This window comes from Pagrus major, chromosome 18, assembly GCF_040436345.1.
Source record: "Pagrus major chromosome 18, Pma_NU_1.0".
NCBI lineage: Eukaryota > Metazoa > Chordata > Actinopteri > Spariformes > Sparidae > Pagrus > Pagrus major.
The window spans coordinates 20187164-20248111 of record NC_133232.1 but is presented as its reverse complement, the minus strand read 5'-3'; the positions used below and the strand labels follow the sequence as shown (position 1 = coordinate 20248111).

General features: G+C 41.3%; 5 protein-coding genes across 5 annotated transcripts; 1 reads left to right on the top strand and 4 right to left on the bottom strand.

Moving 5' to 3' along the window:
* Window positions 1-3140: 3140 nt before the first annotated feature.
* On the bottom strand, window positions 3141-4504 carry foxi3b (forkhead box I3b). The gene is made up of 2 exons (XM_073487621.1): window positions 3904-4504; window positions 3141-3709 (listed from the first exon to the last, which is right to left on the bottom strand). The coding sequence occupies exons 1-2, from the start codon at window positions 4502-4504 to the stop codon at window positions 3141-3143; spliced, it is 1170 nt and encodes a 389-aa protein (XP_073343722.1).
* A 1370-nt stretch (window positions 4505-5874) lies between these two features.
* On the top strand, window positions 5875-6932 carry syce3 (synaptonemal complex central element protein 3). Its single transcript, XM_073486315.1, has 3 exons — window positions 5875-5939; window positions 6291-6399; window positions 6492-6932. The coding sequence occupies exons 2-3, from the start codon at window positions 6291-6293 to the stop codon at window positions 6665-6667; spliced, it is 285 nt and encodes a 94-aa protein (XP_073342416.1). The 5' UTR covers window positions 5875-5939; the 3' UTR covers window positions 6668-6932.
* A 9044-nt stretch (window positions 6933-15976) lies between these two features.
* Window positions 15977-17772, bottom strand: LOC141013462 (protein Wnt-8-like). Its single transcript, XM_073487210.1, has 6 exons — window positions 17711-17772; window positions 17583-17616; window positions 17354-17483; window positions 16869-16994; window positions 16619-16761; window positions 15977-16534 (listed from the first exon to the last, which is right to left on the bottom strand). Exons 1-6 carry the CDS (start codon window positions 17770-17772, stop codon window positions 15977-15979), a joined length of 1053 nt encoding a protein of 350 aa, XP_073343311.1.
* A 543-nt stretch (window positions 17773-18315) lies between these two features.
* Window positions 18316-20279, bottom strand: LOC141013443 (protein Wnt-8a-like). Its single transcript, XM_073487180.1, has 6 exons — window positions 20209-20279; window positions 20077-20110; window positions 19799-19937; window positions 19305-19430; window positions 19071-19213; window positions 18316-18882 (listed from the first exon to the last, which is right to left on the bottom strand). The coding sequence occupies exons 1-6, from the start codon at window positions 20277-20279 to the stop codon at window positions 18316-18318; spliced, it is 1080 nt and encodes a 359-aa protein (XP_073343281.1).
* A 4299-nt stretch (window positions 20280-24578) lies between these two features.
* On the bottom strand, window positions 24579-25100 carry tmsb2 (thymosin beta 2). Its single transcript, XM_073487399.1, has 2 exons — window positions 25001-25100; window positions 24579-24754 (listed from the first exon to the last, which is right to left on the bottom strand). Exons 1-2 carry the CDS (start codon window positions 25098-25100, stop codon window positions 24717-24719), a joined length of 138 nt encoding a protein of 45 aa, XP_073343500.1. The 3' UTR covers window positions 24579-24716.
* Window positions 25101-60948: the final 35848 nt, after the last annotated feature.

The window sequence follows — 60948 nt, the reverse complement described above, 5'->3', positions numbered from 1 at the left end:
TCATTCCCATCCACTAGCATGATTAACAGTTGCAAATTTGCATCAATTTGAAAACTGTCTGAATGAGACAGCAGAAGGTGATGACTGCTGTTAATGAAGTCTCAGAGACAAAAGCCTTATGATGTTTCTGTTGGCAAATAGTCTGAAAGACAAGGCAGAGGGCCACCCTTACTCTCGGTGCCACGTCTTTCACCTGCCAGCTTAACGTCTGAATAAGATATGGAGCGAAAACGAAAAAAAAACTAATTGGCTGCTCAAGCTTCTCAAAGTGCCAAGACAATTTGGGATGCAGGCGCGACATGTTGGGACAGTGATACTTGTCATATTTACTGTACTTTTCTCTTTTGTCTCCCCTCCTTTCTGCTTATTTCCCGCTTCTTTCTCTCTGCCTTTTTTTTTTTTTTTTAAAGCTCTTAATCCTGGCTGTAATATCTGCAGTAAAAGATGATCTGTTTGCATACGGATTTGGCACAGTCATGATTCATGAATGATTCCTGAGGTTTACGGCACAGCGTGAGGCATCACAGTTACGCAGTTAAATCAGATATGCTCGCAAGTCTGACAAAACTAATAAAGTGGGACTTTATGAGCCACATAATGCAACCTCATCGCTTGTTTTGGAATCAGTTATGCAAATTTTCAACAGGTTGACCCCCTAAACTCCAACCACTATTACACTTTGACACTTGTGCCAAGATGTTAAATTCCACTTGATCTGGGTTTGAAGTGTGTGTTCTGTCCTCCTTTCTTTACTTCTGTGTTTAGTGTAAATGACTGTCATGCTGCCTGTGTTTCAGGGTAAATAAAGGCCTAAGGGTCACACTGATCCCTGACTTTATTTTCATTTAAATAAAAGGTGAAGGAAAACAGAGTAAAACCAAGTAAATTAAGTACAATTCTATTAACAGTTTGGTTATTACAACTTAAGTTATTAAATTAACCAATATGGAAAATGGCTATTACTAACTTGATGGTGATTAATGATTAAGTAAAGCCCAAATTTACAGTTTAGTAGATGAATCATGGACATAATAATGTGATGCAAATGTTTGAATATGATAAGTAAACTATGATTGTTACCAAATGGATTACAATTATTGTACCAATACATAAAACAGACAGTAACATGTAAACAACAGGGTTGGGAGGGCTGCTTTAAAAATGTATTCCAATACAGCTTCCGTTTCCTGAAAATGTAGTTACCAACGTAATCCAAATATCACAATATTAAAGTTAACTTGATTAGTTTCTGTTACTTATGGATGACTTGAATACCAAATATATGCAAATAAAGACTAGAGAAAAAAATATCAATAATATGGTTTTTATTTAATCCTCGTAACAAGTGTGTCTTCTGTAAGATACACACCATCTGTAATCTAATTACATATTTTTTCTGTAACTTTACCGGAACACAGTTACCTTTTGTTTGCATCCTAATTACATAATCCATGTATTCTGTTACTTTCCATGCCTGATAATCAATTTCATAGATACGTCTTCAAGGGTCACTATGTCGTTCTGGAGAATGAATTCAAACTCTGAAATGTTTATTTTTTCTATAACTAAATAAACAAGCTGTTCTCAGTGGAAAATAAGGTCCAGAACACTGTTTGAAGAGTCTGTTTATTAAGTCTGTTTATGCATTAAAAAACAGTCAATAAAGATCTTTCTTTCTGATTACAATTTCTTCCCCAAAACTACATAGTGCACCTTCATACTCAGATTCATGTTACTGTGGTGCATCTGACTTATTGTACAACTACACAGATTGTTCCACAACTGACTTTTGTAAACACTATCTCAATGTAATCTATATAACTGTATCTATCTATTCCTTTTAAGTACCTTTTGATGAATAGCAGTCACAGATTAAAGCATTCTGATTCTCTTTGTATTGTTCTTAAGTCAATAAAGTTTAATTTCATACTCATCTATTGCTTGTACAGAATGTTTTTCTTTCACACCACATAACGTTGAACAACTTCCTTCATCCTCGCATTCTACTTTAAAGGTAATTATGGATCAGCATGTCATAAACTGTGCTTATGTAGCAGTTAGTTCACACTCCAGCATCTTGCAGCCTTTTACAGTTGGTCCCTCTCGTGTGATAAAGCTGCCTGCCTCCAGTCAGCAGTATCTCTGCATAAGTGGTGCGACAGCCAGGGAGATCAGTGTTTAGTGTAGCGAGGAGGCACAGCATGGGAATGTGGATTTTTACCGTTTAGAAGGAGCAGTTAACTATCCATCACACAGAGATTAGGTTACATAGACATGCAGGTTCGACACTGCTGGTCATCGCTTTTCTGACAGGACTGTTTTCTGTCAGTGAGTGCTTAATGTCTCGCTTTTTGTTTTTGGGAGGGGGTGGGGTGTTTGGGAGAAATGATTCAGCCAATGAATTATTCATTATAGAAATAAAATGTTTAACACAACTGTAGATCTCTTAAACCTTTTATTCATATCAAAAACACAGCATACACAGCATATAGCATTTAGGAATCCGATTTATACATTAACAGTCGTACCAACAAACCAACAATATAAATGTATAACATTAAACAACACATTGACATATTTACAAAGTACAATTACCACATTTGTATCAGACACCAAGACTGCAAGTTCATCAGATGTATTCCTTATACAAAAAAAACATGACAGAAAGTCTACCTTTCACCTGTTGTTCATTCCACACACACTTCCTAGACAATGGCGTAATTTAACTGCTCCTCTAAATGTGCTGTCTGAGCATTGTGTATGTGTGATACCATCAAAGAATCACAGATAGCGCGGTGTGGAATTGCCTGATGTCAGCAGATCAGATCTGGGATCTGTTAATAATGAGTCAGATCTGATAGAGACTGGCTTTAGGTCGAATAAAAGCTGACTGAGGATCTGATAGTGAGGCTGGCTGCGGTTTCAGGGAGTGACACTTGCTGTCCATTGCGGCTGACTCAGCCGTTCCTGTGGGAATCAAAGCCCTCTTACTTCTTAGTTTCACACGCTATAGTGATCTCAACTGTCTCAGTCAGCGCAAACATACTTTGGGTGTGTGTGTGTGTGTCACAACAGAACCTCTCTAAAGGTAAATTGCCTGCCAAGAGTCTTTTCATCAAATTTCCCCCTCTAATGTCTTATTAAACCTCTGTGCCCTCACGATGGTAGATGATTCCTGTCGAGCCAAGCGTAGGGTAGAAATGCCCACTGGACCCGCTGTACTGGCTCAGGATGGGGCTGGTGTAGCCAAGGGAAGAGTGGGTTGGTGAAGAAGAGAGCACAGGGGGACCTGGTACTTGTGGTCCCCACTCTGGGCCACCTGAGTTGGGGGAGTAGCTACTAAAGCTTCCAGGTTGCGTGGGTCTGTGAGGCCCATCTAAAGGAAGGTTGATCTGCAGTGGCCTGCTTAACCCATCGCCTCCCACCTCACCGGCTGCTGTGGTGGTCACTCCAGACATCTCAGATAAGAAGCTGCTAAGACAAGGTGCGGGGCCTGATGATGAAGGGGAGGGGATCCTGTCCGCTGTAGGGGAGATGTTAAGGGCAGAGTGTTTGGGGCTGCCCCTCTCGCTGTCGCCTGACTCCGGAGCCCCTGAACCACCATCACCACCGGAGAGGGGATCAGACTTCCTCTTCCTTTTGCGGCGGAAGTTCCCATTGTCAAACATCTTTTCACAGTTTGGATCCAGTGTCCAGTAGTTGCCCTTGCCTGTGATGTAAGAATGTAGAATTGGTGAGATTCAAATTCAATTTGAAAATGGGAACATTTTACGGTATTCAACACACCAAGAAAACACTGAAAAAGCAACACAATGAAACTGTAAGTGGAAATGAAATGAATTAATCATATTAGTCTTTCAAAACAGAGCCAAAAATAAACAAAAACAGAATTTAAAATCTTACCTGGATCATCCTCGTCTCTTGGTACTTTTTTGAAGCAGTCGTTGAGTGACAGGTTGTGTCTGATGGAATTCTGCCAGCCTGCTTTACTCTTGTTGTAGAAAGGGAAGTTGTCAGCGACATACTGATATATCTGACTCAAGGTCAGCCTCCTGTCTGGTGCTCCGTGGATAGCCATGGCGATCAGAGCGGAGTAGGAATAAGGTGGCCTGACCAGCTTCATCAGGTCTTCTTGTGAGGGCAGAGAGAACCAGCTCAGTTCCCCTCCCGGACCCCCAGCTCCAGCAGGACCCAGGTACGGCCTCTGCATGCCGTAGTGCTGAGGGACAAAGGGAGGGCCCGGGTTGCCAGGCGGGCCGGTAGTAGCCAGGTATGGCGGTGTGTTGATACCGGAGCCGTTGAACCAGAGGTAAGGGTTCGGGGAGGAGGTGGTGTAGTCGCTCAGGTCGTAGGAGGTCGGCGTGGTGCGCTGTGGACTCGGCAGCGAGGGAGGAGGGTAGTAACAGTCACTGTACATGCTGAGCTCAGGTGGCTCCTGGCCGAGGCTTGGGAACTGTGGGCCACACCGAGGAGGAGACTGGCCCTGGGCCTCAAATGAAGACATTGTCAAATTTCTTCTCACCTCTTCTTAAACTTTCCTTGTCCTCCCGTTCCGTCTTTTTGCAGTGATTTTCTCCAGCCCTGAAAGTCCTTGTATTGTTCAAACCTTTGCAGGTATTTGAATGTGTGTTGATTCAACTGATGGCTTCCAAGTTGTACTAGCTGTCTACTCTTCTCCAGCCCTTTCTTGTCTCTTTGTCACCTGTCATACCTGCTTTATCTGTTTCCCTGGAAACGCCCCCTGTCTCGTTTCATTGGCTGTTGTCTCAGGTGAGTCCTCCATTCCTGCTTTCTCTGTTTTTTTCCTGCTGTCAGCTTGTTAAGTCCCTCCAGGGGGTTTTGTTCACCCTCAATTAAATAATTTTCCACTCAAGCTCTTATTCCAACATTAATTGAGTTCAGTCATCTGTAAATTTATGATGGTTATGATGCAAATTTAAACAGACTGAAATAATACTGGCTGGCCTATTTAGCTTTTATTTTTTTCTCTTACATGCTGCTCCTGCTGTCAGCTTAGTTGTTGTGAAGATGAATGACCTTTTCCTACAGTAACAAGAGAGACTGTTTTCTTAACAGCATGGCTAATGTTTGTTTCTTTTAAACAGTCAACAGACAACTTTTTGCTTCTACTTCTATTTCATTAACAGTATTTCTGTAAAGCCTCAGCCACAATTAAAAGGTTAAAAATAAATTGTGATAATTATGAAGAACTAAACAATATCGTAGCATTTTCTAACCAGGTTTAGCAGTAAAAAATATAATAGAAGTAGTAGAAGTACCTACAGTAGGATAGGAACAACAGCCAGTGATGGAATTTAACTAAGTACATTTACTCAAGTACTGTACTGCAGTAAATATTTTGAGGTACATGTACTTAACTTGAGTATTTCCATTATCTGCTACTTTATACTTCCACCTCACTACATTCTGGAGGCAGATATTGTACTTTTTACTCCACTACGTTTATTTTGCTCACGTTAGCTACTTGCTACTTTTCAGATTGCCAAAGTAAAAGTTTAAATTAAGTACATTTAATATCAGATACTATACGACGTCTACTCAAGTACTATTCCACTTATATACTTATATAAGCAATATTTTAACACTATATTGTTTTACTTTGTATGACTTTGGGGTACTTTTTACAACACTGACAGTTGGTGATAAGTGCATTACAGTGACAGGAGCACATGTAGCTTAATTAGAAATATATAACATTATTTATATTATATTCAATCAATATTTTAAAGGCCAATGTTCAGAATTATTACTTCTAGAGTGTAGCAGGTTAAAATACGGAGGCCTGGAGGGGACATGGATGTGTTTTTGTTTTTATAACTCTCGCGCGCGAGGTAGTAGTTCATGCGCCCAACACACCGTTTGTGAAAGTGGAAAACTACGGAGCCTCAAACTACGGCGTTGAAGAAAAGCTTTCTGTGGTTAGTTTGATAAGATAATGCGACTTAACCCAATTAACTGCCGATTAAAATCACAGCTAGTTTACGCATTGTCCCTGTAGACAAGCGACAACCAGTCAGAATCTTAAACGTTAGAAGAAGCTACCGAGCTAACTTGCTAACATTAGCGCGCAGCGTCGCAAGCTAGCTGTTAACCATGGACTGTGCTGCCATGACAACGTTAGCCGAAGTTAGTTTTTGATAGTGACTAAGTGACAGCTAATATAAGCCACGCAGTTACTGGTTTGTACAGCAGGAACGGCGTTAGATTAAGTTATTTTTTTTTGTGGAGCTGATAAAAGCCATACCTCTGTTTGTGGATTGTGGACCTAGATGGCCAAATCATCTTCGATCCCCGAGCTGCAGCAAAGCAGCAACAACGACGTGCTGGAGCTCAGCGAGGATTTCGAGAGAATGATAGAAAACGTCGAAAACATGTCACGTATGTAACTGTCTTCATGTCACTTGACGATGTTTGGGGACAGCTTAAGTATCTGCAGTTATTTCATCCGTGTGTGTTGTGTCCACCTGTAGTGCAGCTGACTTGTATGGCTTATGACATGGTGACACTGGTGACCGAGGTGGAGACCTGTATGAGTAGGCTGAAGGAGGCTGTTCATCGATGCAGAGCTGCTGTCAGTGGAGACCAGGAGCCAGAGATGGACGACTGTCCTGATCCTACTGCCACACCAACCCTTCCTCAGATGTGATGTAGCTCTTATAGTTTTCACTTGCACTGAGGGGATGTTGAAACAGTTTAAAATGCCTTTTCTGTTGTTTTAAAGTAAAGGCTACAGCTCTCGTTTCATTGTTGTTTTGCTACAACAAGTAGAAGTTGACTGATGATGTTTCTGCTCTCTGACTGCTTGTGTTGTTGGTCGCATGGCCTGCAAATGTTGTGTATTTTGTAGACACTGAAGTGTTCTGATCTGTTTAACCTGTTGATTAAAACAAATAAAAGAAATAGAAATTGAATGTGCTCTGTTGTTTTTATTTAATAGAGTTGGGTGTCTGGCATCTATTCTGATTGTGCTAATGTTATGTTATATTTATTTATTTTTTGTTTAACCAGCGTCCAGAATTTCAGCCAGTTTTGTTCTTTTGCTTTTATTTTTTAGATGGAAACCACAGAGAAGAGCACAGAACAAGCTGCCTCACCTACCTGCATTGATGTGGATAACATACTGAAAGGGCTGGACTCCTTGTCTAACTGCATGGATCAACTGGCACGTACGTATGACAGTTTATTCCTATGTACTCCCTTCACACCTCGGAAATGTCAGCAGGCATCAATTATGCCAGTAAGATGACCTTGATGATCGATTTGCAAATATGCAAAGCGCATGATGTAACAGTTACACTAGATCTGAAATGTGATAACCAAAAGTGTATTATTATAAACCAACTGCTGCACAACGCAGCCTTGCTTGTAGATGTCAGCAGTGCAGAGTTACATGATACTACATGATGTCTGTCAGATCGCACTCTGCTGATGGGCAGATAGGAGTAACTGAAGGATTTTTACACACCCGGTTGTCCTTCAGACCTTTTGATGTGAGACATGATGTTGCAACATCTTTTCTTTGCCATGGGGGACAGTTGTGGGCAAAGAGGCAGTCAAATGCTTTTACTGTGTTGTCTTACTAGGTTACAGCCTTACTTTTATAACTTAAAGCCTTGAAACCAGTATCAGAGTGTTATAATTTATTAAACAAATTGGAGGATTTATGATAATATTACACCTGGTGCTTTGTCGCCGTTGTTTTATAATATATTATTTTAGAATGTAGTATATAAGAAATAGGGCTGCAACTAATGATTGTTTCATTAGTGATTAATCTGCTGATTATTTACATGATTAAGGATAATGGTTTAGTCTATAATATGTCTAAACATTGGCAAAAATGCTCATCGCAATTTCCAGGAGCTCAAACTGACATCTTCAAATTGCGTCTTTTGTCCAAACAACAGTCTAAAACCAAAAGACTCTTCATTTACTATTATAAGTGACAAAGAAAAGCAGCAAATCTTACATGTAAGAAGATGGAACGAGCGTTTTTGCTTGAAAAATGACTGAAACTATTTATCTGCTATTAAAATGGCAATTGACAATTGATTTTCTTTCGATCAGCTAATCAATTAATGGATTAATGGTTGCAGATCTGAGAAGAAATGAACCTATTAAACCATTTTGTACTAACGAGAAATGATGCTCATACAGATGCCAATCAAACTGAATTTAGAACGCTGTGTCAGTTTCTAATTTGAAAACGTACTAAAAACTAAAAGACAACAATTTTCCCAAAGATTTAATACTCACTTAGTAAACACCACACTCAAAAATCAAGCTAATTTAGTATACATGAGAGTTACTTTGTACTTTACTTTGAATGAATAAACAACATGTTCAAAACCTGGTTAGAATTAATGTATAGAATTAGTGTTTGATTTAATTTATGGTTTCAGTGCAATATATTTCTGTTGAATACTGTATTTTGTGTCACTTGTAGTACTGCTGTATGATAAAAGGACAATACAAAGAGGAATGTATAGTATTCAGGCCATTTCCTGTTAAGTACTATCACCCTTGATGTACCTTATATGTTCTGAGATGTAACTTTTGGACATCTTACAACTGTGTTCACTTGAGGCATTTGTGTGAAACAGGTTATTTGTTTTGTGCCTGCAGTGCGAACCCAGCTGAGGCAATGTGATCTGATCGTTTGTGTTGGCGACCCTGACAAGTCGGCGTTTCTGAAAGTCCAAGAGGCACTGAAGCAGCAGCAGCAGCAGCAGCAGCCCCCCAGCATGACCTGAAACTGATGCGTGAAGAACAGAGGTAATGCTGTGTGTCTGAAAAAACGTAGTTTAATAAAATACACAAACCTTCAGCCATGTATAAATCATTCCTTTTCTAAAAATACAAGTTACTAAAAGAGGGATTACATAACAGTGGCCTTTATGATTGTAAAAATTGTGGCATTTGTGCGGCTGTTCCGAAAAGGCTTCTGAACAAGCCTCACAAATTAGCATAGAGAAACACAGAGGCAGCCGCCCACACTAAGCTTGTTGTCGGTGCTGGTCAGATTCCCGCAGGGTGCAGCAGGCGACACTGGCTCTGCTCTTCAGAGCTCTGGTCTGTGGCGTCAATGAGCAGCAGTGGGGTGTGTGTGTGATGGGTAATCATCTCCGTCACCCCGGGGAAACTCTACAGCACAGCAGTAACACAAAAAAAGATGACAGGGACCTAATGACGCAGCGCAGCACAAGTCAGCATCAAACACTCCCCAAGGCGTGCCGCAAGATGTGAATGTTTCAGTTTACTTTTAGACACACTGACTTTTTCCTCTCATTTTAACATTGTAGATAATAGTATCATTATTTTCAGTTTACCTTGGTGCTTTTGAGGCCAGTGCCGAGCGAGTAGGAGTTTCCTTGCTTACGGATCTTGATGTTGTACACCTTGCCTTGTTTTAGCAGCATCAGGGTGTAGGGGTGCTCATTCGAGCCTCTTGAGCTGTCCCTCACCAAAAATGCCCCATCCTATAAATGTGGACAAATCCATTTATACAGACTCTCACAGTTTGACATATTACTGCAAATACAATTCTGTGAATTTTAAGTATATTTGTGTGTGTGTGTCTGTCTCTGCTCCAGAAAGAGAATATATGAGAGAGTGTGAGAGGCAGCACCTGACCTTGTTTACCTCTCTGAGAGCAACTTCGGCTAAATGTCTGGTCACATTTCCTCCATACCAGCCAGGATCCAAACCCTGGATGCACCATAATAAAACTGTCAAAGTAAGGACTAAATAAAGTAACTCTTCTCCTCATTTCTCGTTTGCAATTGCAGTGTTCTTTTACAACGTTGCCATCTGCTGTTTCCCTAGAGAAAGTACTCCAAAGAGTGTAATTGCACAGAACATCTCATCTCTAATATTAGTGCTGAACAATTAATTGAAATATTATTGAAATCGCAATATGGCCAAGTGGAGCATGCTTGTTTGGTACAGACTCCAGAAAACGTCACATAATCATTTTAAAATTGTTTTTTTAGTGAAAATTAAATGCAATACAAACAATTTCCACCTAAATCATTACTCATTAAAATATATGTCAAAATAATATTATGCAATATTGATTTAATGTGTGCTCACATTACATATGGAAATTATGATCTAATTATGATTCCACTTTCGATTCTCACCCTTCTTGGTCCTGCTGTTGAAGCATTAACCATGGCAGGTTGTGTTGGTACTGGAGGAGGTGGACTGAGTTTACTTGCTCTGGGGGGGAGAGAAATGAATCGAAAGAACTTTTACCATTGCATTTCCCAGAGTGAAGGGCTTGCTAGGCTCATAAATTGATCGGGTTGGCCTACCTGTTGAAGACTTCTGTAGGTTTGGGGGTTCTTTTGAGAAAACTCTTTTTGGTGGATAAGCCAGGAGCTTTGACAGCACTGCCCTCTTGTGGACATGATGAATAGTATCAGATAGAAATGCATAATATTGTGACAGGATTACTACACTGCTGTTATACTGTTAAAACTACTCCAATCACTACATAATAAGCAGCACATACTTGATTTTTTAATGTCCTTCTGAGGTGGGTCAGGTAGTCCAGGCTTCTTGCTCCTGTCAATATTCAGACTGGGTTGGCTGGCTGTTGTTAAAAATGGGAAAACATGTATTACACAAGGTTTGAGATGATAAGCATCATTATCAATGAATCGGTTGGTTGTGGAGTCATTAAATGTACAATCACCTGCTGCTTTGAAAGGTCTTGGAAGGGCAGGGTTTATTCTTGGTGGATTGGGAGGAGGTTTTGAGGCCCTTTCAGCAGTTGGCGGCTCAGGAACATGGTCTACACACATATACACACATTTAAAATGATGGCCAGGAGAAATATGAACACCAACAGTCCAAAACCCAAAGATTTTTATTTGCTCTCATAAACGAGAAAGAAAAGCAGGCTCCAGCAGGCTTTTGTGGCTCCAGAGGAGGCTGAGTGTAATCTGATAAATTGCCTCCAGTGGTATCAATCAGTGGGTGAGTTGTAGTGTGGGTCATGTAGGCACCGAGTTTTGAAAAGGAGTGCACTGGTCTAGCATTGCACTCCTATAACACTGTTGAACTCATTGTCGACTATATCAAAACAAATTATCAAATTGATAAAGCAGAATCACAGATATCGCCTTTCTTATTCCATGCATTCATCTTTCTTTTCAAAACCTGACGCCTACATTACCCACAATGCAACTTTGCTATGAAGTGAAATCATTTGAGGCTATTTATCAGATTACACGCAGCTACCTCTGGGGCCAGAAAAGGTTTTTCAGTACTTTTTTTTCACATATGCAGTAGTACTCCTGCAAACACACTTCAATATGTAAAATTGGTGGATTTACCCTTTAAATTTAAGAAGCTGGAAACAGCAAATTTTTGATGCTTTCACTTGAAAAATGAATAAAACGATTATCAAAATAATCGACTAATCGTTGCAGCTCTGTATATGACTGCATTTCCTTCAGTACAGCACTTGTGTCTGGGCTGCTTTCTGTTACCTCTGTAGGGCCTGTCAGGAAGTTTGGCCACTCTTGGGTGGTGAGGTGGCATCATTGTGTCTTCAGGGGGAGGCTGTTCGTATTCTTCTTCGCTGGCCTCGTCACTGTCTTGTTGTTCAGCTGTTTGTGACTCATTTAGTTCACACGTGTAGCTGTCGTCGCCCCATTCCGGAAGTGGAGCCTCATAGTCACTGTCATTGTCCTGACCACAGCAGACGTGACATTAGTAGTGTTGTCACTTACATTTAGTAATTCACTTTGACCCCAAAGTCTGTATCGTTAAGTTGCTTGTGGCCTTTTACTTACAAACTCATCCGAGTTCCAATCTTCTTCTTCCTGTACAAATACTGTAGGAAGTGGAGCTGTAAAAAACAATAGTATCAGGCCTAAGGAGAGATGGCTTTATGATATCAGTGTCATATTTAAACCAAAGTCTTCTTTACCTTTTTTTAGATACTTTTGTGCCTTTGATCTGTACAAAGAAAAAATATTAAATTCAAGACTTGTTGATCGGTCACAGTTACACACTCAGTTGAAGCTGTAAAATCTGTTTTCTTACTTCAGACCAAAGCCCTTCTTCTGCTCCCCCTTGTTGATATCACTTTGGATCTTAGTAATTATTCTATAGAGATACAAGAGCAAAACATTACCAGTATAGTATAGGTATATTACTTTGCATGGTTATTTGTAAGTGTGGCCCAAGCTACCATTATTTCCTGCAGGCTAATGCAGAATTTGTGATGTCACAGAATAAGATATAACCTCTTGCGCCTTGTCATGCGTACATGGCTACAATAAGCATATTTGCTGTAACAGATGTCAGCTGATACATATTTTATCAATATTTTCATTGGAAAACTGATGTCAAAGAAAGAAAGATATTTTCAGTCAGACTTACGAGACGTAAAGGCTGGGGAACACTTGAAGGTCACACTCAGTCATTTGCTGGATGAGTAGATTTGAGTATTAGTAAGAAATAGTAAATCAATTTCTCTGAATATTTCAGAATAGCAAATAAGTGCAAAGGCCACCACAGGTTTAGACACACTCACCATGAACTGTGCTCCAGTGATGCCGCTCTTCATCACTGCTTTGTCGCAGCCTGATAACTTAAGCTGAGAAGAAGACGTTGCACACTTTTAGAGCTGGCAAATTAACTTTTTATTAGCGCTGCTACATTAATCGAATATTATCGCTATCGCAGTACGGCCAGGTGCAATATCCACACTGCAGAAGCTGCAATGTAAAGGTACAATTATGACAAACAGCATTATAATGAAGTACTTTTCTACTGAATAGTTGCCTTGGCCGAAAAATCGTGTTCTCCAGAAGTCAGAAAACATGTTTGGTACAAAATAATCAAAATATTACTTTTTTGCCATATTGTGCGGCCCTACTTTTAATTCATGTATTGACTTAAATAAATACCTGAAAAGCAACAAAGTAGCTTAGTCTTCACATTTCACTTTGTAGATTTAGTGTTAAGAACTATACTTCATTATTCTTTGGCTAAAAATAACACAAGACAAATACTGAAAATGCTACTTTTTCACTACTCACCCTCCTCATGTAGTCAGCTAGATTTTGGGGGTTCCATCCCATCACCTCCATGTTAGAGGGAACGTTGCTTAAACTCATGTTTGTCTCCTGTAAGTCTCACATCCACTGAAACATGAAGGGTTGAATGACAGCAGGACCTTTGTGTTTGGCACTGAGCTCACAAAACTGTTGCTCTCTCTGCCCTTTAAATATACCTGTGGTGAGTTGTCTTATAGTGTGTAAGAGGTTTAAGTAGTCAGTTTCAGTGGTTGTAAATGACTCGAGACATTTAATATTAGCTCATATACCTGCTGCAGAGTATATCTACGTATCTCTAAACATAGTCACTGTTGACTTCCTTTCTCACACTTAAATACACCACCACAAGTATGCACTGTAGCTACATATGGTGGTTATCATTGTTTTTAATGAACAGCAGGATCTCAATGAGAGATGCAGATTTTGTGAAACAATTTTAAATATGGTTAGTAGAGCTGCAACAATTAGTCCGTTAATCGATTGGTTGATCGGAAGAAATTCTATCACTGACTGTTTTGATAATTGATCGTTTGAGTCATTTTTCAAGCAAAGTGTCTTTTCTTGTCATTGTTATTATGACAGTAAATGAAGACTCCTTGGATTTTGGAGTGTTGGTTGGATGGATTTTCAGTCGTATTGTTTCATCTCGTGTATGCTTTCATAACCTTGTTGGAGGCTGTGTCAGATCTTGTATCCCAGCCGCTGCCTGTCCTGTGTCATTCCTCTCGGTATCTCACACCCAGGTGAGAGAGGAGGGCAGCAGAGAGAGGGGATGATCAATCACGCTCAGATCCCCCGTAGACCCCCAGGCATGTCTGGGTGAATACATGAGTCCTCCTGGGGGGTCCTTGCGGGAGATCAGCCCACCCCTCCTCCTCTGTTTTCCTCCTCTGTCCTGATTGGGAAACATACCCCCCCCCCACGAAAGACCTGATACTGCTGCTGTAGAGGCAGGCTGAAAAAATAGTGAATATAACTGACCCTCTACCTAGTTATTACTGTTTTTAGGGAAAAGAGGGGTTATCAGCAGCCGTGAATGGAAGAACCGATGTGGTCAAACAACAGCATGAGCATCATATGGGTACAATATGGAGCCAATAATGTACTCAGTGGAGGGCAGAGGTAAGGGGCGGAACAGTGCGGGCTTCCAGTGGAGGCGAAACCTTCATTAACACACAGCAGGACATCATGGGAAATACAGGACATCCCCAGAAGCAAATGGGAAGGATGGGAGGGATGTTTTGGTCTGTCAGAGTGGTCGTACTTTCTCAACTTTTCTGATCCTTCTTGTAAGACATTTCCTGTGCCTGAAAAAGTACATTTATCCAAATGCTATTCATTTATACGGAGTTGTGTTTTGTTTTACAGCGATTTTAAGTGCTTCAAATGCAGTGTGGGTGTTTTTTTTTTTTTTACTGTTATCATTACCCACAAGCTATGTGTATTTTTTATAAATGACAAGCAGTATTGGCCAAAATGGGAAAAGTGGACTCCATTACAGGGGCACTATGTCATTTTGGAGAAGAAATTCAAACTCAGAAGTTTAATATTGACAATATTAATGAAGTAATAATACAAACTTACTTATTTTTTCCATAAGTGAATAAACAAGCTGTTCTCAGAAGAAAAATAAGGTCCCCAGAACACTGTTTGAAGCTAGAAAGGCGGCAGGGTCCGCCACATGTAAACAAAGTGAAACAGTATGAAATTATATTGTCCATTAAGGTCAGTTTGTTTATTCAGTTTATTCAGTCATGAAAACAGAGTTTGTTTAGTTTGTTTAGGCATAAAAAAATCAGTCAATAAAGATCTTTCTCTTCTGATGAAAACGTCTTCCCAATAAACTAAACAGTGCTCCTTTAATATTACCAGAGATCTTAGGAATCTAAAGTGACATCTTTCGTGTAACGATATGATTATGCACGCTGTAATTTCTCACTTAATCTTGTTATTTACTGCTTCTAAAGATAGTGGTTGTGTCTGTTAGACTCCCACCCCCTTCCCCTCAAGCATGGACCCCCTCACGAAGGTAATATCCATGCCATCACTCACTGAACTGAGACAGTGGCAGATTTATGACACGTCCAGCTGAGAGGAAGATTTTTGGAGATACAGGGGGTAGAAGGAGGAGGCAGATGAATGGCCCTTAAGACACAGATAGGCCAGTGGGCGGAGTCGAGGCTCCTCTTAGAACTAATTACTTGCAAATTATAAGATTAGAAATTAACTCGCATGCAAAGGAGGAATGTGAGTGCCGTCTATCTCCTGGAATCCTCTCTGGATTCACAGTGTAATATCTGGCCCACTTAAGCGAAGTTCGGACACAATGTCTATCACAGTGTGTCAACGCGTTTCCACCTCACGCGCTTTGATGCATTGTGATACATTTGCATTGTGGGAGGTGAAAAAGACAAGATGGGCCCTGTCCCGGATTATCAGGCCAAGTAACTTGCAGCGGTGAAAATACTTCCTTAAATTGTCTTTGAAAACCTCTTTGAATGAAATCAATACACGTTGACATCAAAGTGGATCAACGCTGGATCAACACCTCGGTTAGGTGCGAACTGCACCATGTTATCCGTGTAATCCTCTGTTAAGTGTATTCAGCCTATTCTTATTCTAATACACGCTTGTGTGCCCTGCTTTAAAATCCACTGACACCCAAGATTTATTAGGTAAAATAACCAAGTGCGTATTTTTATTGACTGAAATGAAACGTGACATCCAGAGGTGTTTTATTCTGAAGTTTTATTTTAATGAAACAAAACACAACATTCATAAATAGACACTCAAGTATTTATACAAGAAGACGTGGAAAGGAATAAAAAGTGCAAACAGACATTTAACCTCTTATTTAACAGATTCATATAAAACGTTCTTTATTTGGGTCCCCGGTGTCTCCGTCTGTAGCCGAGCCCATCGCCGCCCTCCCTCCTGGCGCACACATGCTTCACTATAACCTGAGAGCAGTCCTCACAGTTCACCGTGCAACACCAGTGGAATTTGCAGTTGCAGCTGCTCACCACCTCCGTACGCCTCTCTTCCACCCTCAGGCCGCATTCATGACACAGCCTGCGGCAGCTGCGCCTCTCCCACTGCGTTAAACCGTCCCCGTGCTGCACACACTCCCGGCCCTCGGTGCCGTACAGCCCCAGGCTGGTGTTCCTCCTGCAGTAGTCCGGGGAGTCCTCCAGGTAGATGAGCTCCGTCGGGGCGATGCTGCCGAACGCGTCCACGATGGCACCTCGGTTGTCCGCGCTGTTTCCTGCCCGCATGCGCTTCTTGTCGATGTCTAGTTTCTGGGCTTGGCTGTGCTTGATCTTCAGGTAGTTGCCGATTTCTCTGAAATCTGACAGCTGCGTCCAGCATGTTTGCACACTGCAGCTCTCAGACATGCCGTGACATCTACAGATGCGCCTCAGCGTTGCCTTCACAGCCTGTTGGAAAGCAAGGGGATGCTCAATGTTGACGTCAAACTATTACAATATCAGATGAACTCTTGTGGTGTGATCATAACTCACCAGCCGGCCAGCTGCGTTGTTGTGCAGGTTGACAGCAGCCCTGGAGTCCTGACCTGTCTCCTGCGCGTCCACGTACTGTTTGGAAATCCTCTCTCCGAAATCCACGTTGTCACTGCAGCCACCCCACAGCCAGCCACGACCGCCTGCACACAAAACATCACTTTTAACTCAAAATGCTTCCAGATCGAATAGACTGTGTGTTTAATATGGCCACAAGATATAAAATAATATTGTTTTAAGGAAACCTCACCGATTTTTCCGTTCGTAGAGACATCACAGCCGCAGTTGTCGAGGTCTCCCAGGCTACAGTTCCTGGTCAGGGTGTACATGACCCCCGCTGCACTGATGGCGTGGACGAAAGAAGTCTCTCTGGTGGCTGAGGGGAAATTGGCAATCGCGTGTTACATCAGAGGCATTTCATGAAATTCATCATCTTCAAAAATTAAAGATACCCGTGAATATTTATGAGGAAAATACATAAAATGCACCTTAAAATGACAAAAAAATAAATGGAGTTCTATAGGCTCCATAAAAATACACTAAACTTAAATATGTAACTGACAGAGTCATCTTTATTTGTGGACTCTTATACAGAATCTACAAAAAAATTTTCTATTTCGGTGCATTATTGTATGGAAACAATATTATATCCTTTGCGCATTTTACGCATGGATGTATTGTCTCAGCTGTTGCGGACCTGCACACAGCTTTAAAACAATCACAATCTGCACCTACCCCGTCTCAGTCCTCTGAGCTGGGTCGCGCTGTCGGGACAGTTCCATCTGTCCCACGCAAACTGGTGTTTGCACTCCTCAGCCCCACTCAGTGCGCCCACCTGCACGCTCCTTGCATAGGTGAGATAGGCCTGCGGGAGAGGCAGTGTCAGTTTGTGGGCTTTTTAACTCCTGTTTTTAAAACTTGATTTGTCATGGTGATCCCAGCAATGAAAGTATTTTCTATTTACCTTTGGTCCCGTCATAAGGAAGTTACTTGCAACCCTAAGAAGAAGATTGAGGATAAAGAATGACGTCAATTGTTAAGAAGTCTGATTGAGAAAAAACAAACAAACATACAGTAGAGATAGTCCCTTACCAAGCATGTCCCGGACACATTTTGTATAAAAGAGGCAGGAGCCAAAATAATGAATGCACCATTCTCATCTCCACCTTTAGCCCTCAGAGTAGAGTTCTGGTTATTTTGGCCCTGTGTGCTGCAACTTTCTCTTTTATTTGGATAAAGAACAAATGGAACTCTTGTTCTTTGTCTCCGGGGTCCAAGAAAGCTGATTGGTTGACGGATTCAGGAAACGCCTATATGCGCACTTCAAAGGGCGACAGTTTATTTTCTTCCCCAAGGCTGTATGACACCAGACACCAATATACAAATAACTGAATGAGAATTTATAGCTCCTGACAAATCAGACAGAGTCATTCATATTGTAGAAAAATATTTATTAACATTTTCAAATCAAAAATACATATAAAATATTCGACAACTTTCAGACTTCACAGAAGACAAACTCAACAAATAAGACCAAGATAAACGAGCGAGTGTGTGTGGAGAGTTTGGTCCTTCAAACCACAAAATCTGATTCATGCGCAGAATCAAATCAATAAGCTAAAGTGCATTAAAAGTCTTCAGGTGATGGAATAGTTTTGTGTCCATTAACATGAATTTAAAGTGACTGGGATGCTCATTCAGTGCCGGCGCCCACGGTGCCTGCGCTTCGTTTTATTATGCGGTTTTCTCCCGCCGTCTCTCCGCGCGCAGTAATATTTAGTAACAACCTGCGTACATCTGTCACACTTCACCGTGCAGCACCAGTGGAATTTGCAGTTGCAGCTGCTGACGACTTCGATGCGCTTCTCCACCACTCTGAGGCCGCACTCATAGCACAGCCTGCGGCAGCTCTTTCGCTCCCACTGGGACATGTTCTTGTTGCCCTTCAGACACTCGCGCCCCTCCGTGCCCTGATACTCCAGGCTCTGGTTCTTGACGCAGTAATCCGGGGAATCCTCCAAGTAAATGAGCTCCGTCCGAGCGATGCTTCGGAAAGTGTGCGCGATGGCTCCCCTGTTGTCCGCGCTGTTCCCGGCCCTCACAGGCCTCTTGTCCATCTCCAGTTTCTTTGCGTGTTCGAACTTCGTCTTCAGGTAGTTGCCCACCTCTCTGAAGTCGGCCAGCTGCATCCAGCAGGTTTGGATGCTGCAGCTCCCAGACACTCCGTGACACTTACAGGCTCTCCTCATGGTAGCTTTAATTGCCTGTCAAGAGAGTGAGAGAGTTAGTTGGAAATTTAGTTTTTTAACTTTCTTCTTTTCGCATTGGAACGCGTGCGTAAATGCCACTGACAGAATACATTAAAATCACCCCTTTCCTGATCTGCAACTGTCTTAATTTAAGATCATTGCCCATTTAAAATGATGAAAAAAACTTGAAAATTAAATCTTACCAGTCTGCCAGCCTCATTGTTGTGCAGGTTGACTGCTGCGCGCGAATCGTGCCCACCTTCGAGCGCGTCCACAAACTGTTTGGAGATCTTCTCTCCAAACGCCACGTTATCACTGCAGCCTCCCCAAATCCATCCTCTGCCACCTGCGGATTCAAAAATGGACATTATTATTCAGTTCTAAGAGAAGTGATTCAGTCTGATTAGAAATAGACGAGGCGTGGAATGGTAATGTACCTGTCTGTCCGATTCTGGAGTCATCGCAGCCGCAGTTGTCAAAGTCTCCCATGCTGCAGTTCTTGGTGAGCGTGTACATCACTCCGGCCGCGCTGATTGCGTGGACAAAAGAAGTCTCCCTTGTGGCTATAATAAGTGACAAAGAAAGCAAACCACGATGTCATACTTTGCAATCCAATTTGGCACCATAAATGTGCAATGGCAGCATTCAAATGTCGTGCGTAAAATGCGCGTAAAGCGTGCGTAAAGTCATAATTTGATTCAAAGGGGCAAAAATATTGGTCATGTTGGGTATTTTATCAATGTGCCTCCTGCTTATGTTTGGTTGTGTCGCTATTCATGGAGCCCAGAGCGCACAAGCAGCCACAGCACCCTTTCTGTGTTGAAAGATTAACTTTGCGCAAGAGCCCTTCACCAAAGTTGGATGGAATTGACCTCGCCAACACTCCACTCTGCTGCATATGATACAGAAATATGGATAGAAGCTTTCTTACCTGATCGGAGGCCGTTGTGTGTGGATAATTGGAGCGTGTTCTCTGGGCAGTTCCACCTCTCCCACTCGAACTGGTGTTTACACTCGTGTATTCCGCTCTGTGCGCCCATTTGCACACTGCTGGCGTAGGTCAGGAAAGCCTTGGGAGGGAAACAAGGGCTGTGTTAAACAACGGGGAAGATAATTTGTTCATGATGTTGAAAATCAGCTATTATATTTGATTTGGATGCCCCAGAGGAGGTTTTGGCACAGTGCGTGTCCAGATAGACATGTATTTACCTTAGGTCCAGTCATGAGGAAGTTATTCACCGTCCTATGGAAAGAAAACAAGACAGCTGCGTTAATTCCATGTCACTATAGAACCAGTATTTTTAAATGAATCTCTCCAAAAGGAAGATATAAGTGACATACCAAGCTGATGCAAAATGAACACAACAGCACATGGACATGACCATGAGTGGAAGGAGATCCAGAGGTCCCATAGCGGCTGTATTCCAAACGGAGGCCTGTTTGTTCGTATCCCAGATATGAGAGCCAAGAGAGAAGGAGGCAACTGAAGTTGTTGCCAGACTCCGCGCTGATGATATTTATATGGTCTTGACCCTTTGATTGACAGATTCGTCCCGCAGGTAACGGTCCGCTGCGAAAACGCGTCAACGACGACATTGATTGCCGAGTCCTATAGACAAATAGGAGCCGTCGGTGCGTTATTGCACTTCAAAGACACGACGCAGAGTTAAACAGCCCCTCATTCATTCATTCATTCACCTGTCGTTCCCAGGCTTTAATCCGTATACACTTTTCCCACGAATTGCAGCTTATCCAGCGAATTAAATCAGTATACATCATCTCATATGAATAAGCAGACTGTTAAATAAACTAACACAAGCATTTAATTTTAGATATGCGTAAAGTTAGGGATATTAAAATGATGCCAGGAGATGCGTAATCTGCGTTATAATTACTTTTTGGCACATGTAAGCCTTTATTATATTGATATAATAATATTAGTGATTTATTATCAGGGGGTTTGAAGAGATAACTTAAACTAAAACACATGACATCACATCCAGGTAACACAGTACTGAATGCCGTCGTGAGGCCTCATGTGTAGGTGGAAACATTTGGGAAATGGCACCAGTGTCCCAGTGGGAAAGACAGTGACTACAAAGCCATAAAGTCTTTCAGGAGCTGATGGTTTATAGTCATGTAAATACTGCCTCACACATCGGCGGCATTGGCATCTTCGTGATAATAGGATAATAGATGTTTCCCTGGGAAACAACTTGGTGTGAAAACAGTCTGGAATTTACACAAGCGTTTCAGGTTTTAACCAATAAAATCGGGGGATTATTGTTGATTATATTGACTTGAGGACTTTTGGCCAAAACAAAAAAAAAAAATAGATTAAATTTAATATTGATCACTCATTATTCAAATCTGGGATGATCTACGTCCCATCACATTTAATTCGGCTGATTATCTTCCTTGATTTAGCCTCCATAATCACTGCGATCGTCAACAAGTCATCAAGCCAAGTTTCTACCATTACATGCTCATCCTGCGACTCGATGCGAGAGAAGTTAGTGATTAACATTACAGTTTTTTAAATGAAATCGCTCACACTTGTCAAATCCCCTCTTAAGCCACTCAGGATCCCTTAAAACAACAGTCCACTCAGCGCGGCGGACAATGGGCGGAGGGCTGGGCGAGGTCCTGCGCACAGCGGCGGGGAGGTGGAGGTGAGGATAATCCCCACTAATTAGATATCGCCCACATTCACTGTGCGGTATGACTGAAACCTAGAGCCGCTCAGCACCTGGCTGGGAAATAATACAGAGCGATTAAAAATCAATCTGGGGCGCTTCATAATTTGTCCTTGACTGAAGGCTCATTTAACGAATTTAATGAGTTAATAACCTGCAAACAGCTGGGCGTGTTTCAGCGCGGCTGCTGGATGTCTTTAAAAAAAAAAATCGAAACTGAAGGGCGTTATTTAAAGTAATATATTTAATTTGTCTATCAATCAATATCATTATAATATAATCAATAAGAAGTTGGATCACCTGTCAAATGTAGATTTTGATATGTGTGCCATTCTTGAAACTAATAACAGTTAATCATAAGAATCATGATTTAAGATCTTCATTATGGATATTATTTTTTATGCCAGTTTTAATGATGTGTATTGCAGTTCACACCAGAGGAAACGCCGTGGTCACGACTTAGAATAACATGAAGCAAAAAAATGCGCGTTAATTAAATTGTTCTAACAGACATTTCAGACACATTAGAGCAGCGTTGACGGCTGATTTATGGCCGTGTGAGGTGAGAGAAATAGAGCCATAAAGGCTCAGGAGGTGACGGGCTTGACAGGCCGAGGGCAGGGTGGCAGGACTGCTGACGCCAGCCAGAGACATCAGTCAGGAGGAGATTCTGGGCTGTGAATGACCATTATAGTTATCAGAGAATAACCTGTACTAAATACATGACAGGCTACATAAATGAGTACTGTCAGCATTAATGCAGAAAAGTCAAAAATAGTGGAGTAATTAAATACATTGAAACTGAAATCATTGGCTTTGGGAAATGTCATTTTATCTTCAATACTATCAAATAATAGTTTTATTTAAAATGCCACTCAGTCAAATGTTTATATAATTCATAATGGTGCAACTGTGTTTCTACAGTGTTGTTTAAAAAAAAAAAAAAAAAAAATATATTTCATGACAGTATAATTGTAACCAATGCCTGCCTCCCCTCGCTGTTCAGCCAATCACATTCCTCCAGCCTCCATCCTCCAGCTAGCAGGCTAGTTCCTGTTAGCTGCAGTAACAATAGAGGAACCCAAAGCCACAGTCTTTGTATCCCACATCACAGGATGTTGTGACTTGAAATCACAACAGCAATGCATCTGTTAATATTCACTAAATGATGTGAAGTAGGGCCGCGACTAATGATGAGCTCTATTATTCATTTATCTGCCGATTACACGACTTGATGATTATTTTTGAAAATCTAACTTTTAGTCAATAAAATATTGAACAGTCCCCATCAGAAATGTCCAGAGCCCAAGGAAGGGTCTACAACAAGAAGTCAGAAAACTCCTAGCAAATACTCAAATCTGAGAAGCTGGAATCGTTACATTTTCTTTTTAAATAGGTTTTCTTTTGTGTGTGTGCGAAATGACTTAATCAAATTGAGTCAGAATTGTTGCCAGTTAATGTTCTGTCCAGTAACAAACTGTCAGTTTTGTCCATAATCAGTTAAACTCTAATGCCAAGCTAGCTCGAAACGTTCGAGACAGGACTAAACAAGTCATAATAGAGAACTGACTTTCATTCAATTATTTATTTTAAAGTTTTGTTGATAATGTATTCATGTGTTTGTTTAGTTTAATATGAAAATAGTTGTAAGATTAATATTCGCTACTGCTATTGGCCCATCACAGCTATATCCGTATTTGCATACATGTTCTCCTATATGCACCGATAGATTTTTTTAGGAGATTAGAATGCAGAAAAAGATGCTTTGGGTGATTTATAAGTTTGTTTGTTTCAGTACACTGGTTTCGTTTTAGATAATGGGCTCATTGTTAAAGGGGCAATATGTAAGAATTTTAGTTAAAACATTAGAAACTAACTAAATTTATCAACAGAATGTGAATAAATAGCAGTTTTGACATTATGATACTTATGTATTGTGTTGTATAGATAGATACTGAAGTTAGCACGCTAACCAGCTAGCCTAGTTCTGGTCCAAAGCCCCTGTGCTAGAAGTGTAAACACTAACACTCCCCTGGTCCCTTTGCTCCCAGTCTGACTCGCTGTCTGCACGGCTAACTGAGTTAACTAGCTATGGGCAACTACAGTTAGCAGCAGTTAGCGGTTACTTTTGTGGTATGCAGCTCCCTTTTTGTTTGGAGTATGAACTTGACAGGTGGCCAATTCTTACATATTGCACCTTTCAAATGAAAAATATCCCGCCTCTGTTACGTATGTATGTATGTACATGTTTTACATTGGAGGAATCAATGATATAAAAAAAAGTTTTATATCAGCCACTATATCGATATCTGAATTTTTCACACCCTAATGTCAGTATCTGCATCGGCTTCAATCATCAATTGTTGGTTGGGCTCTTCTATTAGCCACTTGGCATACAGTGTTATGAAGGTATTAAAATATGTACGGCTAACCTTTCTTCTTAAATGACCAATTCAATAAAATACACAAAATAATGGCAGCTGTTTGTGCATTTCACTTTGTTTACATCTTGAAAATATGATGACACCTTACGTTGATGTAGGATTGTTCAAATTACGACACAGAGACACTGAGTATGCATTTATATACCGTGTGAGGTGCGGTTACTGCAGTACTTTATTTACTGTACAGGCACCTAATGCGTATTTTTTCAATGGCCGAGTGTGATCAGTCCACACCTCATCGGTTTATGTATGAGCACGTAGACATAAAGAAGACAGCATTATGTACAGGTCTGACTGGTTTCACGTCTTCATATTTATTTCATAAAGAAAAGTAAAAAGTTTATTAAGAAAACATCCCACATGATTAGACTCCCATGTATGTAGACCCCCCCGCCCCACCCCACCTCCCCATAGCCTGGATGCCTGCCTGTCTTTCTGTGCTACATCACTACACCACTCTCCAGTTTGGCAATATTGGAGACATGCTAGCTACAGGCTAACAGTGCAAGACAGGCACCCAGGCTAAAGTTTTTCCACTAGAGTGGTAAGAGAACCCCCATGTGAGGATGCCATGAACATTTACGGCACCCCAGGGAGCTCAAGAGCACCCTTATCTGAAGACAAAGTAAGAGATTGAAATACTGTGATAATCAAAAGAAAGTGCTTTTTGCTGTGGCATCTCAGCTTCTTTTCTTCATGTGCTCAGAAGTCAAGGTGTGGCATCGCCTTTCCTCTCTTGCTCAATGGCTGGGGAAAGAAAAGAAGAAGACAGTTTAGATCAGCAGGCGTGTGTGCAGTGAATACGTGAGAGGCATGCTGTGTGTTGATGATGTGCTGATGCTGCAGCAATTTGGGATTTTTTTTGCTGCTCTGCTTGCTCAGCATGTAGTCTTTTGTCAGCACTTGAAGTGCTGAGCGATGACAGACAGGAAAATTGTTGCAGGGGTTGGATCAAGGCTTCACACACATACTGTAGACTCGAGGGACACTCACTCTCTTTGGTGGGCAGAGGGTTTTTCTCTTTTGTCTCTGTCTTCTTCAGCTTTGTCTTGTCGAAACGGGCGATCTCAGTCATGTCAGGCTTGTCAGACATTTTGGCTGTAAAGGATGAAAAAAAGAAATCCCACCTGAGCGCACATGTTTGACCTTTCCTGTCAGCCATCATACTGATAATGCAGCAACACAGAAGGAGCTTATTCGTGTATTGTATAGGATGTATTCAAGAGCAAATGTGTGGAGCAATGTTTGACAAGCGATCAGAAAAGAAATCTTAATGGCTTTGTCTGCCATCTAAAATAACCGACTGCACATAAAGGGAGTGGCTACCACATGTGCAGCTCAGACACGTCCACATGCATGCCTGTGAGTGGTGGCCGCCTCCCACACATCCTCTGTCTCGATATTCTCCTGTACAAAACGCCTATGTAGCTCGCATGTGCCTATTTTTACCCATCTGTCTGTTCTTTCCTTTGTCTCTTCTTTTCCCTCTCTGAGGTCTTTGTTCTCTCCCTCCGCATCCTCCCTCTCTCTCTCTCTCTCTCTCTCTTCTGCATCCACCCCTGCAGCCTTGTGGATGGAGGCTCCACAGGCTCCACTGCAGTCATATTCCTGACCTAGCCTCAGGTCTGACTAATCTGTATTTCACAGTCTGGCCCAGTCACGCCTGTTTGAGCCACTGCTGCTGTAATGTGACAGGACCACCAGCCTACAGCCAATCATTTGTAAACCAAGCTGCTGTAAAATTATTCTCACTGGTCTGAATTTGAATGGGGCCTAATAAAAAAAGGTCTGACATAGAAATAGACATGCTGGGCACGTGGCCAGAATTTTAAACATGTCAGTTTCTTGAAGCAAGGCAATCGTTTCTTCACTACCCTCAGCGGCAAATGGTGTCCATATCCAGCCCTACGAAGTCTTGATATTAGCAGCAGCAGCAGTAGTCATAATCTCACCTTTTTTCAATTCATCAGTAAACCTGATTATTCAAACATTTGCTCTATTGTTCCCTTATCATCACCACCACAATCATAATCATCCTCAACATCCCTCTTTTACATCATTTCACAGCTGCCATTAGCAGTCAGCTTCCCCTCATCCAGCCACACCCCAATCCTTTGTTTGACTCTAGTAAAAAAAGAACCAGAAGGAGACACACGGCACATAAAGAGACATAAAGAACAAGATGATTCGTTCTTACCGGTGTTCCACGCAGCAGTGGGGCTAAAATCCACCAGCGGAGAGAACAGGGAGGGATAGAGACACAGAGATGGAGAAGGGAGAGCGATGCGGAAGCTGAGTGAATCTGCCGGTGTGTGCACGCCTGCCTGCATCAAGGGTGTGGGTATAAGAGGGAGGGAGGGGGAGAGAGAGAGATGGTAGAGAGAGAGAGAGAGAGCTTGGTCAGCCTTCTTCCACGTCATCAATATTAATGCTGTCAAGGGAAAAGACTAGAGGAAACCAGCCACTGACAGGAAACAGCTGTGCTCTTAAGCTCATCTGTGATTGATTGTTTTAATTATTTACGTATATATTGTGTGTTATAGATTGTAGTATACAGTGTTTATGCTGAGTAGGTCTGCGAAAGACTGCATGAGATGGCAGAAAGAGGATTTTGTCAATTTACATGTACTGTGACTACTTCTCTATAATATTCATCACGTGCTGAGAATGTGTCACAGTTATGAGCATTTCAAAATTGCACAAAGTCACTAGTTTATTTTTATACTGCAGGGACATATTTTCAATTACTTATTTTGTATGGGTTGTTTTATTTTTAGAGGGACAAGTGTATGACATGGACCAGTGCCACATACCACTTCATTTATAGCCTAGGCTAGTTTGCTGTGTGTTCTTAGATCTGCCTTTTATACACATACACAAAACTCATAAGAAAATCCACACAAAACAGCACAAAAAATAAACAACCTCACCAATAAAATGTAAACAAAACTGCTCGAATACCAAAAACTCAACAAGAAATTCTGTATAAAACAGCAAAAATACACAAAACTTATCAAGGAAATATATACAAAACAGTACAAATACACAAAAGTCATCAAGGAAATATATACAAAACAACACAAACAATATTCAACAAGATTATATAAACAAAACAGCACAAATACACCAAACTCAGATAGAAAATAATAAACAAAAAAAATAACGGAAATACACAAAGCTAAACAAGAAAATATATACAATATAACACAAACAAACTCAACAAGAATATGTATACAAAACAGCACAAATACACAAATCTCTACAAGAAAATATATACAAATAGCACAGGTACACAAAACTCCACAAAACAGCCAAAAGCACTCAACAACAAAATTTCTCTGTGAATTTATATCTACTCTGAAATTCTTCTATCCTGCTATAATAGTCATTTAATGCTGAAATTGTCATGAATATTTATAGAGCTGTGGTGAGAATGACAGTTGATACCCTTTTTTGCACTAAGCCAAAGCCCTGTAGAAAACTCTATTTATATATGTAAATGTTTATTTTTATAGGGACAAGTATTTATCAGGGGTCACTGCCACATACCACAGCAATTATAACCTAAGCTGGTCTGCAGTGCCGATCCTTACAAGGGCCTTTACACATTATACAAAACTCAGTACTCAATATTACAGACAAACCAGCACAACACATGCAAAACATTTGCACAAAAATAAAAGACAAACACAACAGAATCATTTATGGTAAAATGACTGATCCTGTACAATCAATTATATAATTTTTCAAAAGTAACTTCTCATATCTGCTGTTGTTCTTAGCTTAGCTCTGATAGTAAGCTGTATATTTATGAATATTATAAACAAGGAATTTACATTTTTTCAGCTATTCTCTGACACTGTATACGCTAAATAATTAATTCATTAATCAAGGAAACAATCAGCAGATTCAATGATATGGAAAATAATATAAATAAGTTGTAGCCCTACACATTATCATACAGTATATCTAGTACTGTCATTAACTTTACTCGCTACCAAATGACAACTTTTTTCCACTGAATATGGTGCGCATCACAGCTGTTATTTAAATATCTGTATGCTTGGTTTCAACACTATTTGTCATATCCTTTATTTTGCGACTGATCAAGCAGCTCCTGATTACATCATACTCTAATCGAGCCATCGTGTGTCGAGCTCATGGCCCTCTGCTGACATCATGAAACCTGCTGGTCTTCCCTCTTTAATCTTCCCAGGGGCACGGCTTGCTGATGCAGCCGCTGAGGACATTTCTCTCTGAGCAGGCAGCTCATCTCAGAATAGCATAGTGACGATGAGTCAACATGACCTCAACCCTTGAAATGATACAGTGAGCCGAGCAAGGGGGTGTCCATTATGTTCTGGTAAGCGCTGTGTTAATGTGTGACATCACATTACAGGATGACTTTGGGTTTTGCTGGCTCACAATGAGGTCATAAATACCTGTGAGGGCTCTGTGAGGGAGCTGCAGCACCACCTGCTGGATGAAGTGTGGAAGTGCTTCATCTAAGAGCCATTGTGCATGTGGTCGTCACACATTTAATAAGCAAAATGAACTTCACTTGAAATGAAGATTGCTGAACAGGATACCTAGTAATCCAGACTATGTGATGGCCTTATGGAGCTAATGATGTTCTCCTGCTCTTCAGATCATTTACTGATTCAGCCTTTGAGACGTGTGCTTCTATTGAGTTGCTTGTGTCTTCGTGATATTGTGTCTCTGTGCGAATGTGTTTGACCTTCTCTAAATTTGCCTGAGCCCCCCATTAACCTTTCTTCTTGAAATGTTATCATATTTGAGGCTTGGACATGAGATGCACGCTGACAAAGGTCAGACCTAACAACCAAACGACCTGTCAGAAGAGTCAGACAGGCTGCTGCTTGTTGGCGGATGGTATTGGAGCGGTAAACCTTTTCTGGGATCGAGTCTGTCAACGTGCTGCTTGTCAGTGTTCAGATGAATGAGTGATGAACGCACTCTGAGGTTGTGCATAGTAAGAGCCAGGAGATGGCAGCACCACACAGTTTAAGACAGACAGACAGACTGACAGAGATAGATAGATATTTAATCTCACTCTACTTTATTTAAGAACATATAGGAAGTCTTTAGTGCACAGTCATGCTCACATATGTTGTAAACACAGGATGGCAGCACAGCACTATTTAACTTCTCTCAGGCACTCAGATGAACAGTCTATGAGGGGCCACCAGGGTGCACTCGTCCCTCAACACTCGAACCCACCCACCATAACAGCTTGCAACAGCTTGAGTCCTAATGTTACTAATGTGTTTAAAAAACTCTTCACACTTTCCCAAACACGGTTTCTTCCAAACTTGCCTGTTAATGGCGCACAGAGCTTCAAGCCGGTTAGCTCGCTGCTTTAGCGTGACACTAAGAGATAACAGGAAGCGGTTCAAATGAAAAATGATTGTCAATTCAGCAGTGATGCAACTATCTACTGTCATGAATTTGCACGATTTGTTGGAAGGGAATGTTGTTTAAAGCAGACCTTTCTTAGTTTTTGTTGATTTGACTGGTCATTTAAGATAGACTTCAATCCTGACTGTAAAAATGTGAATAAGTTAACATGAGGTTTATGCAGTGAGAGACAGCAGTCTGTATCATCTGTATTAACTACGCTTAGAAAGTTTTGCAGGGAGACTGGTCACTTAGGGTTCTTTATTTATTTTTTTACAGTGAAAAATCTCATCCTCTTTTTGATATTACACCATTCACACTTTTTCCACACTTGTTTTTAACCATGCTAGCAGCGTGGCTCTGTAGATGGCAACATTAGTCTGTTGATCCACTTCTTTAGCCAAAATTAAAAAAACGGATGGATTGGCATGAAATCTTGTACAAATAAGCAAGGACACGGGAAGTACGGGGGCTGAGGGGGCTGCAGCACCCCTTAAAACAAGGCATTATAAAAGCTGTCAATTGATTGTCCACATGATATAAAAACCTTTTTGATCGTAACGCCTAATCTTACTTGACAATTGTCTGGTTTAGGAGATCTGCGCTCCTGTCCTGAAACATCTGTATTGGACACAATGTTTTTCACACAAGGCAAGAAATGTCTTCATATATAAACGTTAGCTGAATTTATGAGAATGACCAAATAATTAAGGCTTTATCATAGACAGCGTTTCACAAAGTTTATGTTTCTCCAAATGCATCAACTCACAAAATTGAGAGATTTTATAAAGGAGTCTGCAGAATAATTCTTCCTTTTCATCTCTTTGCTGTTGTTGACTGCAGTTGGTGTGGTTGCTTTGACCTATAGTATGTTGGTGTTCACGTTTGCAGTCTGCTGTAATCAAAAATGTTTTGTTAGTTATCAGTAATCCTGGCCATCCAGATGAATTAATTCTGACTCTCTATCTCTCAAATGGTCAGGTTGGAGGTGGTGGGCCGTGATGGTCTCAAAGTCTGCTCTTCATCCAAATACTTGTTGCAAAGCTAATGTTCTAATGAACTTTAGCTCTACTTTGGTCTTAATAGCAAATGTTAGCATGCTTACATGCTAAACTACGATAGCGAACATGGTTAACATGATATCTGCTCAGCTGCAACATGTTAGCAGTGTCATTGCCCGTATACCAGCATGCTGATGTTAGCATTAAGCTGAAGCACCACCGGGGCTGCACGATATTTAGCATATTTCAATTTTTTGACAGGCCAAGACATCTCTGCAGCACTACAATACTTCTGTTTTGTTACATATTTTACCTTCATTTTTGCATTAGGGATTTGGCAGTATTGCGATTTTGATAACGTTTCAGTTAACAGTGCAACCCAAAGCACCACTCTGCTTAAGTACTGCCCCACAGAGCCATTAGCATGACTGCAGACCCTTTGTCTTGTTTCATTACAATTAACAGTCCACTCTCTTCTTTCCAGGTTCCTTTATCCTTGTGTTCTTATGGGGCTGCTTCATGTGTTAGCTGGCCGTAGCTGTGTTTCATGAAGTGTGTGTAAAGCAGAGTCCACACTCTGAAGACACAGACACTCGCGCGTATACATTTGCACACTTGCATTGCTCATCGTCCAAGTTAATGGAAGATGATATTAAGTGTTGTCAGTGAATGAAGTGTAATTACCAACCGCAATCACACATATTAAATCCTGCCAGTCACTTTTATCAGCCTTAAATCAACAGAGCGAACTCTAATACGCAGAGGCGAAAATAATCTTTTAACTTTGTCAGTCATTGTAAGAGTGCCGAGTTGTCTTTCAAACAAATCTGATTTCTCCGCTTTCAGAGGGGAATTAGGTGTTTAAACAAAATGGAGCTATTGTGCAGACACACCAGAATGGAGTGTGTTTCTGGAGAGTTGTGGGACGTGCAGGATGGATTAGGACAGTGCAGGATCAGTAAGACCGGATAAACACGCTGCCTTAGCTCATGATCTCCACGACTAATGATGCAGTGTTTGATTGCTGCCCTGTGTTCCATCACCCGGCCAATGAGCTGAGAGTATCTCGGTGTGGAGGAGTTATCTCACCTAGCCAGCTGGAGGACAGTGACAGAGATGAAAAGAGGAGAAGGAACACAGCACAGAGGGAGGAGAGGAGATGGAGACAGAGATGAGGGTTTAGGAACCAAGAGAGAGGAAGAGATAGATGGAAGATTGCAGCGCTGCTATAAACGCAAAGCACGTTTGTATTATCAGGTATCAGGGAGTAACGGCAATCACTGAATTTGACGCCCATCATTGTCGGTGTGTGTTCACGGTGTTGTAAGTGGCGTTTGTGTGCTCATCACATAATTCTTCTTGAAACATCTATACTTTTAGGGTGAGCTTAAGCTTTGTTTGCAAGGCTTAACATTTCAAAGTAAATATTCTCCATGCATCTTCTCTCTTTCAGCATCCCTCCCTCGCAGAGATTCCTCTACTTTCTCTCAGGGACAACTGCAATATATTAAGGATGCACACAACTGAAGGCTCAGATGGATTAAGCAAATGATAAATCCTTTAAATCCATGCGTCAGTAAATTAGACGAACAAATGTGTGACACACAAACAACACAAACAAATTTACTCATTTGTAAAAAGCTGTTTTGAAAGAATCATCTCTTGCCTTAAGGGATACAAAATCGAGTGTGTTGGAAAGTTGTTAATAGCTGGCAATTAAAATAACAATTAGTTCCTAAATGTTGCTGCACGCAAACGCAGCTTTATTTCCTCTGTATGGATTTCTGAACCATCAACAAATTAAAATGGAATTTTTCAGTTTCTCCCCAGTTGCACACTGACTACTTCCTTCTGTAGGTTCTCTGATTTTTCTTATGTGGTGTGTGTGGCCAGACTGTGGCTGCCTCAAGATTGAACTCTGCTTTTGATCTCACACAGTGAAAAGACATTCTGCCAACTTGTACTCACTATTCAGAACCAGATAACAGTTATGTTTGCATTGAATCTGTCTTTCATTTATCTAGTTTTCCAGATAAGCATCTTGTAACTGTTGGGTGATTTTGTTTATCCAGAGTCTCACTCTACAGGCAGAACTTGTAGAAGATTTTTATGATAAATGGCTTGTAGGCTTTTGGGTTTGTAGTCTGAAATGTTCCCAGAATTCTCCTTTGAATATATCCTTTATATATATATGTATATATACATACATATATATGTATATATACATACATATATATATATATATGTGTATATATATATATGTGTATATATATATATATATATATATATAAATGTATATGTTTAGAATATGGATTTTAGCATCTTGGTTAATGTCTTTTTAAATACACAATACAGGCGCTCGATAAGATGCTTATCCCATTTGGTGATATTGGCAGAATGAATAGTTTTATCCAGTTCTCTGGTATTTGCAATGCATAACAAATGCATAATAAAAAGTACAAGGACATGCAAATGAACAGAAGAGGGAGCTGAAATGACACTATTTCAGCACCAGCTAATATTGCAAAAACACAGGCAGTAGAGAGGCCTGCCATGTGAGCTTTGGATGTCTGCAGTGTAGAGTAATAGACAAGTGAAAAAAGAAAAGAAGTCGTCCTGGCCATACCGAGGGTCTAAAAAGGAGGCTCTTAATTGGACTGGTTGGCAACCAGTCCAATTAAGAGCCTCCTTTTTAAGAAATCTCTAATTTGTCTCCTTTTTGGATGAAGGCAGAAGTAAAGCCATGTGTTTGCTAGGAGTGTTGTTCGGTCATGTGCATCAACTACCTCCTTTTTAAAAACCCTAAGTATATAGTGTATGAAATGTAAATACACAATTAAAGGTCCATATCTGTTTTTTAGCCACACAAAATTGTGACTTTGATAGTGCTGCAGGCTAAACTAGCCAGGAGAAAGTGCCAGCCAGCAGCATCCCCTTTAACTGAGAAACTCACCTGTAAAATATTGTCTGCAGTTTCTGCTTAATGCACCTGGGATCTATGGCAGAGTAACGGTAAAGATCATCTTAAATTCATCTGAGAAACAACTGATTTTTTAAGCCTAAACAAAGTAAAGAAACAAACTCTCGTCATTTCATGACTGAATAAACAAACTGACCTTAAAAGGACAACACAATTTCATACTGTTTTACTTTATTTATATGTGGCGGACCCTGCCACCTTTCTAGCTTCAAACAGTGTTCTGGGGACCTCTTGCCTCTGAGAACAGCTTGTTTATTCAGTTATGAGTTTGTATTATTACCTTATTAATAGTTTGAATTTCTTCTCAAAAACTACATAGTGCTCCTTTAACTGTTTAGTCAGGTGACTGAATAGTCTCTGTATACTCACCTGGTCATGGCTGCTGATTAGTCAGTGTCGGCTGAGGCTGTCTTCAATGCTATACCCTATATTTCTTTTGTTATTTTGTCAACATCTTTGGAGTTAAAATCGAAATATGGAACCGCTTTTGTCAACGTTTGTAATCCCCTTGCCGGATAAATTATTCAACATGATTTTTGGAGTGCATTTAAAAAAAAACACCACAAACTGCTACCGTTCAAGGCATCACTGCCTTTGGATGCCGTGACAGCGATGTTACATTTTCTTTTGGCTGAAGTTCAGAGTTTCAAATACACAGCAATAATGTCTAACGTCTGCTTTAAACTATTCTGCAAGCATGCTGCTACAGTGCACGCTTAGAAATGCTAAAGTATTACTGCAAAACTTTAGAGTTGCTCCCATTCTGATTTCTTTTAGGGAAAAATATCATCTTGGCTGATCGCTGTCACACTCAACACAACAGTGTTGTCTTAAAGGGTCACTTCTCAAGTCTCTGAGGACAAATGTGAGTCAAGTCTCACAATCCCTTTAAAGGATGAATGCGGCCAGCATTGACTGGTCTCCTAACTCAGACTCCTTGTTATTTTGGAGACTGACAGTCTTGATGACGCAGTCGCTCGCTCAGCCTGTGCTTTGAAGTCAGTTGCCAAGCTAAAAGTTTTAAATGACAGAGAACTCATTCTTTTCAGACCTTAGGCTCAAATATAATGATACACATTATTGAGAAAAATGTATACAGCAAAGGTATTCCTACACAAACTGAAGCATCAAAAAACACATTGTATTCTGTCTTTGCAGATAGGTTTGTTATAACAGTGCTAGAAGCATTTTCACTTTCTCCAAAATCAGACAGAAAATGTATTTTTCTCTTCTCCCCAGTATAAATTAGCTTTCCTCTGCCGATAACCAGTGATGATGTGACCTTATACAGTAAGAGGGCTATTAGTGGTTTACTGTAACATTCAAATGAAAAACTGTGTGGGCTGAGTGAGTCATAGCAGCTTTCAAAGCGAGGATAATTTGTTAAAGCAGCGTCTAGTTATTTATAACTTAGTGTCCAAACGTCGATCGGTGACCAAGAAGCTTGCATGTCTCGGTCTTTGGCACAGCTCATGGTGGCTTTTAAGGGACATGAATAGAACAAGGTAGCATCTAATGTGGAGGAAATATTCTAGGATGCAACAGTTAGACACGTACTGTACTGCAGCACTGTCTCGTATTAAACTACCCAATCACATTTGCAGATAAACTGTGAATTACTTTGTCATGGGACGAGATGAAAGTGTTATTTAAAGCACCTTTAACAAGTGCCCTAAATCATTCTGGCACAGTGTGAAGTCTATTTGATTTAGCCGTGATGAAGTGTAATGGCTCTGTCAGCCCTGTCAGCCTGTGTTTCTGAGCCTTTGAAACAAGAGATCAATGCAGAGGTTGACTAGCCACCGGATGTGAAGTGGCAAGGTCAGCATGTCATCGTAGTGCTATAGCGAAGGCGTCGGCAGAGGAAACTGGAAAAAACTCATCTTTTATTCGGATCAAAGAAAGGAGTGGGCCACACACACAAACACACTCACCTTAAATCGTTGCTTCTGTTTTTTTTTCTTGATCCTCATTCATGACGAGCGGAACTTCGCGTCTCTACGGTGACAGTCAGGTTCTTGTTACCTTGACGATGAATAAAGGCAAAGGCTTGCTATCGCATGTGGTCTATTTAAAAAAAAACAACAACAAAGGACACGCCCAGTCTTTTTCAAAAGCAGTGCTCATCTTCTGGCTCAGGCACATCCAAACCGCTCATGTGACCTTTGGAGTAATCAAAAATTGGTGAAATTGGTGGAAGTATGCTAGGAGAATATGGATGTGGAGCAGAAAAATTGAGGCTTTTGTTATGCACCTTTCTGCAGCAATGGCAACAAAGCAAAACTGGTCTTTGTTTTGTTGTTGCAGCTCCATACTGGTTGGATACAGGGTGACATCTGTTCAGGAATCCCTGCTCATACACCTGAAAGGCTGCGACGCTCCTCTTCTGAAATAGAGAGATTAATAAATGTCCCTCTGACTGCTTTAGGATTAAAAAAGGAAGCACACACACACACACCACACCGTGCGCGTACGGGTGCATCATCGCCGGCACAATATGCTGTACGTTATCTCCACACAGCCACCTGTTTATATGAAGGGAGTCGACAAACATCATATGAATTCCAATAAGGCTCACCCTCAGAGTACACACACTTCATCATCATGAAGCCAGCACTGTTCACTGTAATCTAAATCCCTTATTTGAAAGCTGTGTGTGTATGAGAGAGAGATGGGAGGACGGCGGCGGGGAGGGAGATTAAAACTGACAGTTTTCAGTGGTCTTGGGGGCGATGTGTAGAGTGGGGTTAAGATAATGGGCCTTTGATATCAGCAAGGGATTGATCGTTAATTAGCAAAAAGTGTGCTCATCATGGAGCTGACAGGTAAACCAGAGATTTGAAGGTACTGACAGGATTCTCTGATTTGATGCCTCCGCTTGTGGTCATTTCTTTTCTTTTCTCCTCTTTTTTGGATCTCGACATCAAGATGTGGAATTACGGCTGCAGACCGAAGTTTAAACACAGATTTCCCAACTAAAACAAGGAGGAAAACTCTTGAAACAGTTGAATATTCACCTCACGTGCTGCTCCCATTTTCAGAAAGGAAATAAGACTTTTTTAAACTGTTGAGAATTAAAGCTGCTAATCCCAAGGATTAATACAATTGAGTTTGCTGGATTTTGGTAATGCCCTGTTTCCTAAGCTTTGCCCATTAGGCACCTGCTGCTGTCACACTCCGCTGGCCTCACAGGAAATTGCCTGGTTTTAGGAGGGTAAGAGTATGCCAGGGCATTTGAACTGCAACACAGAAAAACGCTTGCGCGCTCACACACTTAAACACTTACACACAAAGACAGGAGGTGAGATTTTGCTGCTCTTGTCCTTTGGCTTTATGAGCCCAATTACCAGCTTCGGTGTGTGTGTGTGAATGCGTCTGTGCGTGTCTGCAGGCAGGTGCGTCAGCAGACCCTGACAGTCACATTTCATGCACCACAAACAGACAGACTTCCGTCTTGGAGTGGAAGAGATGATTGGCCTCGCGGATCCTCCGGGAGGCTTTCACAAACACGATGATCTCGAGCAGCCAATTGTGGGTGAGCCATTGGCCAATGATTACCATACCTCCTCACCTCCCCTCCTCTTACCAACTTGAGACAAAGCTACAGATTGCACTGCTTGTCAGTTCAGATCCTGTTAGCACGGTACAATGAAGACAAGCCTCAGAGATGGAGTAACCAACTTTTACACAATACTTGGAAATCAAATGTTGATTTCTCTACAATTATACATTTTGGCTATGTGTTAAGTGCCATATAGTAGGTAACTGGAGTTGTTTCAGTTTCTTGAAGACCTTTCACCTCTCATCCAAGAGGCTTCTTCAGTTCTAACTAACTGGAGGGGAGTTGCAGGCTTTTAGACTCTGTGTGGGAGTGTCCTTACAGAGTCGTTAAGGACACGTGTGAGCTCTGAGTTTCAGGGTCATTAGGGCTACTTGTGGGTCGTTGACCCAACCAGCATTCATGTGGTTTTTTTGGCTATGGTTGTAAGTAAACTGTCACATACCACATATACCCATGTAGCCTAAACTCCTCTGTAAACTTGACGTTCATCCAGTCTGTTGTGCTTACACAATGTAAATCTACCTAAACAAGAGCTGTAGATGTGTGCATGCAGGCTTGTTTGCACATGTATGAAAATGTACTTATGTGTGTTAGCTTCTTCTGTTAAAGGTATGCCACGCTTTACGTTGTATGCGTTTCAGATAACATTAGAGTGGCTGGCAGTCACACAAACAAACAAGAGAGAAAAGGAAACGGGAGAGAGGAGCGTTGTGATGACGAGGACACAGTTTCATTTATGCAGAGCACAACGTCCGGCTGATGTAATCCGTCTGCAGGGCTGAAATTTGAGGTGTCTGACATGCAGTTCTGCACCGTTTAGCAGCACAAACAGCAGCAACAGCAGTTGGAACTGAAAATGTATACATGTTGATGATTAATAGGCAAGCACTGGAATTTCTCACATATTTATGTAACATTTTGTCTTTCACAGACAGACTCTTTTAAAGAACAGCAGCTGCAGCACTAGATGCCTGTAGGTGGTGACACTGACATGTCTATACTGTTTACTGCTGGATAAATACTTCCTATTAGTTGGGATGCTGTGTAAAACCCAAATACAACAGAATACAGAATATAAAACACAACTATATCTATCTCTCTCTCTCATATATATATGTATGTATATATATATATAAAAATACTGCTCGCAGTGGGTGTCTCATCACATATAATGTCATAATGTCAAACAGATTATTTTTTGGTGATCATTGCTTGTCCTGTCCCGTATAAAACCAAAAGTAAACACTGACTTATTAATTTAAATCCAGATCGTGATCTTTTCCTAAATCTAACCAAGTAGTTTTATTTTCTAAACCTAATCAAACTGCGGCTGAAAAATTTAAATATGTTTAAAATACTTATGGTAAAGAGCCATAAAACAAATCTCTACAACTCTTGACAGGAATTGTGGTCGCCCACACAGAAGTCAAATAATTAGTCCACTTAGGAAGACCCCTGTTGGAACCCTTATTTCTAAGAGTATAGTTGCAGGTCCAAACTGTTTTGGTGGGGGTTTTTCTTAGGACCCAAATGCAGAAAATCAGAGACAGGAAGTCAGTGAATAAAGGACTTTATTTCACAAACTGTGATTTCCGGAGAGTAATGGGGAGGAGAAGACCAGACTTGCAGGAAGGCAGGGTTGGCTGGAGCCGGCATGGAGGAACACAGGAGAACAAACTGGAAGTAGTGTAGAACAGTGCTGGAGATTTCTGCAGCCAAAGAGAAAGGGCATTAGTGCAACGGCAAGAACACAGAAATCACTCTGAGTGTATGGAGAACACTAAATCGCAGCACTACAGTCACTGTATGGGGTGTAATAATCTAGCGCCGAAGTGGTGGAGAGACCAGGTAGATAAAGCCAGAGTGTGATGAGATGATCTGGAACAGGTGTGCCACTCTGCTGCTGCCACGCCCACAGACACACACACAAGAGAAGGTGCAGGTGAGGGAGAAAAGGAGGGAGGAAGAACTGAACACAGAAAAACAACAGGACTGCCACAGTAGCACCATGACACAAACTGCTGCTGCTGTTGTTACTTCCTCCCTGAATGTGTTACAGGTTGGCATGTGAAGTACTTTCTCCATCGTGGAAAAACTGCAGGTTGCTAAATGTATGATGCAGCTACAACCCAGGACCTTCAGGTGTAAACAGAAGCAAAGGGATTTGTTAACTTCTGCAGGGATGTCTGCAAGACTCAAAATTGGCTTGATAAAACCGACTGACCTTGGCCCTTTGGATCAACCTGGTGGAAGCTCACCTTCTCAACTAACAAAAGGCTTTCATCAAGCCTCTCTGCACCTATTCACAAATTTGGCATCCTGTTGTAAATCATACAACAGGCATCTGGTTTACTAAGCACCAGCGAGAGCAATGCATCACCCGACCACACATACGAATGTATCATCGCCAGCGCCAAGGCCGACAAAAACAACAGATGAAATACTCCACACATAAGGTAAACAAGTGGCCGAGGAGGTGGAGATACTCCACCGCCTTTCCTTTCCCAAACAGTCTGATGCAGGATGCCATCTACTCATGCGCTTTCACACTTGGGCTTTGCTCATTCCTTCACGCTCAAACCCCGTACACCGGCTTTAAATAGGCCAGCACAAGTCGTTATCTCCCCTTTTGTTTCCTCCATGTTTCCCTCCCGTGTTGCTCTGCCACGAAAAATTACCAGTCACTTCATTATATCTATAGCGATGCTTCTACTGACCCCATTCTCTTTTCTCCAGCCCTCCCTCTCCCCACTTTACCCAACACCATTTCCATGTACAGCGCCCTCAGGGAGGAAAACGAGTAATTAGTATGCTGATACATGAGCCAGTGGTGTTGCCATAACTAGTTAAACAGCTATTTCCGCCTCTCACCATGTAGTGAAGGAGCCTCTGATGTGCGTGTGTGCGCGTGGGTGCGAGTGGTACTGGAGTGTGTCTTATAATGAGGCTGAAGTTACACAGCGGTACATACTGTTCTTGTCACAGTGAAAGGTATAACGTTGATGACAGATGCTCTCACTATGTGGTCTAGCACTGACTCACTCCCATCTATCTGTCTGTCTGTCTGTCTCTTTATGCGTGCGTGGGGTTGTGCGGTTACATAAGAATCCACACAGATTCCCGGGATATGTGCTGTGTTCGTTTGTGCGAGCAGAGGCGCGAGGGAGCGTTACCATGACGATGGCATTAGAAACCAACCTTACATCAAACCACGTGTGTGTGTATATTTGTGTCTCCCTGTCTTGTTATTCGTGTGTTTGTGCCAGTGTGCTTCTGCATTTGAGATGGCCTCGAGGTGCATTGAAAGAGAAGAAGAAGAAGAAGAAGGGAGGAGGATGGCGAGGTGATGTGGAGCAGAGGAGAGGTTTTTTGGTGGAGGATGGAGAGGAAAAATGAGTATGCAGGGGAAGTTAATTAGAGGGAGGGAGATACTGATTGTGGACCCAGATGTTTCCAAACGATCTGTTGATACCACACACACAAGAAAACACACACTCTCCCTCTTTCACGCCTTTGAATATGTCATTTTGCCAACGCTGTGAGCAGCCTGTGCACCTTTGTCAAAGCTATGAGTAAGTCGTGTGTGGGCTCTGTGTGTGTGTGTGTGTGTGTGTGTGCAAGCATGTGAGTGTTTGAGTGTACTTGCCTGTGAGCGTGCACGCATATTTGACCTGACCTACTCCCATCAGATTAGCTTTGTTTTCTCCTGCCAATGCTACGGGGTGTGAGTCCATGTTTGACCCACAGCATGGGTCACCTCTCCTTCCCCTCAGGTCCCCACACATCTCCACTGCCACTCTGTCTCACTCAGAGGATCTTAAGGTATCATAGTCAAGTCCTTTTTCTTAATATTGCTTAAATATTGGGTATTACAATATATTATATAACAGTTAGTCTCAATATCTCAAAAAGTTGTGAATGGATATGCATGAAATGTGTTGAGTTGATCATGAGAACAACTTTTTCATTCACACAAACATGCCCTGCCGGTAGATCACTGGGCAAATTGAATGGTTGAGGTCGAGTTGAGGACAAAAAGATTAAGCATGCACTGACGCAATATAACATTACAGAACCATATTAAATAGTTTCTTTGTCAATGTCATTATAGAAATCAGTGCCGCCAGTTACAGTTATTCAGTCACAGCTGGCTTCATTTCAATAAGATCTGCACAGTGAGATATACAGACTTTAAATTTGTGAAAAAGGGGGCACTCGAAAGGGAGACGTACCCTGAGTTGAGGTGCTGGCATTGGGAGAGAAAAGTTAAACTAGGATCTACCTTTCCAGAGTTGTAAAAACAAATCTCGTATAGTATCCCTTCAAAGTCATTGATGTATTACTCAAACTTGGCTTTCTGTGGCCTCGTTTGTAAAAATGTTCTTCGATTTTATACTTGAACTTTCCAGCAGTGTGCTTCTGTTCGATTCTTAGAAGATGCTGAGCATAATAAACCTTGCCTTGGTAGGTTCTAAGAATCCCATTTGTAACGTACACACCTGTGATCTATAAATTTCAATTCAACTTGAATTGACAGCTCCAACCTTGAGATTTCCCCTTAATTTATGTCAGCGCAAATGAAGGTTCAGTCAGGAATAGCCACGGACCAAATGAGGAAATCAAACTTTTCAGAGGATGAGATCACTGCGATGGTAGGGGAGATTAAAAACAGGGAACAGATGTCATTCAGTGAACTAAATAGTGGACTGACAAAGCCAAATATGCAGCTTGGGAGTGTGTTGCCACAACATATTGTTCATAAAGCTAAAGCAAAGTTAACAAAAGGCGTAAATGCATAGGCATCTCAAACTACAATATACCTACCTAACCAGCAGTAAAAGTCACTTATGTAAAGTCTAGACTTGCTTGGACACAAGATCAATAACTAATTATATGTGGTTTCTTATTTAATTATAAGATCAAAACTGATTGTAAGTCCGTTATAAACAAGTCATTGTATGCAAATGCATACTGCATTGTATATTGTCTTTTTACCAGCAGCTTCAGCCACCTGCCAACACCAATGCAGCATATTGCATAGCCTAGACCCTAAAATGTATATATATATCTATATACACATTTTCGGTAATACTACACAACTTTGCAAAACAATTGGTCAGGGCGCCAGTGAAAGACTGTTTCTGTTGACCAGGTGGAATGACAGCGACTAGGACATCACACAATGAGACCTCTAACTTATGAGGATCTAATCACACAACACTATCACTAGACAAGAGCAATGATGTTGGATCATTCTGAAAAGCCTTCAGAATAATGTACGCTCACTTTTTTGTACATTTGACACCAATCTTTTTAAAATCCTTGCTGTCTACAATCTTTGCACATGTAAATCTCTCTAAATATAAAGTATGATATGGTTAAGGTTAGGTAAAGCATCGTAGTTGTGGCAAACTTCTGTCTCCTGTATAAAAGTTGCTGTGCCCATTCAGGATACCAACTTTCAAAAAGGGAACGCATCTTGGGGACACTGAATGTTGGCAGGTACGAACATATTGCCTCGGGTCACTGGGCTGAATTAACCTCTGTGTCATCAAGATGTCGTTGGTTCCACTGACTGGTAGCTGATCATTTTAACCATGTGGGTGATTTGCACCTCGACAATACATGAGAGTCGTTGAGGTCACATGGGACTCATGTAACAGAGCCATCAGATTCACATGAATGGATGTGCGAATTGTCGTGAAACCACCGGGGTAAAGATGTCAGAGGAGAATTGTCATGTGTACTGTATGCCCCATTGCCAGGATAACATTGTGTGACTCTTGCCTCATCACAGTTGCTTTTGCTGGGAGTTTTATTTGACTCCTACGGGGCTCTGTCCCAATCTCATCAACCAACTGCTGTTTACATCTGGGAGCCATATGTTTATTTTCTATCTCAGTCTACGATTGGTGTTAAAACAAACATTTGCCAAACACACCATGAAAGTGCATCATGGGTGATAATTCAGTTAAATGTCTTTGGCCTTTTTTTTTGACCATGTAATGTCATACCTTCTATGTTCTCTCATTATTTATTTTTTTTACAATAATCAATAATCAGGACAGCAGACAGCAGACGGTATTTTATATTTTACTTTGATATATTTGATAAGCAGGTATTTGTAATTTGTAACAAGACAGTTTTTGATGTATCTGTGCCCAAATTTGACTGTTGGTTAATACATTTTTAATCGATTTCATGCTAAACAGCGATTAATCGATTAATGATTAAGTATTAGCATCCCAAACAGACACAAAGAGACAGTGGTAATTTGAAACAAACATACTGTATGCACTAGATCAGGGGTCAGCAACCTTTACAATCAAAAGAGCCATTTTTGCCCCCGTCCCTCGCCAAAAAAATATGTCTGGAGCCGCAAAACATATTTGTGTCTTATAATGAAGGTAACACGGCCTAGAAAGTCTAAATTAGCCTGTCAAGATTATTAATCAGCCTCAATAAGCGTTCATTTATAATTCCACATGATGTGGCAACTCTGCAGTGGGCTACTTATGCTTACAGTATAAGGTACTTGAACTTTGCATTTCCATTTCAATGATGCCATGTTTTGGTGCATTTATGACATAGAAGAACTAACCTACAATAAATAGAAATAGAGGAGCAATACAGAACTATATATGCAGACCTACTTAAGTCCTCCCTGTGTTTGTGAAAATGTACAAAATAAAAAGTAGCCTCATTTGATAATAAATAAAACACATAGTGACAGGCAGTAAAAGTAAAAAAAGGACAGTTTAAATTTATTTTAGTCCATTTCAGTGTGAGTTAATCCTTCTTTTTTATCCTTGGCCACAAACAGCAATCAACCCTCGGGCTTGAGCATTAAACACAATGTGTTAACTCAGGATCATTCAATTAATCACAACTTGATAGAACAGATACAATTCTGTGTGTAGGCTACGCATTTTTACTTTAGGAGAATGCAAGAATCACTGTCGGCCTAAAGCAGTGATGATGATAATATATATATGTGTATATATATATATATATATATATATATATATATATATATATATATATATGTATATATATATACATATACATATACATATATATTATTCATTTTCATGTAAAATGTCAAAGCCACAGGGAGCCACTGCAGTGGGGCAAAAGAGCCGCATGTGGCTCCAGAGCCGCAGGTTGCAGACCCCTGCACTAGATCCACAATATGGTATGAAGCCTCTGACCCTTTTTTACTAAAGTTTTTCGTTAGTTTGTAGGAATGTATGAGATTGTATATTTGCAGATATCCAGAACAGAATTATTTTCCAACTCATTTTGGCCGATTGCTATTACTGATATATGCACATATTTGTTCTGCCTAATTGCAGAGAACATCAAGTCTCTCCTGCAGTGAAATTAACATATTATTATGCTTGCTTTTTTCGTGATGGCCCACAATGCTTTTCAAACATACACATTCACTGAGCAAAATAATAAACTACTCAGTCAGGTTGGGTATTGTGCACATAATTAAAGGTGCATTATGTAAAAATTTTAGTTGAAAGCGTTAAAAAAAAGTTAGCATGCTAACCAGCTAGCCCTGGCACATCCGAGTCCAGAGCTCCTGTGCCAGCAGTGTAAACACCAACACCATCACTCCCCTGGTTCTCCGGGCTCCCAGTCTGTGCTGCTAGCTGCACTGTTAACTGAGCTACCTGACTAATGGCAGCTACAGTTTGCAGCAGTTAGCAGTAACTCTGGTGATATGCTCCTATTTTTATGAAATATGAAATCGACAGGTTACCAATTATATATTGCACCTTTAAAGCGTAATGTGTTACGCCTGTCGTATTAGCAGAAATGACCATTTGTGGCTGATGCGGATATTTTATTTCAAAGCCTTTATCAGCTGATACTGATGACACTGATATTATCATGTGCTCCTATTTGTGTAGCACACCCAAGTTAAATAGCAGAAAGATAGCTACAGTACATGTATCCTGTGTAATGATCAATACTATCACCCAACTGCACAAAACTGCATGATTTAAAATTCATTCAGAAGCTCATGTCCTTTTAACCCAATTTAAAACTCTTCCCTGATAAGGCATCTGGCTATCTCTTCTCTGCTATTACTCTGCTATCTCTCACAGCAGTCTCCCAGCTGTGAGTTTTCTTAGCTCCGAGCTCTGCTTATTTCACTGCGCCCCTTAAAGACCAAAGGACAATCTCAAGACCTCGCTGTCCTGCCAAAAAAAAGTTTAATAGTTTTGAGTAAACTTTTTATGGTCTTATTGGCATCCATGTTTTGCTACTGTTTAGGATTATCAGATAATTTACATGTGAAGAAAAGTACCAGCTGTTGGTCATGAATATGACTGCAGACTTATTTTGTGGGAGGATGACATCTGTGCTCCTGCCACGTTAAAAGAATTAAAAGTGACCCAGCTGAGCCAAGAGAGAGAGAGGAAGAAGAGTCATAGATAGACAAACGGATAGCGGGAAAAGAAAGGCAAAAAGAGCTAGAAAGGGATAGTGTGTGTGTGTGTGTGTGTGTGAGAGAGAGAGAGTGTGTGTGCATGTGTGTGGCCTCAAAGTGCTCAACCTGTCATTCAAGCTTTAGGGGTTTATCTGTGGGAGCAAGGGCACCTGGCTTAGCTGGCTTTGCTGTGGGGACGGCAGATATCTGTGTGTACACTCGCCGAGGATGTGACAGCAGGTATCCACTAGGGGGGAGAGATATGACACCGTGTCATTATGTGCGATGCATAAAACATTCACAGCAATAAGCTCTGCTTTTTTTATGTTTGCCACCGTTTTGTTCTCTCCGATCGCTGCGAACACAACACACACACTCACACACAGAGACATAAACATGGTAGGAGCAGTGGGCTGGAAATGCAGATAGAATAGAACAGGGATACATATGTTCACCCCGGCCAGTTATCTCCCCCCAGTCAATGCACCACATGATGACTCCCCGAGAGGCTTGAAATTACAATCATGACCATGTGAAGTGAAAATATTTTGGTTGAACGCATCCGCCAGCTCCAAGTTCTCTTCTTTTTCCACTGACAGACACACACGATTGTGCACCTAACTGCACACATACAAGTCTATACGTTTGCAGCTGGCTGGGTAAATCATTTTGACAGCCGAACACAGATTATGAGTCTCTGAGCTGTCTCTTCAAACAGGAAGATGGCACAAATTCCCATGAGGGGTAACAGTAGGAGGTGGCAGTGGTAGAGGCAAACGCAAACTGCTTATTATAAGAACACCAAAAAAGAAGTATGATACATCTGTTACCCTCAATAACTGAATCATGTTGAAGTAAAGAACGTCAGGAATTAACGAAGCGCCTTCCTCATCAGGAGGTTCTGGCGTCATTTCGGCTCGTGCTCCTCTGTTCCACCACCACATGTGTCAGCATGTGTTCAGGATCACTCTGTGATCTTTGCATGAAGCCCCACTTACCGCTCCGCGTGCCTCCTCCAAACACCTCCAGTAAACTGACGTCACCTAACAAACGTCAAACTCACGGCAGCAACACAATCCTGATGTGTCAGTGCGGATTGCAAACGCATATTATAATTACGATACAGATATGATAGGCAAGAGTTCATAGTCATATCCCGCTAAGTAAAGAAGCACGGATAAGCTGTATTTGCAAATCATTAGCTTTTCATTAGTAAGTGTCAGAGCAGCTGTTGATCAGTATGAACTTTCAGAAAGTACAGCTATTAGACAGGCACACATTCATACACTGAGAGGCTGCCGTGCAAGGTGCCAATCTACTTATGAGGAGCAACAGAGCACTTAACCAAACGGCGCACTGTATTTCTGTGTTCAGCCTTTCACACATCACTGGGTCGGGGATCCACAGCTCCGACTGCTGGCAACTGAACCGCTGACCCTCCGGTTAGTGGAACGACCCGCTCGACCTCAAGAGCCACGGTCTTTCCAAACTCATCACATCAAAACATATTCAATCATTGAAGTCATTCTTGAGAAGCAGTGAAATGTGTGTAAGTCTTTTATTTAAAACACAATGAGCAGCATTTGCAACTTAAAAACATGGATTGCAATTTCACATCTGGTGATAATAATAACAAAACATTTAAAAAGAGGTTAAGGTTTGACCCATGCTCTCAGTGTGGACACCATACAGAGAGACTCAAGCAGCTGAAAAATATCCATATTTATCATTCACTCACTGTTATTCAGTGGATGGAAATTTTTAAAGGTCAGATCACACATGGAACATAAAAATGCACATATAATCATTATTTTCAATAGTAGTTCATTTTCACAGGTTTAAAAGGAAACCTAGCAATCTCAAAAGTGCACTGCACATGCTGATAGCTTTAAAAACAACATGTTATTCTGTTTTCTTTGTCCTGTGCAGCTCAGCTCGCTCTCCCAGTTTCCCTCCCACACTTACCATGTTTACTCAAACCGTACTAAGTGGTATTGTTTGGTACAATATGGAAATCAGATGTAACATTTTAGGTACTGAGCAGTCATCCTTGCTACCGTCTCGCAACCTCCTGATGACGATGAAGCCTCTGGTGGTAGTGGCCGACGTTTTGGGGCTTGCGGTGCAGCCAGCGTGGATATCCAGGCCAAAACCATGTTTCACAGGTAGCCAGTGAATGTAAATGAAAAAAAAGCTAAAAAAAAGCGAAATCATTGTTAGACAACAGCTGGTGGCTTCCAAATTTGCATTTTGGCCTATGCATTGCGCCTCTTATGCGCTCCACATGGACTGTTTACCTACATGCAACCAAAGCCCACCCAAACATTCAGACACCAGACAACACTTGGAAACCAGAACATTGTTCTTTGTCGAAAGATTCTGCATTCATATGCAAATATCTGTTTATGAGATTACCCATACTGTGTATGGTGTGGATGTCCTCTGTATTTAGTGAGCAGAGCTCTTATTTCCTCGATAGTTTACAGCAGGCTGTAAGAGTTAATTGACTGAGACAAAGAAATCCTCTGTCTGGTTTTTGTTATTCTCACAATAATGAACATCTCATCAGAGGAATAGAAGCATTAACTAAAAGACTCCAGTATCTGTCTTGTAGCTTTAGTTACACAAATCTGTCTCTGAAATAACTCACAGGGGAGATAGTGGCACTTTTTCATCATCCTAATCCTAGACATATCCTGAAAGCATTACACTGAAGAAATGCAGCGATAAGGCTGTCTCATCTCCTCCGCTGAGGCTAACACAGCCAAGGCCAAAGGCTGGCGAGAAGATGTGTTCGCTGGAAGACATCTCCCATTTCACAAATGTTATTCTCCTTTTGATGCCTGTACAGTGGTCACGCAGGGTTGCAGATTACATGACACATTGTATCTGTGGGTACACATACCTGTTTAAATTCATGTAAAATTTAGTCCATGTCTGATTATTGTTTCACTGTTTATTTCTCCTGCCACCCCACACACAAAATGGCACACTTTGTTGAAACCATAGAGGAGAACAAACTATCGGCATATACATCTCTCATCAACATTCAGTTAGTGGGCACAAGAAGTTTCATTGGCCAGCATCTAACAATTCCCAAATCCTCCTGTCACAAACAGCGGCCACAGAGCATGGTGATAAGGGCGGGACTGGTTCCAGAGGAGGTTGCACAGCTTTCTGGACCAGCGAGGTGCTGACCTTCTCACAGCAGGGTGGCGGCCAACAGGGCGCTGCCAACATGTGTATTCTGACAGTCTGTCTCCATGGATCCTATTTGGATCTCGATGGGAACCAGTTATGTCTACAGTAAATACTTGCAATAACATGACACATGAAACAGGCAATAATTTTTTCCTCTACACAGTCATACTGTAGGTCTGATGTGACATATTAGATTAAATATTATAGACCATGGTCAGTATTTCACCAAGCAAAATGAAAACCCAGTTTTTTGACCACGATGCCTTATAAATTAGTCTACAGTCATAAAACTAAAATCCAACGTTTTTGGAAAGAAACTACAATAATTTGCTAAGAGCGAGATGAAAAGCAGTATCGATGTAATTTCTGGGTATTGACAATAGAAGTAGTGATTAGTTTAGCATAAATGGGGAGAATCAGCTACCCTGGTCCTTTCCAAGCAATATACTACTAATGCCGCCTATTTTAAGTTTCACAAGCAACACATTGTTATTTGTTTAAAGGTGCAATATGTAAGAATTGGCCAGTTGTTGAATTCAAACTCCAATCAAATAGGAGGCAACATGTCAGCAGAGTTACCGCTAACTGCTGCTGACTGTAGCTGCCATTAGCTAGTTAGCTCGGTTAGCCGTGCAGCTAGTGGTCCTTAGTTGACTCAGCCCAGACTTGGAGCGTGATGCACAGGGGGAGTGTTGGTGTTTACGCTGCTAGTTCAGAAGCTTTGGATCGACATAATGTCAAAACTGTCGTTTCTACACATTCGGTTGACCATTTTAGTTAATTCACGAATGTTTTAAACTAAAATTCTTACATATTGCACCTTTAAAAGCATAAATGCACAAATGACAGTTTGTCTTATAGTGTTGAATACGTATTTGGCAAACAACAACTGGGCTCAAAGACTATGCACAGCTTCCAAGAGTCTTGTTGTCACAGTGAAGTTGGCAAGTGTGATTCCATAATGCAGAGACATGAGGATGTAATTCTCATCTCACTCTAGGAAAGAAGGCGAATTAATGTATTTTAATGTTCAGTCTGTGTGACACAAAAAAGGCTCAGCATTACTGAACTAGACAAGTTCTTAACAATGTATTTGCATTTAAATTTTGTTAGGCAAAGTTTATATTATCTTTATTAAGTTAAACATTAGTTCCATCTTGTTCGTACGTTTGACCACAGCCGTGATTTCCTTACGTCTTGTCTTCTAGAGTTGTACAATAGTACAACAGGTGCTTAAGTGTTTTAAGTGATTTAAACCAGCAGCATATCCACTTTTTCATCCGCACAACGAAGCCCTTCAGGTTGCATTTTTTACGTGTGGCCACGGCAACAACTTTACCCGTCTTTCCATTAAGACCATTCAAATCTCCCATCTGCTCTCATAGCTTCGTTTCCTTCACTTCCCAGACCTCTTCAGCCAAGCCCCTTTCCTCTTGGCCCATTACATTTCATCATCTCGGCTATCCCTTCTGTCATAAGTGGCCATCGGCTTTTAACAAGACGCGGGAGGCCAGTGAAGCAAGCATGGTTAAACGCTCTGCCCCTCCATTTCCCTCACTTGAGCGCAGTGGTGATGGAGTCTCATGTCTGGAAGCTTTATTTCCCCTGTGGGCACTCTAGCATATTGTGGGTCATCTGTAGCACTTAAATGGCTGAGCTAGTGAACAGATCCCAGCCTAAGCCCCTCCACAGAGTGCCTCAGTCTCTGCCTCAGTCTGTAAGCCTACAGCAAACAAAACAGGGAGGTATCGCAATGGATGATCAGTTTTCCTTCACAGTGAAGGCGCTGTGGGGCGATGGGCCGTGGTGGCTGCAGACGCTGTCATGAAATATTCTGTTAATCATGTGAACCGTATATCTGCCTTGTGGCAAGTTTGTGTGGCGATAAAGCATTCAGTCCTGCAACCTTAAAGGGGCAACGTGTAAGAAATGGCCAGAATTTCAGTTTAACATTGGTTTGGTCGAAATAAATCCTCAATTCACAGTAAGATGTAAAAATGTTCTGGCTCTAAACACCGTTTTTAGGCACTGCTGAGGTCCGACTCTGTCACACATTCCTATCCGTGTCTTCTCGTCCACAGAGTCATAGTCCTGATCAGGGCCGCTGTTAAATGCTTCTGTACTGGATCCACTGATCCCCTTGCCTGTGGTGACTCCTGTCCCCTGTGGTAGCTGGCAAACTCCATTCAGCTAATAATGCCACTAGCTTCAAAGCTAACTGAGAAAAGTAGCAAACGGCAGCTAGCTTAAGACAGAAATAGCCACTGCAAAGAGTATAGTGAGCAGCAGTAAGCGGTTAGGCTGTTTTTGGAGCTACCTTTGAATTTTTGAGATTTCTTACAAAATTGAAGAAAAACTAAAAGAAAATACATTTAACCTGTAATGGCATGGAATGGCAATGGCTGATGCTAAGGCTAGCTTAATTAGCTAGAGCTGCTGTAATGATTGATGAGCTAGCGTTAGCTTCATGAGGTTGATGAAACACAATCTCTGGCTAACTTTTAAATGTTGCTAGCTGACTTGTTTTAATTTAATAGAATCTTGTAAAGGTAATCTTAAATATGCATTTGATCGCCACATACAATGAATTAAACATAGTGCTAAAGCTACGAGTAATATAGCTTAGAGCTAGTTGGTCCTTGTGTTACAAGAATGATTCAGACAAATGTGAGATTAGACTGATTTGTCATTGAAACATAATCTTGCTAACATGCTTGTTCAAAACAGTATGTCTCAATTTTAATGTTACGAGAGAAAATGGGCTCGGTGGACGATGCAGTGTAAAGTTCTCCAAATTGAGCAGGACAGCTGCTAATGTTAGCCCGCACTCTATTAGCATCCTAGGACACTGGGGATATGCTAGTTGTGGGGGCTTTTTTAAATGTGAAACATAGCTTAGTGTAGAAAGTGGTATTCTGGCCTCAGAAGTCATTCTGGGTTAGGTTACTGCTGTAGGTAGTGAGCTAGTTAGCCAGATGTGCTTTTGTTTAAACTTACATTAGAGTAGACAATTACCATTCAATACATCTCTCCCACTGTTCCTCTTGTTTTTCCTCCAGCATCCAAACACTTGTCCCACAGCCCCATGTGCACTGCTTCAACATGTCGAGAAATCTAAGGCTTGGTGGACTTGCTGTTCCACATTATGGTTGCTAATCTATGATTGGGCAATTACTGTTTGGCGAAGAAGTTTAGTGAACGGTCAATTTCATGTTCACCAGTCAATTATGTTTGTAGTCCAAACACTGTAACTCCAGTGTTTCATTCGAATCCAACAACCACTGTACAAACCACATCCACAGATGCTTCCAAATGGCTGTTCAAACAGATATGGGCAAGATAAAAACCAATTATGAACAAAATGGGAGATTAGTCCACAGCATGGAAACAATTTGCTGATAACATTTAAAAATCTGGGAAGGTTAATGGAGCTAAATCTGCAGTGTTGAAAGGGTGATGGTGTGCGATAGAAATATAAGCTGCTGTCATTCTGGCAAAATGTATATTTGGTGCCAAGACATAAGCCCATTTGTTGATGTGAGCAGAGAAAGATAAGCAGAATGAGAGGGACGGAGAGAAAACTGCTTTAACATTAATTTCTCAGCTACACAAAAATACACTCGGGGGGGAGGAAAAGCGCATCAATATCACCTAATTGGCATGGACACACCAGAGTACCCCGAAGAACAATCTCAGTGCAACCTCTGCCTGTGTAGCCGAAAGACAGAGTAGGAGACAGAAATCAAGACGGATGAACTGGTGTCCTTTGTATTGCAGAGAAAGCTCTGTGATAAGTTTATTATGTGACACAAGTGTTTAGTGTGGGTTTGTGAGATCTCTGTGGCGCTAGTGTCTTTCTGAAAGAAAAGAGAAAATCGCAAGAAGACAGTCCTCACAGGACGTGTCAGGTAGCATCAGCCTCATTATAACACTGAGCCTGGCTCCGTTCATTACCGTCAGATCGAGTTCTTTGTGCTTTTCTTCTTCCTCCAACGACTATATCGATATGCGTCCAGGCATAACGCTACACTTTTTCGTCTGTGAATGAGTGGGCACAGATATGCATATGCGCACCTCTTTGTAACTGCACGGCGTACATTTGTGTGTTATGCTGCAGTCCTGGCGGAGATGCAGAGAATGGTGTGGTTTGTCATCGAGCGGCACCTGCTCTGTGAGGCTGTTAGCTTCAGCCTCTCCTCTGTGATTTCAGCCCTGCTCATTATATGGCCCAGAGCTGCCTCCACAGTGATTCAGCCAAAAACCCTAATGGAGCATAATGAGGCACATAGTTTCCCCGCTGCCTACCAGACACTGAGCAGGGAATCGGGAACCACTGTGTCACAGTGCCGCAACCCTTGACAATCCACCAATATGGAAGAAAGAAAGATGTCGCTGATATCAACTGGACGTCATGACGTCCCTGCTTCTCTTTGTTACAACAGATGATCTTTTTTAAGCCGTAGTTACACATTAAAGTCGAGCGCACGCACCAGCCGCCTCAAATCGCAGCAGTAATAAACCGACCCTCGTTATTGGCCGTTACATCTATAAGCATCCACTCTGAACAGAACGGACAGGTCTCATCAAGCTTCATCGCTGCTGGAGGCCAAGTTGGAACTAGTAATACCAAAGTGAGGCCCCGTTGCCTCCCCTCCGATTCTCTGTTCAGATCTAGCATCAGTCAGAGGCTTTGGGTCCTGCAGGTTTCATTTGGATTGAGGCATCTGATCTGACAGACTGAATTTGGCTGCGGATTAATGCAAAAAACATTGCATAATGTAGGATATAGGCAGTTTGAAGTGTGAAGGGGAGTTTGGAGAGTTTCGTCGAGGGCAACTGGAGTGCAGATGGATGCAGGTGTGCGCGGGGACGGACGGAAAATGTGTTCAGAACAACAAAGTGTCAAAGAAATTCTCGGATATTTCCATTACAGTAGCTATGCAGTGGAGCTGCTTCAAAGACTGCAGACGCTATGGGACCCGTCTCCAGTGGAAATTGGAATATCATTCACATTTTCTGCGAATGGCCATCTATAAAAGACGGTCAATGACAGCAACCCTTGTGAAAAAACCCAAGGCCAATGATAATTGTTGCGCTCTCCTCCGACTTCATGCTTTCCAGTCGCGTATCCTTGCGTTCTGATTTCGGAGCTCGTGCTATTATTTAGGCTGCGACACATTTTAAATTCCCGTTCTGCACCACAAAGCAGGCAGCCGACTCCCCTATCAGTCAAGTCATTCTCTATGTGTCGTGTCAGTTTGGTGTGAATAGGAGATAATTAGGAGCTGCATCCTTTTATGCTGGGGATCACTATAGAGACCCAACAAGTGGCAGCATACACTAGCTGCTCTCGGAACAGATCTGCCTTACTCACTTTTCCTCCCGCTGCCATAGGCTGAGTGGATACGTACGTGTTTGTGCACGCGAGCTTGCGAGGAGGTTATTTGTGGCAGACTACTGTGGGGCCTTTGTTTCCCCCGTCTCTTTGCTTCTGACAGAGGGAGGAAAGAACTCTAGCGCGCTGTGCTTTGATCATACACTGGAACAGCTTCATACAGATAGAGGGAGGGGAAGTGGGGAGTGAGATGGAGTGATGGAAACGTGAAAGAGAGCTAGAGAGCAGAGGTGGAGGGATTGGTGATTGAGCACAAGGAGCGAGAGGGCGAAAAGAAAGTGCAAGCACAAGCTTTTTCTGCAAATAAAATCTCTCTGAGTTTTTGTGAATCCGAAATCAATGAACACGGATTAAAAAGCGATGGAGGGTGTAAGACTGACGATATAAACTTGGAAAGTCAAGAAACTGAAACTGCCGTATATTTGACAACACATCAGTTATTGTAGGAGGAGGACACAGGCCGTCTCCACGAAGAAATAACCAATGACATTTGGTCATTCGTGCAGGAAATCTCCCCCTCTGCATCCCTGACAGTGCAGTAATGCTGACATCGCGTTATGCCCGTCACTTTGGAGCGTCACGTCAGTCAGAATTTTTGAGTGGCACGTCGATCTAAGAGTAATGTGCTGTGAAAGGCTGTATGCAAACGAGCCCTTCCTCTCTGACGTAGAAAATCGTCCTTTTCAAAAGCGTTTTTGACTTAACCTTATACACATGTTATTGTGCAGTACATTGTTGTACATTTTTATGGCATATAGAGTATTTGTTGCTCATAAATATATGCCCTATGCCCTGGTTCCATCCTTTATTGTCTGATGTAGCCTCTTGGATATCAGATAATCGCTGGACGATTGTTGTGGCCCCCAAAAAAATCACAATAACAATATCATCAACAGTATATTTGACCAACTATTCTAACATTTTCGTCAACAACCTCTTTTTCATGACTGAGACGAGACGACGACAAACTAAAAATAGATCTTTGATGATAAAAACTGTGACGAAACGTCTGTCAAAATATAACCAACTCATCTCTGTTACTGATTGACATGTTGATTCCCAGAATCCCGGGTGATGCATTCCCAAACCGATAGTGAGTTAGCGACAACAAATTCTTCTTCTTCTTTAGTCTTTAGCAACCAGCGTTAAGGTGTATTACCACCACCCATTAATGACAATGCAAGAATGGGAAAAAAAAAACCAAATGATATGAATGAGCTGTCACTGTTTGTGTCAGCTTGGACGTGTTTGTATTTGTACTCTATTTGTACCTTATCCATTAGTTTTAGCACTATTATCTAGTGCAAGTGTCAACCAGTACTCTTAGCTAACTAATCCAATCATCTCTCCAATAATTTTAGCTATTTAATTCAACCATTTATTAATTTTATCCCATTGTTCTGACAGCCTATTATACCAAAACCCTAACAGTCCAAAAAATGTCTGAGAAGACCTGCCCAATCTTCTAGGTAGTTGGAAAGACAATGGTACGGCACCAATCCAAAACCTTTAGCTAACTAATTCAGCCATTTATCTTTAGTTTATTATTATTATTAATAATAATAATTATTTCAACCACTTTTACAATCGCTAACCTTGTTAAACGTGTATCCATTACTTCAGGCTTTTCACCATGTACCATTATGTTTAGCTATCTCATCTACTGTATTTACTCACAGCTAACCAGTTCAACCATTCATCCATTACATGAGCTAGCTGTTCAGACATATCTGCTTGCTTGCTAACTAGTTTTCACTCACTTTCCATTGCAACACCGGTGTCACAACTGAGTCAATATGTGGATATGTGTTTATTTTTTAAAATCAAATTAAAATTTCTGATCTTTAAAACGAGTTGATCTACTCCTCAGTCTTTTCAGGTACCCCCTGGTACCTGCAGAGGTCCCAGGAGTACAAGCAGGCTACCTCTGCTCGGGATTGGCTGCCTCATAACAATAAAAACATAAATCCATGTTTTATTCATTCACCACTGGAGCTTATCAACTTTCTTTGGCACTCTTCAGGCAAAAAATTAAAACTCTTTACTGCTCGGCTACTTCAGAAGAACACATTAAAAGTGAGCGCCGAGTTTCAGCCATGCATTGGCCTTCATCGTGAAGCCGAGCCGAACAAAGAGCTCTTGGAACATTTTTTTTCCATTAAGCAACAAACAAACCAAGCCAAAGAGGTTTTTTTTTTAGCTATTACACTGACAGAAAGCCAGATAAAGCAGTCTGGCCTCTTTTTCTATGAAAGCTGTATTGTTCGAATTAATTGACCACTGGGTTCAGAGAAGAATAATTTTTTGCACACCCTCCATAGCTCCACAGTGGTCTGTATAACACACACAACTGGTGAAAACAGACACTAGAAGGAAGATTTAATATGTATTAATGAATTATGTCTGCTCCGTCAGCAACATCCTGAAAGCTATTTATTCTCCCTTCATTCCCCGCCATCTGTGCAAGGTTTGTTTTCACTGCTGACTCCTCTGCTTGCGTTTAGCTCTGGGGTTATACAAACACAGCCAGCTACTAATGAAATATAGTGATAGATGTCATACCTTTAGCTCCAGACGCCTCGGCATGCCTCTCGTTTTCAGCAAAGAAAACACCTCGTGTCAACACATTCACCAGGAGGGTACACACAGGTTTAATACCTGTGTCCTGTTTTGGCTCTGTCACAACACCTTCCTCCAATTTTGATTCGGTTTTTATGTTTCTACTACGTGTCGTCCATTTATGTGTGTAAGGTGGGCAAATGTATGGGAAACTCTCTGTGGGTTGGTACTGGACACGTCTGCGTTTAAAAACAAACACAGAGTGAAAGCTCGTCAGTTTTAAGTTACGTATACCTGCACAGTTATCAGAACCACCTCCTTCTTCTGTACAACATTTCTCTCCAAGGCAAGTGCAAATTTCATCAGCAAGGTGTGAGGTGTGTGAGGTGCTCCGTGAGTGGGAACGGAGTGATTTGCCTTTAAAATTCCCTCATCAAAAACACATGTGGGTGGGGAGAAATACAATCTGACTGACAAAGCCGGGGTTGCTTGAGCTGTTCGTGAGTGGGAGCTCCATTTTGAGTTGAAAAGATTATTTTAAAGTCGGGTCAGTTATTAAAAGTTCAGGCTCATGTTTCTCTTTGACAGCTATGAATATTTTAGTTTAGTTAAAGTGGAATCGAAATTGAAATTAATTTTTTGCCCAAGAAATCACATATCACATAATTGTGCAGTTATTTGGTAAAAATTATTATTTTTTTTTTTTTCATTAAGCAACAAACAAACCAAGCCAAAGAGGTTTTTTATATCTTACACTGACAGAAACCCAGATACAGCAGTCTGGTAACACCGCATGTTTCATGACATCTGTTCTTACACATATTATGTCATTAAATGTCATTTTATTCCTACAACATGTCATTTACTAACTTCTACACTGGCGATTAGTACATACAGAATATGATTTGTTTGTCGTATGGATTTGGAACAGAGCTTGTTGTAGTAAGTTTTTGTAGTTTCAACAACTCCAACAGAGTGATAGGTCTTCTCCCTATAGGATTGCATCTTGTCCCGTCAGCTGTTATTTCAGTGTGTCAGATACAGATCAACTTTAGGTACATGTGAGTATTGTTAGACGACATAAAAACTTTAACAGGGCATCTGTAGTATTAACCTTTGTCGGGCACGATCCAGTCCAGTGATTTCAGTTTGCCCTTCAGCGTGCGTGTATCTGTCTGCACAGTTTACTCACTGCAGTCTTAGGATTAAGTGCCTACCTCCCATAAAGACGTATCTTAAATTAATGTCTGGAACAGTTGTTGTCACTTTCTCCCGAGGCTGAGGACCAGATGTATCAAAATCTAACTCTGTGAACATTTCTTGTCAGGCATGGGTTTGGTTTCTGCCCTGTGGGGGCCGGCTCTGCCGTCTGGAACTGTGTGACTGCGGGGCTGTGGGAGATAAAGAGTTGTTGCAATCAGTTGGTTTCATGTTCCGAAGGTGTCTCTGGCCCATGCTGTCAGATAAGGGTATAAGACGCCTTTTGCTCAGATTGCCTCACCAGCTCTTAGCTGCCAGAGCACCAGGAAAGGCAACACTTCTTGTTACATAAGGAACACGAGCGGGAGACAGTTACATCTGCGGTTGTCAGTCAGGGTATGACTGATTCGAGGTGAGATTTTGAGGGTATGTATCCGCTAAGCACATTCCACACCTCGGTAAAACCTACTGAGCTGTGGTATCCGTCCAATTCTCATTTGCCTTGCCCCAGTTAACAACGTTCTTGTCTTCTTTCGAATGCAATTTGCAATTTTGTTTTCATTTTTAGATCCAGGGTTTTAGTTAATTGTCTCTCAGAAACCACTAACAATAAATCCAGTGAGGAATAACGGGATTCCTAATGTTTACCATAGGTCCTGCACCACAGGGTATTTTTTCTCCAGAGCCTCGGCATTTCACTCAATGCATTTTCATCTAACTACCCTTGAACTGCAACAACACAGGCAAACAAGGTTAACAAGACAAGTAGAGCATGCAGAGAACAAACATCTTCTTCTTTAATACCCAGGAAATTACTGCGGCATCTTAAAAGCAGAGATGCGGAGGGTAAAACTACAGGCGAGCAAACAATTTGTGCTGAGATGTTTAGAACCAAATTGCCAACGAGTTAGCACAAGATGTGAGAGGCGAGGAAGGGACTCGAAATTTCTCTCTAATCACTCGCTATTACTGACAGATGGAAACCAGCCTACACCAGATCAGACAATGCTCAACTCAGATCACTCCCACTGTGGCATCAGCGGTGACAGGAAGCACAGAGTAATGACAACCGCTTTTAAATATAACAAGCTTTTGTCCTATTTAGGATGAGATGAAAGCACACAGGGTAGCAGAGTGTAAATTGTGCACAAATAATTAAGAAACAGACAGTTGATTTGGGGAAAATTAAAGAGGATTAATATTGGAGTCTTTTCAACTTCGGCACATCTGAGAATGTTATTTTCCACTGATGTCAGCGTGGAAATGGTTAAGCATGATGTTGTTTTTCTAACCCTGTTATCGCTTGGGGAGCCCACAGGCTCTGCACCAGGAGGGATTTATCTTACTAATATTGATTACGCTAATTACACATAACTGATTATGTGCTGAAAAACAGTGAATGGCCATGCATCTTTCTTAGTCAAAACAATGGAATTGAAATCATGCTCAATGAAACACATCCTGGAATCAAGAGACGTTGTCAAATTAGACATGATGGAAATTAGACACGCTATTACTTTCAACCAGATCTGTCACTAATCTCAAAAATCTCCCTTTCTTCTTGCAGTCTTATGTTGGATGTAATGATATTAAATATGATTGACTACTTGTATGTCGCTGCCTATATGCTTCCTAAACGACTGTGTTTTGGCAAGCTAGATGAAAGTGTTAAAGCAGCCACAAGGAACTTTTATTTTGTTGATTCTGGGGGCTCCTGTGGACAAAGGCAGTATGAGCACCACCACCTTGTCGTAAAGGTCTTGATCTGGCTAGCACAATTAGTAAATTTGTTAAAGAAACGAGAAGGATGCAAAAATATTTTTACCTCCGCAGGGAGTGCATTTGTTTTTGTTTGTTGGTTGGTTTGTTGGTTTGTCAGCAGGATTACACAAAAACTACAAAATGGATTTCCACGAAACTTGGATGGAGGATGGGTCTCGGCCCAGAATAGAGCACATTAATTTTTGGTGCAGATCCAGATAAAGGGGCAGTCCAAGGATTTTTTGTCTCACTTTCTTCTACACTTTCGTTAATTTCTCAGGGAATAATAATAATGGATCTTGATGAAAAAAATCAGGCATTTGCAGGAGTCATAGCAGTGAAATAGTGTGAGTGCTTTTGGCTATGTAACATTATTAACTCCAATATAAAGATCAAAGTCAACTTTGTTTTAGTGCCGTTCATTCAGCCTACATGTAGCCTACAGCTAACAGATTTGGTTGCTTGGTAACAGTAATTTTGTTGACAAAGCTAAAGTTGGCAACATTGCCTAGTAATGATTCATGTTTATGATTTCACAGGTATCCGACCCATATCAGGCATTAAGAACAACTATTTAGAAATATCTTCTTCCTGGTAGTCTCTTTGCTTACGTAGGTCATTAAGAGGCATCAGTATGAAATTGAGACTGTTTAAAGCTGCTGTAAGCGTCATTTTAGCTAACTTCCTGTCCATTTTGCAGTTAGCATTCCCCTCCCTCCTCTCTACGTCATAACACTTGCATGATTTCTTTCTTTTCTTCGAGGCAGCTTTCTTTGCCTCTTTCTTTTCTTCAAGCGTTTTTTTTTTTTTTTGGCCTGGCGTATTTGTATATGCCGTCAAGTGGGTAGGGGTAATAGAAAATGTATTTTCTCTTATACTGCATGAGCTGGGAGAGGCGAGACGTGGGTTACTGACCAAACAGTGATTATAATAAGAAAATAACACTTACAGCAGCTTTAATAACCAGTTAAAAACTCCTTGTAGTACATTTAACCCAGGTGTGAATGGCCTCTTTCCCCAGTGTGTCTCCAAGGAACCATAGTACTCATCCAGAGAGTCTGAAAGCTGCCTAAATGTATTATTTAACATCCTATGGAGTACCGATACAGAATGTCAATGACTACAATTGATTTGGTATCATGGACATTAGTGTCTACTCAGATGGTGATTTAATTGACAAAAGGACACTTAAAGGACAGAATGCAGAGCCGGGATCAATATCATGGTACTGCTGCTTATGTTAAGCAGATTCACGTCCATGTGATGAAGTCAACTGAAACAGGGTCAGGCCTTATGCTTACTGACCCAGTAGAACACACACTGAGCTTGACAGGATAGTCTTTGAAGATGTGTTCAACTTATGTTAATTTTATAAAGTGCGACTGTCATGTTTCGCTGCACTTTTATCGTCTTGTACT

Coding starts and splice junctions, on each gene's coding strand:
- syce3 (XM_073486315.1), top strand. CDS start 6,291: ATGGCCAAATCATCTTCGATCCCCGAGCTGCAGCAAAGCAGCAACAAC. Junction 6,400..6,491: donor AAACGTCGAAAACATGTCAC/GTATGTAACTGT, acceptor GTCCACCTGTAG/TGCAGCTGACTTGTATGGCT.
- LOC141013443 (XM_073487180.1), bottom strand. CDS start 20,279: ATGGGACCTCTGGATCTCCTTCCACTCATGGTCATGTCCATGTGCTGT. Junction 20,111..20,208: donor GTTCATTTTGCATCAGCTTG/GTATGTCACTTA, acceptor TTCTTTCCATAG/GACGGTGAATAACTTCCTCA. Junction 18,883..19,070: donor ACAATGAGGCTGGCAGACTG/GTAAGATTTAAT, acceptor CTCTCTTGACAG/GCAATTAAAGCTACCATGAG.
- tmsb2 (XM_073487399.1), bottom strand. CDS start 25,100: ATGTCTGACAAGCCTGACATGACTGAGATCGCCCGTTTCGACAAGACA. Junction 24,755..25,000: donor CCCTCTGCCCACCAAAGAGA/GTGAGTGTCCCT, acceptor TTCTTTCCCCAG/CCATTGAGCAAGAGAGGAAA.
- LOC141013462 (XM_073487210.1), bottom strand. CDS start 17,772: ATGGTGCATTCATTATTTTGGCTCCTGCCTCTTTTATACAAAATGTGT. Junction 16,995..17,353: donor GCTCAGAGGACTGAGACGGG/GTAGGTGCAGAT, acceptor ATTTCCCCTCAG/CCACCAGAGAGACTTCTTTC. Junction 16,762..16,868: donor CTCTACGAACGGAAAAATCG/GTGAGGTTTCCT, acceptor TTTTGTGTGCAG/GCGGTCGTGGCTGGCTGTGG.
- foxi3b (XM_073487621.1), bottom strand. CDS start 4,504: ATGTCTTCATTTGAGGCCCAGGGCCAGTCTCCTCCTCGGTGTGGCCCA. Junction 3,710..3,903: donor AAGAGACGAGGATGATCCAG/GTAAGATTTTAA, acceptor CTTACATCACAG/GCAAGGGCAACTACTGGACA.